Below are 72,089 nucleotides of genomic sequence, written 5' to 3'. Positions count from 1 at the left end.
GACAGTATAAGATTGGCACCAGTTCCGCTGTGGTTGTTAATATGGCAGAGGACAACAGTAGATCTGACCCAAAGTATCATCAGGGATTGCTGCAAATTGGATCATTACAAGAAGATTGGTGGTTAAACTATGTGGAGGATCAATTGAATGCTGGGAGAACTATTCCAAAACCCTCTCTCCTGTAGAAGGGTTATAAAGGGGAAAATAACGGAATTATTCACTAAGAGAGCAAATCATACTCGAAGGGAAAGCAAGCGAGTACAAAACTCCTCTATTGCATATGACTTGGTTCCGGCTAGACCAGGGGAAGGTTTCCACTATCTCTCTCGTATTAACAACGCGCAGCACAGATGTATTCTACTGCACTTACATTTGAACATGATCCCGTTATTGTTTGGGTACCCAGAAAAGAGATTTAAACTGGAAAATTTGCCAGCCTGCCCCTGCAATGACCTTTCTGTGCAGTTAGACCTCCACATCTTACTATTTTGCAAAAACTACTCTGATGAAAGGAAATTATATATCCTCCCAATCCTGAGGTACCATAAATTTAAACAGTGTTGGGTGGCTATTTATTTCTTAAAGGCCCTTTTAGACCCATTTGTATGTTTCTCTGTAGACTAATTTTTATGGGCCTGCCTTCGAAAGAGGAAAATGGTGGCAAGGAACTCCATCAGCATTTGATTAACATAAATTGGTCGCATAAATTTATTATAGTTCAAAGCCTTGCCCCTAAGAGATTTTTGTATTTGTTTACCCTATCTTAACTGATTTTACATGGTTTTATTCGAATTGTTCACCAGGACCATGGCAAATTCGTTTAATAATTTTTTGAATCTTGTATATACGACTATATATTTGTGATGACATTTGTATGATGTTTTATGCTTTTATGGTCTGTTTTATAAAAGATTGAATAAAGCTGTGTGAACTGAACTGACTGCTTGAATTTAATTTGGCAAAATTTGTTGTTGGGTTGAGTGGGTAATGTTTGTGGACAGGAGCTACTTCACGATCTTTCTCTTTAAAGATTTAATTATTGTGGCATCATTCTATGGGATCCCTACCTGCAACCCACCCCATTCTGCATAGCAGGGAGAGTCAAGAAACTGAAACTGATCTGCAGTGACGCTTCTGTATATGCTATGAGAATCAGCAGTGACACAAGTCCATTCCAGATGGCACGTCACAGAGGAATGGTCCTTAGACACTGCTCTGTATCAAAAACCTTATACAACAATACCAGTTTTGGTAATACGCAAAGAAGTGTCCTGCGGTCGGACCTAATGACTGCTACTGGGTTCTGGAGAGACTGTGATGGACCTCAAGTAGATTGCTCAAAAGCACCACAACTTTTTCTATCATGTTTCTGCATGAGGGGAAGGCTGTCAACTGCTAAGGAGAAGGAGATTCCATATCTACTGCTTCCACTTGCATAACATCACCATGTCTACCATCTCAACGGAGGGCACATAAAAACCAGCATCAGAAGCCACTTTCTCAAGAAGAACTGGCAATGTCAGTAGTGGATCAACAAAAAAGTGTGCTTGGCTAACTTGTGCCGCTGCAATGAAAGGAAAAAAGCCGTAGTCTTCATGGAAATGATAACACAGACTCTTTCTCGCTCCCTACTGTTCTTTTTCAAAGAAAGAAGGAAGGTTCATGAGAGATCATACGGTTGATCATGAACGAGTTGAGCGATGAGCATTGACACAGACGTGGAAATACTTGTTAAGACTAAAGACCTTGACCAACTGGGATTTGAATTTGAATATGCTAGTCTACTGGATGTACACATTCCCTTCAGATCCAGACTGTATGTCTCCTGTCATTCTTTATGTTATGTTATTACATTTGTAAACCAATCTGATACCTTCAAGGTTTCCTGGTGCTAAGCATAGGCCACAAAAGACCTTACCAAGATGGCATTATTGACTGTATAGTTAGGTTTTTAAAACCCTACCAAAGCATAAATAACCCAAAGATTTTCACAGGGTCACAGGAAGCGTATTCCACACCTTCGATGCTACTACCTCTGTTTTATTTACATTGAATTGTAGGGCATTTCCCTTAACCAAACTGCCATCATACACTGATGAAAATTCTTAAAAGGAGCATTAACTACCTGACGCACAGTAAAGATTAGCTAGGTTTCTTCAGAGCAATTCCTGCAGTTCACCCCATAGGATTTCACTAAATAGACTGGGGGCAACAGATAGAAACTAAAACATGTTGGCCTAAGTGCTGAGCCTTAAGGTACACTCTGACTCCATGCTTTGTACTCAGATTGCAAAAATGGTAAATATACTGCCTGACATCTGTCCTTTAAAAATGACTTACACTATTGCATTACAGACCGCTTATTGCAGAGTTGCCAGTCTAGTCAACAAAATGGGGTGCCAAACCCTATCTAAAGCGGCAGATATATTTATTAAAGTTAGGGCCTCAGGGTGCCTTATGTCTGTTGACATTCAAGGGTCATCTAGCAGCAACGCTAACAATGTTTCGATACTATATCCTTGTCTGACGCAAGACTGCGCTGATTCAAGGTCCTGGTGTTGCTTCAAAAAGCCAGAGATTACAGCATTGACATGTTTTTCCAAAATGTTATTGGAAATGGTAAAAGCAAGATAAGTCTAAAACTAGAGAGGACCTATAGGTTTTTTATTAACAGCAGGATAAACAGAGATTTGTTCATTTCGTAGAAACATAGATGTTAATTAAACAGCTGTTACACATCACTTAGAACAGATCTGCTAGTTCTGAAGCAAATTCCAAATTCAAGGAGGGATGGGGTTGAGTGGAGGGTCAGCCCTAAAGGTACATGGAACTGGTTGGAATTTCGGGGAAAAGCGGGATTCCTAAGGTATTGGAGGCTCAAATCTCTGGACCATTGCAGCCTCGTATTGACAAGTGGGGTTAAGGATGTGAACATATGTTCCCCCCTTCCGAGCAATCTATTTTAACAGATAGCATAATTCCTTGTTATGACATAGCACAGTAGTCTAGATGCATTTGAGTGAAAGTGGTTATTTTATTTTCATTCACCACTTTGTTGATCCATTTCACTCTTTATAATTTATTTAACTAGAGGCGTTTAAAGAAAGGAGCCAGCCGACACGTGTTTCGCCCTATGTGGCAGGTTGTGCCAGGGCTTTCTGAAGGCTAATCATTATGTTCAATAATCTTACAGTCTCACGAGGATAAAATACATTTCGATTTGTTTCAGCGCAACATGAAGAAACATCCACAATTTTAGAGATTTCAGATAGGTCCTTGGATGAATCCGTAGTTGAAGTGCTCATGCAGGAGGCATCCCCTTCCTCCCTGTCCTGCCCCAGCTTGTCTGAGGTTGCAAAAGACTGGAGAAACCCTTTGTGGTGCGCAGCCTTTGTGGTGCGCAAGTGTGGAGGACAGTTCCTCCCCCTCAATAACTAAAGAGTGGCCCATTGTGCCATAACCTATCTTTCCTATGTCTCAATGTCTGGGAACAATACCCAAAGACCAACTGCCAGCTATACCAAGTCATGTGACCCAGGATCAGGCTGCAGCCACCAAATTGTTAGGACAAGAAATTGCTAACTTTCTAAAGATACTAAACTTGAGATGTCGCCCTCTTCCCACATGGAAGTTACTCTTTATTAAATGTAATAAGGTATCTAATGTTATCCTTTAAGAGAGGTAGGACTTGTAGTAGTGAAAAACGGCCTGCATACCTGCCCCCAATTTGAAGTTCCAGCTTACTAAATGTAATAAGGTAACTCCAATGTTATCCTATGGGAGGAGCAAGCCTTGTAGTAGTGAAAAACAAATGTAGGGGGTTTTCACTACCAGGACATGTAAAACTTTTTAAATACACTGCACCATGGCCGCTAGGTTGTTCAGGGCTTACCCCATGGGTGACTTAGATGTATTTAAAAAGAAACTTTGGGCCAGTGATGCAGGCCCACTTGTAGCATTTAATTCATTCAATCAATCAATCAATCAAGGAATTGTAAAGTGCAACAAATCACCTGTGAGGTTCTCAAGACACTGGTGTTGCTAACTGCTTCATGATGATCTGTTCATTCGAGCAGCCAGGTCTTGAGTCCTCTCCTGAATTGCTGGATCGATGATGCAGTCCTGAGATGCAGGGGAAGGTAAATCCACCAGGTGTGAGAAGGAGCATTCTCCACTTTTACCTCAGCAGATCTGGGTGGTGTCTGCGAGGAAGACAAAGGTAGATCGTAGGTGTCTGATCAATTAGTGGAAGGTCATATGTTTGTTGATGTATACTGGTCCTTCGTTGGGTAAGGCTTTGTATGCATGGGTCAACACCTTGAACTGGCATTTCTTCTGGATCAGGAGCCAGTGTACCTTCTTCAGGTGCGGTGAGAAATGGTTTCATCTGGGGAGGTCGAGGATGAGTCTGGCAACTGAGTTTTGTATTGTCTGTAGTCTCTCCACTACAGGAGGCACGCAGTGATTCCTATGTAGAGTGTGTTTCTGTAGGTTTGCCTGCTGATGTTAAGGGCTTGCATTACGGTCCATCTGGTGTTGACTGGACTGGGAGCCACCTGGCGATCTTGCAGAGCATGTGTAGGGTGAGAAAGCAGGCAGATGAGACTATGTTGCCTGTTTCCTCATAAATAGCTTGCTTTCCAAGATGATGCCGAGGTTGAGGGTGTGGTATGTCGAGATGGGCCAAGTTTAGCAGACCACCATGCATTATTCTATTGCGAGGTGTTCTTTCCAATGATGTGGACTTATGTCTTGTCTGTGCTGAGGTTGAGACAGGTGTCTATCATCCAGTCAGAGCTGCTTGTCATACATCTGTAGAAGTTGACTCTGGTGAAGGTGGGGTCTTCTGACAGCGAGAGGATAAGTTGGGTGTCATCGGCGTAGAAGATGCTATTGAGTCCATGCAATCTGATGGTGTTGGCCAGGTGGGTCATGTACATGTTGAAGAGGGTGGATCTTTGGAGGACACTGCAGATGATCTTCTAGGATTCGAGGTGAAGGATGGGAGACAGATTCTCTGGGTTCTTCTGGTGAGGTATGAAGCAATGCATTTGAGGGCACCTAACTGGATTCTGATGTTGTGGAGTCTGTTGATCAAGATGTGATGGGAGACATAGTTGAAGGTGTCTGACAGATCCAGGAGGCTGAGGGCTTTTGTTTCACCATGGTGCAGGAGGGCCCTGATGTCATCGGTGGCTGCGATTAAGGCTGTCTCTGCCCTGTGGTTGTGCTCCAGGTTTTTGGTATATTGCTGGTTGATTGTCTTATCGAGAACCTTTACTAGAAAGTGGAGCAGGAAGATGGTCTGGTAGTTCTTCAGTTCTGCTGTGTCAGCGGATAGTTTCTTCAGTAGGGGTTTGACTTCAGCGTGTTTCCAGTCCTCAGGGAAGGAGGCCGAGGTGATGGAGGCATTGAGGACTTCCTTGAGTCTGTCGCCAAATGTCTTCCGTCCGAGGTTAAAGATGTGGTAGGGACAGGGGTCAGTGGGTGCTCCTGAGTGCAGAGACTTCATGATGGAGATTGTGGCTTGCTTTGTGAGAAGGTGCTAATGGGTGAGCAGGTTTTTCAGGTTTATGTTTATGGCTGTGAGCAGGCTGATGCTGTCGGCGGTGGCGGTTTTTGGGGTTTGAATTTTTTGTTTGTAGATGACTGAGTTTATGCTGTGGTCTGCCAGGGTGTCACACCGTTCCTTAGTAGGGGTTGATGTTCCCAGCGGCTGCGGGGTTGGAGAACTCCTTCACTAAAACTCTGGGTATTATTTCCATGGACAGACTGTCATTTGATAGGAGCATCAATGCAGTGATACAGTGTCTTCCTCGTATTTCCTGGTACTTACATTTTTTAGAATTCTTTTTCCATTTATTCGACAAGGCATGCAGAAACCAGTGTTTACAGCACTTGTGGTGCTGAAATTCGAATATTCTAATACACTATATGTTAATCTACAGCAGATACAAGTCCTGCAGAATGCCGCAGCGTGCTTGATTCTTAGAATCCCCAGGCATCCCTCCTGTTCTCAAGCGTTGGCTCAGCTCCATTGGTTACCTAATCACAAGCACATTTATTTCAAGGCACTTTGCATTGCTTTCATCTGAAATATCCTAAACCGAAATTCATTTGGTGCCACCTGTCCAGATTCTTGCGGTCCTCTTTTAGCTCTCAATGTACTGGTCCATCAAGATAACATAACTCATTGGGGTGACAGGGGCTTCATCCATTTTACAGCCAAGAGTTGGAACTCCCTTTCTCGTTATCTGAAGAAATATACAGATCTTCGTGATTTTAGGAAAGCCATGAAAACATGACAGTTTATTCAACAGTTTTGCCACTTTCTCCCCCATCAAGATTTCCTGTCACCAGTCTTTGCCTTTTTTTAAATCATTTCCTTCTTCAGCAATAGCACCTAGACACATTCGGGCAGTAGTGCACCATACAAAAATAAGTTTCATTAATTTAATTTAATTCACGATGGTGAGGAGCTCCTTGTAGCGATCTTCTAGGATGATCTTTTCTCTTTCTTTCCGGATGCGGTGATATTGGTTGAGTGCTGTCTTCAAGGGGTTATGGTCTCTTGTCTCTTTGCTGGTGCAGCCCTCCCTTTCTAGTTGGCGGCAGTTGCGTTTGGTGGATTTCAGCTCTGCGCGGAACCAGCTGGCTCTTCTGGCAGGTCTTTTGGGTTCTGCTGGCTTGGTGGGGTATTGTGTCAGCACATTCTGTGATCCACTGGGAGAAGTTCTTCGCAACCTGTTCTGTGTTTGATATTCTCTCTGGGAAGTGTGAGTTGAGAGTTTTGTTCCACTGGTCTTCTGATCTTTTTACAATTTCTGCGCACGGAGCTGGGGGGCATGGTGCTAGTGTTGGCAGGTCCTGAGATGATGAAATGAATGCTGTAGTGGTCTGTTTAGGTGAGCTGTGAGACATGGTTGTACTTGACTCCATCGGTGGATGTGAAAATGGGGTTGAGTGTGGGTCCCACGATGTGGGGGCAGGGCCAGGGACAAGTTGATTGAGGCTGATGTTGCTCAAGCTTTCCAGGAGATGGGTTGTGATGGTGTCGCTTGGGTCGTAGAGGTGGAATTTAATATCTACTCGAAGGATGTAGTGTTTGGAGTCGATGATAATCCGGGTGATGAGGTGAGGTTCTGTAATTCTCGAGCCTGACTCCATTTTGTGTTGCCCTCACGTAGGCCTGTGAAAGAGGCCCGGTGAACAAGTGGCCTGGCCTTCTGAGTTCATGTACACATTAACTAGGTTTCTTTTGACTCTGAAAGAACTGCAGAGAAACTGACCTCTTCTCCTGAAACTGGCCTCGCAAAGCCAATTTCCCTTGATTTGATCCTTGTCTAAGATTGCCACTTAATGTTCAGGACCTCGTTAACCTTTAGTTTCCTTGCACATGTTTTATCTTGTTCAGCATCTATTACTGTTTCCTTTATGTTCTGACATTACATGGGTTGTGCTTTTCAATTATAAATTTGTCCGGCTTGCAAAGATTGAATTTGGGACATTCCTAATAATTAACTTTTGGGTTGGGTTACTGTAAATTGGGTTCTTGTTAATGTGATACTCAGTTAGAAAATGTGCCCTATTGGTTATAATTTTGCGCAGTGGGTGTACATTTATAATGAGAATATGGTGTATAAAAGGAGATGTCTTGCCTTAGTAATTTGAACAGTCGCCTAGGAATATACATTGTGATGTATTGTTGGGATTTCTTTTACTAGCTGCAGCTAATAAACTTGGTCTCTGACGCCACCCAGAAGTATTCCGTGTCTCTGTATACCAAGACAGGTGGAACCCGAAGATTTCAGGTGTGTCCCTGGCACCGCTGGGTTCTGACCCGGTTCTTCAACGGTCAGGGATTCCTTGTAGATGCTGGGGTGTGGTGCAGGTGGTCTGTAGCTGAGGGTGCCTCTGTTGGTGCTGTTTCCATCGGTGCGGACTTTGAAGTTGAGATGCTCTATTATTGGGGTTCAGTCATCTGAGGAGGTCGTGCAGCAGACGGTATCCTTGTGGATGAGACCAATTCCACCACTGTGTTGTTTGGTTCAGTCCTGATGTATTATTTTGTAGCCTTCCGGGATGGCGATGGCGATTGTTGGCCTGTAGGTGTGGTTCAACCAGGTCCCTGTGAGGAAGATGATTTCTTGGGTGAGGGATGAGGTTGTGTACCAAATCTCCATGGTATGTTTGTTGAGTGATCGTGCTTTGAGTAGAATGAATTGGAGTTGGGAGGTAGCAGTCTTTGTCCACATGGTTGAAGCAGTAATGTTTTGGTGTCTCCAGCGTTATCGGCTGCTTTGGTGTTGCAGGTGCAGCGTCAGTGCTGGCAGGGGAATGGCTCTCTTGTGGTGTGCGGAGATGTGCAGCTGCGGTTGTTGTTGTTTATGCACCCGGGATCCAGGGCTAGTAGATCTGTGGCTGTGTAGCTTGTGGGGTGGAAGAACCAGGGTTCCTGGTGCTAGGTGTAGTCGAGACGCGGATGGGTGCAGACGGACTTGCATTTGGCGCGCAGGCGGTGCGGCTCGCTACAGCCTCCATTAAGTAGGGAGGCTGGCAAGTGGGAGAGAAAGGGTGAAAAACAGTAGAATAATCGGGAGGCAGAGTTGCGGGAAAACGGCAGAGGAGACAAAAGGCTAATACAGTGAAACAAAATAACCAGAGAAGGTCACACAGAAGGAAAAAACAAAATAGCTGAGAGCATGTGAAACACAGCAGTGAGGGGAAGCTGTCAATGAGGAGCACATGTAGTATCACTTTACTAGAGACTTACAAGTAAATAAATATGCTAATTGGGTGGAAGCCAATTCTACCAAGTTTAAAGGAGAGAATGCAAGCATGCACAGTCATAAAAGCTAACAAAAACAGGTTCAGAAAACAGAAGGGTTAAGGCAAAAGGTTTTGGGATGACCCTGAAGAAAGGGCCAAGTCCAACACCCACTAACAGGATCCAAGGTACATATTCCCAGATTTACTAGAGCTTTGTGTTGGCACCAACTAACATAAAATAGTGTGTGGTATTTACTGTCTAGCGCTAAACGTTGTTTTCTCAAAAATGGATTTGCCCCGCTTTGGACCTCTTTGCATGAAGCAGGAGTTACTGGGGTGGATTTATGAAAACACCCATAGATTTTGACACAAAACACTCTGTAGTAAGATTACCAGACCATGCTTTATGTTCAATTCAATTCAATTAAGCTTTATTCGACTTTAAGTTGCAAAATCATAAAAGCATACATCCTTTCAAATATGTACTATAAAATAGGTCTATACAATTAAAATAGAATTAAAATTACAGTATTACAGCATAAAAAATGGGGAAGACCCAGGTAATTATCGAGGATATCACTCCGCGCAATTCAACCTTTAAAAATATTCATAATTTCATTATATACATCTTTGCACTCATTAATAAGGTTTCTGCGCATTTGGAAATAAATAAAACCTCGTTAGGATATTCCTTCCATTCGGGTTATTGCAACTTATAATACTTAATTGAAACACTTTATAACAAATAGGTTAAAAATTAAGTGTGGTAAATGACTCAAAATTTTAGGGAGCAAGGCTCCTTTAACAAGGGGAAGACATGGTAACCCACAGATATATATAAATGCCTTAAAACTCTTAGACCCTCTTGCTCATTCTAAATTATTTCTGTGTCTGACAATACATTTCAGAAGACTGGCAATTATAATAACAAGTCTTTCACCCTCCAGAAATTGTAAGAAGAGGAATGCAGGGCGACATCTTCTAAACCCCATTGACTTTAACAATGATAAAAGCCCATTTGTTCTGAACCCACTATAAAACTTGCAAAAAAGAATAGTGTGTATTGTAGTTTGGTTAGAAGTGTCATCACACGGGCAGGGGGGAAGATCTCTTGCCCAATTATTTATTGTTGGGAAGACAACTAATCGATGGAAAAAATTCAACCTAAACCTTACCAAAAGAAAGCGTTCATAGCTGGTGGTGTTATAGGTAAGGTAAGGTTGAATGTCAAATGTAGTTTGGATGCCCAACATATGTCTACCCGATGGTTTCATAACTTCATTCGTAGTGCGGAGTTCTTCAAGGTGGTTAAGACATTTTGCCTGGAAGTCTTTCCTTGTTACCTCAAGAACTAAGAGAAGATCGTGGTAAAGTTTTTCCCATCCTATGTCAGCCATAAACCTTTTTACATATAATAGCCACCTAGATTTGTGAGCATTCTCCATGGCCATACAGTCTGAAATTATCATTTGTGAGAGTGTGGCTTTGTCTGATGACCAAATACGACGCCACAATAAGAGTGGTTGGATTCTCACTATATCAGAGAGGTGGGAGAGTCCCAGCTCTATGTGACATGAAAAAATGGCCGTACTCTTTGGAACCGCTAAGAGGTACCTTAGGAAAGTGTTTTACACCCTCTGTAGGGCATCTGTTACTGCATGGCCCCAAACACCTGCCCCATAGATTGCCACCGAGAGACATTTTGCTTTATAGATTTTAGCCAATTCCATGGGAGGTCTCTTCCCCAATTTCCGTGAAAAATTGACAAGGGCTGCTGTAGTTCTGATGAAAAGGAGTTTCCTGGTTTCAATTGCAGGTTTCCAAATAAGTTTATCATCAATCATTACTCCTAGGTAGGGGTATTTTTGTGTTGTCGCTAGTTTTTCCTGATTTAAATATATACTCCTACTTTTACGTTTATGTCCTATCCCTGCCTTCATGACAAATGTTTTTCAGATGTTGATATTTAGGCCCTGACTTGCCATGAAGGCGGAATATCTATTCAGTGCCCTTTGAAGTTCAAGGGGGGTACGGGCTAGTATCACCGCGTCGTCCGCGTAGAGGAACGCGGGGATCGGGCGGTTGTTTACTATCGGAGGGTCCTGGCACCCCTTAATCATTTCCTTCTCCAGACCGTTGGTGTAAAGTGTAAAGAGAAAGGGGGCCAGGACACAGCCTTTCCTGACACCCCTCTCCACTTTGAACAACGCGGTTAACTCTCCCCCAAGCCCATACCTCACCCTAGCAGTCGCATCTGAATACAATTCCCTTAGAAAGGTTACCAGGTTCGATTGGACCCCCATCTCAGCGAGGACAGACCACAATTTAGCGTGACAAACGCAGTCAAACGCTGCTGATAAGTCCACGTAGACCATATAGAGAGCTCCTCCTTTGATATTAACATATTTATCTATCAAAAGTGATAGGTTAAGGGCTTGATCGATAGTCCCCAGTCCCTCGCGGAACCCGTATTGGAGATCTGATATAACCCTGTCCTCCTCCGCCCAATCTTGTAGGTGCTCAAGGATTACACGGCCCGCCACTTTGCCAAGGGTGTCTAAGAGGGAGATAGGACGATAACAAGTTACCAACCCCCGGTCCCCTTTTTTGAAAATAGGGACCAAAATTGACTTAGACCATGAATCCATGAGACCTACCACACATGATGCGTTTAAAACCCTGGTCAAAAGAGGAGCCCAGAGTTCCATCTGAGCTTTGAAAAAATCTACAGGCACCCCATCTGGGCCTGGGGCCTTCCCACTCTTACTTGCTTTCAAGGCTTGGACCACATGATCTACTGTGAATACCAAATTAATGGGATGGGGTGGAGGCCTGAACATAAGGTTTTTCTTCATGGGTGTTTACGACCTCAGTCGCACTAGAAAAGATCTTAGAAAAGTGCTCTACCCATTCTTTTTCATCAATGGCTACCTCTAATCTTGGTGAATCTGCATCATTGTTCAAAAAAGGGTACTTAACTACTGACCAGAAAGCGGCACTGTTCTTATGTGTGTAGCTCTTATGAAGTTGGTCCCAGAGTTGATGTTTTAACTCGGTTTTTCTAGTCTTTATTGCGGAATTATATGTTTTTATTAAGCTAGTGATCTCGTGAGAGACCCTGTGTGTCTTCCGCAAGGCCTGTTTCAGCTTTGAATAGGCTACAGTGCAACTGTGGTCAAACCAACTAAGCATGGGCGTAAAATCCGTTCCGCTCGCGGATTTTGCGGATTTTCGGCCAAATTCGCAATCCGCGAACTCTCGCGAATTTGTCGAAAATCCGTGAATTCGCTCCCGGCGGATTTTTTGCTCGGTGATACAATATTGCGGCACGCAGCGTGGTGCACGGCGTTCACTTTCCGTCATTAAGCGTTTGCCGAGTTGTTTTTCTCGATCATATTTTGCGAGTGCTGCGCCATTTTGGATCTTGCTGCGGGATCCCGCGGGAGTTTGGCGCCCGCGAATACGTAATCGCGGCTTGCCACCTTGCAGAGCACGCCTCGCGAGAGTTCGCAATTGCGAACACGTAGTTGCGGCGGACAGGAACAATCTCGCACTCGCGAAATAGAGATTTTGCAATTCTGCACAAGAAATCCACCAGCAAACAGCATAAACCTTCAGAAAAGGATTATTTGTATCAGAATCACTCCTCAGGTTGACATTTGCATGCACTTTGTTTTTGCAAGGAGTCCATTTTTTTTGGGGGGGGAGGAAGGAAGTGCCCCACAGTCTCCAACTTCCTGTTCCTGTCCAGCAGGCTCCTCCCAGTGCTTTCTTCATGTGCTGGTCACTTTCATTTGGACCTTGACCTGGAAGGATTACTTTTTGTGGGTGCTGCTGGATATTTGGATTTGAGGCCTTTTTGACTTTCTTTGGATCACTTTTGGATTAGAAATCAACTTTCACAAGTAAGTTTGTTTGGGGCATTACAGTTGCTGCAACTTCAATTTTGGAACTTTTTCAGAACATTAAATAAAATATATTGTGGGCAGCCACAGTATCCAGTAGGACCAGGGTTGGTTATGGGTGCATGATGCAACTGTTTTGTTGAATTTAAACACCATTGAGGCCATGGATGGGCTGGGATTGTGCTGATTTTTGTGGTTTTTGTCGTTTTTTTGGGGCTGCTGGTGGGGCCCTTTGCCCAGGGGTGGTGAGTGTTGCATGGGCCTAGTCTTTCTGTGGGGTATCTTCTTGAATTTAAACATCATTGAGGCCATGGATGGGCTGGGATTGTGCTGAATTTTGTGTTTTTTGTCGTTTGTTTGGGGCTGCTGGTGTGGCCTTTTGCCCAGGGGTAGTGGTGCATGGACTGAGTGTGCCTGTGGGGTCTCACTCTCTTATTCTTCTTCTTCTCTCTTGTTTAGGAAAAATGGTACCTTATCTTATGCAAGCCGGCAGAATGCCAGCGCAGTGAACTTGCACCCGAGAAAAACAGACGCACACCATGATGAGTGAGACAGACTTGCGTTACTGTACCGGTCCAGTACATGCAGGTGGTGAAGCTATTACTTTTCTATTACGGGTGGCACTGAGAATACTCTGTTACAAGGGCTACTGCTTAATTAATTTAGCTTTCACCCTACAGTGCAAATGAGTACTAGAAAAGGAAAATGAAGAAGCTAAATAATTTGATTATCTATCACTTCACATGGGATGTATTTGATGACATATGGGATGACTTTAGGTGCTTTGCTTATTATTGAGTGAACAGTGATACACCCACACATGAATGACGTACTACTACGAAACTAAAGTTATTAAGAGAGGTACGGAGTGTCCACCGTAATAACCGGATATATGCTGTGCTTGCAGTTGCAATACAAACTACTGCTACTATTCATGGTAGTATTTGGACACATTTACAACTTCTTTTCCTTGCCTTCCCTACACTGGAACGGACGTGCGGGTGCGGTGTTACATGCTCTTCAAGGTAACACTTAGTTCATCCAGTGCAGTGACCATCTACTCTCTCTAGATACACATATGCTATCTAAGAGTCAGATAATACCATGCTCCAGGCATCCATCCATTCAAAGTATATGCACACATACAGTTTCTGTTTCACCCACCCAGGCTGTTCTCCTTCCACCCATCCTTGCTTCATCATTGACCCAGCCATGCACCATACCATATTCTTTCCTTCCCAACCACCTCGGGGACCAAGCAAACACATATCATTCTTCTTTGCCAGCCATCATAAAATTTCTCGTCCTTCCACACTTACTTACACCCTTCTTTCGCTTTTCGTTCATCCCATCCATCAAGTTCATCTAAGATCTTATTGGGATTCACCAAAAACTTCACAGCTAAGTCGAAGTACATTTAGAGGAGGCTACTACCTGGTTGATTTATAATACACCCGTGCAGAAAGCACACTATGCAGTCTTCAATCTCAATAAGTAAGGAATATATAGCTTACCTCTTCCCGCCACCACCGTGTGAACCCTCACAGGAACGTCCGAACTTGCACCGCCTCCTCCCCAGAGTCCTCCTCCAACACCACCACCTCCGCGCTGGCCCCGCCACCAGATGTTCCACCTACAAAGTACATTTAAGAATGTTAGAATACACCACTCACTACTATATAATATTTGGTCTAGGAGGAATAAAGAAATGTTAAAAAAACGAAATACAATGTAATAGTTTGTAACTGTCTACTCTAAAGTAAAAATGTCCCTTTTTCCAGGGAAGGCTGTTGTCTTGCTGCACTTTTTGGCACAACTGATGAATGCTTGCTTTTTATTTTTAACACACACCACTTTTTCTCCTAACAGAAGCTTGACTTCTAAGAACACGATCAGGGTCAAGCTCAAGTTCAAACCAGGTGAGAGCTCAGCTCGACCACAAGAAATGTGTCCAATTAATCGTTAGCACTAAGCACTTTTCCATTTTCAGTTAAACGTTTACTTTTATGACAAAGTTGATTTTAATAAATGTGTTTACTTTTAATAAAGCTTTTAAACTTAAATAGACTCTGTGGTTTTTGGTCCTCCAGACTAGAGTGGATGAGCTAAAGGTTTTGGAATTTTTGCAAGCATGAGTGCCTCTGACACTTCTTGACTCTGGCTCCGTACTGATAATCTAATCATCATTGGGGATCAATCATCGGTGACTTTGGGAGCTAAATGACTCTGCCACACTATCTAGTCAGTAAGGAGATTGGGGGTTCTTCAAAGTCTGATATCACTGAGGTATGTGGAAAGAAAGTCTACCTGCGCCTATTATAATTGATAAACAATGCACTATTTAGTGTTCATAGTTCGGTTTGTGCAGATGTGTCCCTGCAACAGTAGTAGAATGGATTGTCCTCCTATCCAAACCAAAAGTAAAGTAGTATCTTATTCTTTCTTGGTGGTCATTCACCTTTTTATTGTTGGCAATTGTCAAAGCATAAACATTTAGAAGACTTGAAAAGACATTATGGACAATCCCAGAGGACTGCACTCAGTGCATAGAGCTATTGCTGACTAGAATGGGAGTCCAATGGAATTGCCAAATGTGCAATCTTAGTTAGCTACACAGACAGACTAATAAGAATAATCTAGTAATACCACAGGGAGTCATAGTCGAGGCAGGATAACAATTTAGATCCAGTCTACAAGAAGATCAAAGACGATTTAGAAAAAATCGAATGAGGAACGCTAGGAAAAAATAGGTACTCTATATTGAAATTAAAACTTACTGGGGCCAGCAAAGGAGCCCTCGCCTGCCCGATCCTGGCCTGCATCCTCCTGAACAGCACCCTCCTCCTCCTGTGTCCTCTTGCCCTTGGGGGGAGCTGATGTACAACATGAAAGAAAGAAAGACCAGAAAACATGGATGATATTTGTCAACCAAATCAAATATTTCAAAAGAACAATAACAAAATATTTTGGCAAAATAGCAAATAGATAGACAACTATTCCACGGGATATATTGACCAATCTCATGTGGTATACTACGTTATTCGTATTGCCTGATTTTCGGACCGTTGACTTTGAAAGTTCCTATGTAACTCACTAAACAGACTACTAAAAAGGTTTGCCTAGGCCTGGCAGGCAGCAGTCCGCAGCACGCGAAGTGACAGACAAAGTCCATCGTGCTTGCAGATCAGTGAATACTCAAACTATCAATCCACCGACCACCACCACTATTTCTTCTTATAGCCATGTGCCTAAAGGAAGTACTGGACTTCAGTCTGTTGGGGCTGATTTAGAAGTCCCTTGCGGCTCATTTTCCTCCATTGTTGCGTGACTTTTGTGACGCAGCGGCAGAACAAAAGAGGCGCCATGGTGCGGCGTATATCAAAAAAAAAAATGGCGCATATGGGAGATGCATCACGTTGTAAAGCCCTGCGCCATCAGGGGGCGTTCCTGCGCAGGAACGAATCCTAAAAGTGGCTGAGGGAAATCTACAAGATGTCAATCAGTCACTTTTAGGACAATGATGCGTGACTCAAACCCTGCGCCTGCTTGAAGCCGACGTACGGCTTGATGCAGCATTGGGGAGATAGGGCACCCCAGAGCATTGCTGGAGCTGCACCATCGTGGGCAAGCAACTCCAGCAATGCGCCGCCTTTACGGCACAGATGCGTAAGGCTTCTGTGACGTTTTGGGCCCATGGGTGGTGGTGGTGGCATGGCGCGCAATTACTGCCGCATCCCTGATACTTTGCAGGGATGCGCCGGTAATTGAAAATATGACCCTTAGTGTCTAGCATTACGCAGTTCTTTACACTACACTCATACATAATTTCTCAGGCCAATGAAATGAACACAAAATACAAAACAAATAAGCATAGTAGCAAGGCTACTGAGAAGGAGAGCAGTGCACCTGAAATGCATAGAAGATTTTGAAATATAATTTACCTACAATGTAATCGGCAGCATTATTGCTCTTGGTAAAGAACAAAGATTTGCAAATAACAGAGCCGGATAAAACAGAGTAGTGATGAAATAGCTAGAAATAGCTACTACTACTCACCAAGCCCGGGGACCTCTACGCCGAGCACGTCCAGCAAGTCGCGTTCCCGGTCCATGACATCCGTCCAGCGGTGGGTGGCCTGGTTATAGGTGCGCCGGACCCCAGAGAGTTTAAACATGGCCCGGCACACCTTCTCCCACCGCTTCCGGCGCTCCCGGATGCCGTAGCCGATTGTGATCTTGCCGCCTCCCAGGATGGTCTTGGGGAGGCGGCGCTGGATGTGGAATATTAGTGCGGCCACCTCCTCCGCACTAAAAATCTCCCGGGCTGTCACTGTCTCCCCCCTCAAACGCCCGCACGGGAGCCACGCACGGGGTGCGGGACCCTTCCCCTTCTCAGGGTGCTTCCCGGCTCCCTTTACCATGGTCTGGGCAGAAATGAAGTTAAATAATAAAGAAGAAATAGAATAGGGATGAAGAAAAGAAAAGAGTTTAAAAAAGTAGTTTAAAATTAACAAAAAGTAGCAGAAAACACAAAAATATAGAGCTAGAAAAATAGAGGGATAGATAATAAGTAAAATAGATCAAAAAAACTTCAAACAAGCAAAGGATGGCAGAGATTCAGAGAGGATACAGAAAGCATGCCCAGAACCATAGCAATGAATGAGAAACAAGATGGCCGCGCCCGTTCACGACCGCGTGGGTAAGTTCGCGCGAGATTTTCCTCGCGATCACGCGCGAAATTGTACTAGCGAGCCGCACACTTTGCGAGATTACACATAGCGGCCGGAAACGGAATTACGTCACGCAAACAAGATGGCCGTGCCCGTGTACGACCGCTAGGGTAACTTCGCAAACGTATCGCTACAAGCGCCTTGCGAACACGCAAAAAAACACGCGAACATACACGCCGCAAAAAAAAAAAAGTGTATTCACACGAATTCGCGGCTTCCGAAATCGATCTCGCACGGATTCGCGCCCCGCAAATCGCGCGAAATTGCAGAAAAACGATTTTAGCAAAAATTAAAGCAATCAGCAGGTGCAAAAGTTCAAACTTAACATTAGTAACCATTCACTCTAGTGCTTCCTGAGGGGCCCCTCCAGAGTTCAGTTGCCTATTTGCAACTATTCTATGACCCTGCTATGACCCAAACAGCAGGCTCATAGAATAGCTACAAGTAGACCATAAAGGTCCTGTGAAAAAAAATTGCACTGCAACAGAAAGCAAATTACAGATAAGGAAGGAAGCAGGAACCAGACTGGAAGTTTCAAAATCACTGACACATTAATCAACCCCAAATTAATTCATGGCAGTTGAAGCAGGGCAGGTGTGCTTGCTTTTTTTCACCCCCATAATCTACAGTGATAAACAAACCTAATGGGTGGCAGTGAGGATGTACCAGAGGGTGGCATGGGTGTACCAGAGGGTGGCAGTGGTGAAACAGAGGGTGCTGTGAACCTGTGATGATAAACCAGATGTAGAAACAACATAGTCGCGGCCGTTGCGAGCCGAAAAGTAAGTTCGCAATTGCGAAATGGTCCACAAATCCTCGCGAACGCTCGCCAACACAAAAAACATAAAAATCCGCAAATCCGCGAGAGTTCGCGGATTTTGCGGATTGCGAATCCGTAAATTCGCAAATTCGCGTACGCCAGATCTGCTAGATCCGCCCATGCTTAAAACCAACCCTTCCTCTTCCTTGCTGATCGATTACCTTTTACCCACAGTGCATTATTTATTGCCTTTACCACCTCATCGAAGTTAGCAATAACCTCGGCGTCTGATGTATCCAAGTCCAAACATTTCTGGATGGGAAGGATAGTGTTTGCTATCACTGTTTTAGTGGTTTCTATGGGGTCAATCTTTCCCCATTTTAGCGAGTATCCATTAAGCCTCGCCAATGACAAGTTATTTTGTGTTAAGGTTCTAGCAAGGCTGAAATTAAAGTTTTGTGCCGTCGGTAAACCAACGCTAAGGGGGTAATGGTCGCTCAGCGCAGTTGTATGTATGGTTGGTAGTGTGTCTGTGTTCCTAAGTCCGTTGGGAACAAGAATATGGTCAATGGAACTTTGAAAGCCCTGCCCATGAAAAGTGGCAGCCATCACTGTATCTGTGGTAGTGGGTTTGTTTGCTATTGCCAGGACTAGTTAAAAAATGATTTCGTTTAGACGGCTACCTAAAGTCGTATGTTTAAAATGTAAAATTGGGTTATTACTCTCATCATGGATGCCACAGGTGTTTCTGTTACTGTCCTGGCATGGACCCAAGTTAAAGTCTCCGCCCCAGATGATTATAACTTTTGTTGGTGTCCTCCTTATTTTAGACAATAGTAATGAGCCAATAAGGGTTATTAATCTCGCTGATTCACCCTCCGAAAGATTGTTATAAAAATTTACCAACAGGAAGGTATCTGTTTTATTTAGACAGATGTCAAGGACCTGGAAATTGGGTTCCAATTTAATGGATTTTATTTCAAGTGCTTGTAGTAAATTTGAAATGTAGATCGTTAAACCTCCCCTTGCTCTCCCTGAGGCACTTCTTTGGGCTGGTGAGAAGTAAGTTTTATAGCCTTCCATATGGAGCTCTTCTACGGCCCAGATCTCCTGGAAACATAATATTTTAAACCTATAAGTAAAGTCAAGCCAAACATCGTTTGTTATTTTAGAACGCTGTCCTGCAATATTCCAGAATAGGACATCCAGTTGAGGATTATTTCCCTTACTGTTACACCCCTCGGTAGCTGTAGGTAATATTTGAACTAATTCTGCATTAAGTAAATTTGGTAACCTCAGAAGAGGGGGTAACAGATGATGGCCTGTGTCCCTATCCTGGGGATCTGCATCTTGTTCTGGTGCATATAAGGACTTGGAATCACCAGTACTCGGTTTTAAAGGGGCATTGACTTCTTTTGTACTGAGTTCCATTACCCCATCAGATTAGTCTAAGTCGTTCTCTGATGCTTGTACGGGCTTAGGATATACTATGGTTTTTTTGAAAAGGACTTAGGGATGATTACTAGTGTATGTTCCCCTAAGGTTGGTGTCTATAGTTCTCTTCATATCCTTTGGTGAAGAGAGTCAATCTACTCCCTCCAACCCCGAAAGGGGGACAAAACGATTATAGGTGGGGATCTTGAATGTGTGCCCTTGCATGGTAAACAGAGGCGGAACTCGGGGAATCAGGGGATTACGCGCGTAAGCCCTGGGGTAGAAGTATGTCAGATCATACGGTATGATACCATCAGTCCCTTTTTCTTGAAACCAATCGGTGATGTGAGAAACTGCCCTGTGATCTCTAAAATTAATAATGATTAGATCTCCCTGGGTATTTTTTGGCCTGCGTCCTACCCAATCTACCCGTTGTACATTAAGGATTTCTCCATTAATGTTTGGGGGTAGTGGTCTATTTTGTCGTAGCCAAAATACGACTTTATTCTTTAATTGATGGTAACCTTCTTTTGCCCCGTTCTCTAAAACTGGTACTCCTGCTAGTATCACAGCAAATGGGGCTGCTTCTGGTGGTAGATCTATTTGTACCTTTTTTCCCCCATTCATCCGACCCAAGGGAGGGGTTATAGAGGTGTTAATGTGACAGGGCTTTGGAGCAGAGAGTTGTACGTCAATTTCTGTCTCTTTGTTCTTTGTCCCTGTTGTCTCTTTCTGCCTCTGTGACTTGGTGTTGACAGGGGGAGGATCTCTTTCACTGACTTTCTTAGTTGGGGGGGGGCTGCCGTGTAAATGTTTAATTTAGTAAGAATGGCACTTGGCGAGTGTGTTGAGCTAGGTGTTGAAAGTTTCTTAATTAGGCAAGTGTTGTTTCCAATCGCTTTTTCTAGTGTCCCCAGTTGTTCCGCTGCTCTCTTCATTCTCTCAATTAGTGGCATTAATAATGATCTCAGCAATTGCTCTATATTTCCCAGTAGGTCCTTAGTTGGCACATCTGTCACCGAATTTTGTTCGGGTTGGACAGATCTAGATGTTACATGTGAGTCTTTTGATGGGCCCATCTGGTTTTGTGGTGTTTTACCACGGTTGCTGTGAAAGCTCCCCCCCCCTTATTCCTTTTTTTCGATGGGCTGGGCTGATCTTTTATTTTTGGGCTCCTGAACCTCAGGTTGTGGGGTCTTTACCTTTTGCGTGGAATCTCCTGATAGAACAACCACAGCTGAGGTAGAGTTGGAGCAGGAGCTAGAAGAATCCAAACTTTGGTTAGTATGTGTGTTAATTGAGGATGACCTATCTTGCAATAGTCGGGGAATGCTGCTGTCACTTAATGAGTTGTAGGCTGAGCAGTCTAGTTGTCTGGTAGTAACTGGTGTGGTGGCCTGCTGTATAGGGCCCAGAGACGAGCGCTTGTTGCTGAGAAGTTCTGCAGACAAGCGTTGTTCCGCTAGAACTATCTCCCTTTCTTGGACTGAGGTTGCTCTGGTAATAAAATTATCCAGAATCCCTCTAACTGACCCTCCCACTAGGGAGGGTCTACCCTTAGAGAGGCGGGAGGTCATGTTAATTATCTAGTCAATAAGCAAAAATAGACACTCCAAAGACTAACAGGCTAACAGACAGTGCTGTGCTTGAAGACACAATGAAAGTTAAGTATGAAATAGCACCAAGTTATAGATATATTATCTTCCTATAGAGTCCCAATCATGTGTCCAAAGGAGTCCGAGACTGGGAATGGGCCCAGCCCAGCCCTGGCCTGCCCCGGACGGCCACAGACGGCCCGTCCTCTGCCCGGGCTCTGCCCGGCGACCGCCCGCGACGCGGGAGGAGCAACGTTCTTAAAGCGCCTTCCGGGCGCGTCAGTGGGCGGGGTCATGCCGTAGAGGTTCCTGGGAGTTGTGGTCCCCCCGCTCAGCGGCCGCGATGTTTCTAGCAGCAGCGGGGGGACCGACAGGCAAGAAGGTGACTGGCGAGATTAGGACTTGAATTAGGCACCCAAAACGGTTTCCACAGCAGCAGGTAAGAGTAAAAGCCCCCCATGCTTTATGTAAAAAAGTATGACCTACCTGAAACAGGCATATAGAAGGGAGAATATGTTAATTTCTCAAAAATCCAACGAATTTCATGTGTGCTGCAGTGAACAGGGCACATTCAATATGTGTGATACTTCCAGTAGTGGTTAGTGGCAAAACACATCGGAGGGACGCAAAACACATAAAAAATACACATAATATCAAACACAATACGATAAATATGCACATAAAAAATCCCATACCTTACACTGTCGCTCTATGTTCTGCAGCATGTCCTCGTTGTTCTGCAACATATCCTCAGAGCGTGAAGCCTCAATACGCTGTTCTCAAGCTGTTAAGCAGCATGAGTACAGCCTCTTGACTGGCTGGAGCAGGCATGTTTTGCACTCCTAAAGGCACTGTAGGTCTGTGCCTGCTCTCCAACCCAGCTGTCCAAGAAATTAAATGAAAAATAGGTTTTATAAAGCGCTCGAATGCCGTAGGGCGTTTTTGGTTATGGTAGCACAACAGTAGGGTAATTATGACACCTAGTTATGGAGCTGTGAGTTAAAAAGCCAGGTTTTAATACTCTTTCTACAAACTTACAGGGAAAAACTGATCTGTTAGTGGAGGGCTGAGGCATTCCATGGCGTGGTTGCACCACACACGAAGATTCTACCTCCCAAAAATTTCTTCTAAAATTGGGCACTTTAAGGTTGGCTGCTGAGGAACATCGACGTGGCTTAGCGGTAATGTATTTGATCCGTTTATTTGTAAAGAGATCTGGGTCTTTGCCATGTAAGGCCTTAAAGGTAATGCAAAGTGCCTTGAAGTCTATCCTCTTCTAAACTGACAGCCAGTATAGCTCCACCAAAGCCTTAGCCACTGAGCTTTGTCTAGGTATTCTCAGCAATAGGCAAGCTGCAGGATTTGCAATTTGCTAAGGAGCCGTTTGTGTAAGCTATTATACAGACCATTACAGTAGTCTATTTTGGATAGAGTGAGGGCACTTACCTCTAGTTTCTTTAGCTCCAAAGGAATACAAGATCTTTCTCAGAATTTTGAAAGTAAAAAAGGCACTTGAGGTGATGGCATTCACCTGTTTATTAAACACCAGATGGTTATCAAAGATCACACCCAGATTTTTCACTTTAGTGACTGGGGTTGAAATGGTGCCCAGCTCCTCTGGCCATCAGTCCGGCGACCAGAACGAGGTAATATTTCCTAGTAGTAACACCTCCATGTTATCGTAGTTCAACTTCAGACCGTTGCACGTCATCAAGTTGTTAACTTGTTGCATGCAACTGCTGACTCTTTGTAGTTGTCAGCAACTGAGACAGCAATTTGACTGTCGTCAGCACAGCAGACAACCGAAAAATGCAGATTTCTGATGAATGTGGCTAGCAGTGTGATGTAAAGATTAAACAGGGTTGGGCCCAGAGATGATCCCTGCAGAGCCCCACAAGGGAGAGTAAAGGAATCTGAGCAGTAGCCATCCAAATACTCTAATTTCACTCTATCTGTGGGAAAGGAGGCTAATAATGATGGCGCTAAGCCACTAATGCCCAAAGATTTAACAAAGTCAATCAAAATCTTATGATTGGCTGTGTCGCATGCCACAGAAAAATCAAGGAGGATGAGTGCATAATAATAATAATAATAATAATAATAATAATAATACTCCTCGTCGCGGTATATTAAAATTCCTGAAAAAGTACAGGTAGGAGAAAAACTAACTGAGAAAGCTAAGCTCTCACAATCAGGTACCGGGTTCCTGGTGGTTGTACAATTATACTTATTTTTGTAGATGACAGCAATTCCTCCCCACGCCCACTATCATGGTCTTGCCTACAGATGGCATAGTTTGGGGGAGAGCTTGCACTGAAGCAACATCTGAGTCCTTATTTAACCAGGTTTCGGTCAGAAAAAGAATATCTGCACTCAAATACTCAAGAAGTTGCATGTTGCATGTTGTTTCGGAAGAGAACGGCAATTAAGTAATAGCATCATGACTTTTTCCTTAGTCATAGCACCTAAAAAAGGTGGTGTATTAGGCTGAAATTTAAAATCACAATGAGGGCATGACCTACTCCATTCAACCGGGGTCATACCATGCGTACATTCACTCTTGGTCTCACCTCTAAGCCTGATAATCTGTTTCCTATTATAACAATAATCGGCTAGAGTGAATTTAGCAGGGATCCTGGCCCCAAACTGGCGTGGACGGGCGCAGACGGGCTTGCCTTCGGTGCGCCTTCAGCGGGTCATCGGCGAGCCCGCTGCGTCAGCGTGAAAAAACTGGAATGCTGACCTGAATTCCAAGAAGAAGCACCTTGTCTCCCTGAGCATTCAACACAGCTCCTAAGTGCCCCAAAGTCAATTAACACAGAGAATACAGTACAGTCACTTTCTAATACTTTTTAAAAGGTTCTAAAAGAATATTTTGATAAAAAGCCTCTCCCTCCTGACCGTGAGTCAGAGTAAGATCAAAGCGCCACCTCACGGAAGCGTCATCGGCTGAATTTGAAGCCGAGTCAGCGTGTCAGCGTGAAAAAACTGGAATGCTGACCTGAATTCCAAGAAGAAGCGCGAGGTCCCCCCCGAGCAATCAACACAGCTCGTAAGTGCCCCCAAAGTCAATTAACATAGAAAATACAGTACAGTCACTTTCTAATACTTTGACCATGATCAACTGCTCAAGCTTCCCTCATGTTACCACCATGCAACCTTCCCCCAAGGAAGCTTGCATGGTACCACGATGAGGATGAAGCTTGAGTAGCGGCTCTCCCAGGAGTACTATCGTATCCGCAAGAAAATAAAGAAAGAAAAACTAAAAGTGCGTTGGGTGTCCGAGGGGTTTTTCCACAGGGCCTGGCTCGGCCAACCTCTCCCCCCACCACTGGTCGAAGGCTTTCTGGTCGACATGTTGGGTTTACAGTCTGACCGCCTTATTAGGATGACAGTGGAAGAGTGAAACCTGCAAGGGGATTCACAAAGCCCGTCGGAAGAGGAGCAAAGTTGTAATTCCTTCAATGACACAAGCGCCTGCCTTGGCTCTGCTGTTGGGATTACAATGATGGTTTCTGACAGCCTTTCCGGCATGAAAGGCTGTCGGAAACTGATTTTGGGGGGACCTAGCAGGGCCCTCTTCCGCCCATGGCTCTCCACTATGAGGTCTGGGGGTAACCATGTCGCCCCCCTACACATCCCTGCACCGTGTGGCAGGCACAGCATGGTGCATGCCACATGGTTCAGGGATGTTCAAAAACATCCATGTTTCAATGAAAGCTTGTGTTGCAGGCCTTTCCGCTCGCCGCACAAACTTCCATTGGAAATGGATGTTCGCATCTGAATCATGTAGTTGAAACCGCCGGGTAAATACAAACCGCAAAGGTTTCGTCCGCCAGACATTGTAACCTGGCCATCAGTTGGGTGTTGAAAAAAGTTTAAAGCTAATGTTTAAAAAAAAAATATTAAATTCACAAGTTTTAGTTTACTGAGCTAACTATAACTTGGGCCTGCACCGTGAACTACTCAGAGCGTCACATATTACATCACTCATGAGATGTTAAATGACATCATTAATGACATTACTAATGACATCTTAAATGTCATCAGAGTGTGTATGCTGAGCCCAACTCATCATTGTCCCTTTTTTTAAACATGTCTGGTAAGGCTAAGTAACATTGCTCACCATACAAAAAATCATGAAACAACTTTGGACAACAGTTGTTTATTGCACAATCATGGCTGTCCTGATCTTTTAGTCCCGGGGCGTCTGTAAAGGTGGGGCCGTGGGCAACTGTTCACTTGACCAATGCCATCAAACACTCTGGATTCTGTGTCTGTCATTGGATGGCACCCCTTGGTGATGGCAGCACCTTCACGCCGCCTAGTTTATTTATGTTATCTATCAGCAAGGGCGTAGCTTTGGGGTTGGGGGAGTTTGGGGGTGTTACACCCCCTGTAAAATTTATTTTCTGACAAATAATGTGGTAGGGGTGCTTTCAGTCAGGTACGGTAAGACGTCTGTCAGATTTCACCAGGAAGTTTTACATACACAAAAAAAATGCAAAAACTCACACTCTCCTTCCTTGTTTTAGAAGTCCTCACAAATGTAGTTTATTTTACAAGATATTGTGTTTTCTCTCTTAGTACTCCAACCTATCATTCCTCTCCCTTTCTACCACCCCTTAAGTCCCTCATGCACCCAGCTTGTCGTATAATGTATTTAACATTACATGCCAGTCTGACTGTCGCAAAATCTGATGCTCACTCCCACCCCACACCCCCCACCCCCACAAGTCTTACTGACCAAGCTACACCCCTGCCTATCAGGGTAGCTTGTTGAATTAATAAAATTGATTTGTATGAGTTCCCTAGTATGCATTTTTTACTTTGTTTTTACAATAGGGCCAGGCCTTGTTCCTGTTCCAGCTTTTTCACATTGCTGCAGCTGGTATCCAGCTCGGAGCATACCACTGAGGCTTTGGCTTGGTGTGGCAGCTAGAACTTCAAAGTGTGCTTTCTGGCACTGTGCCTGTTTATCCTCGACACCAACAGGAAATGTTATTTCCATTGTAAACCAACAGTGGGTGGCTCGGGGAGGTGGTTGTTACTATGTTGCCATCAAGCTACCAGGTGACACTTATGAGGGCCCTGAAGGTTCCTGCATTTACCCAAGGATGAACACAAAATACCCTCTGGTACATTGCACACCTTGCTCCACATCTCACTCTAGTCTCGGTTTCCACACTAGCATGTGATGTCTTATACTGCATATACCTCTCAGCCCTCAAACCTTGCCATGATTAGTTCTTGGAAGTAGAGCTCTGAGTGCTATCATGGCCCCTAGTGTCTATGATTTCACTGTCCCATAGCTCTGCCTAACGAATTGTGCCTGACTCAGCCTTGCACATGAAGGCCCATACTTATCAAGGTTTTGCGTTACCCTTGCCCCATGCAAGGGCCACGCAAAACCTACTTGAGATTTAGCAAGCCATGCAAAGCCACCTTGCCTGGCCCTGTATATCTTGATAAATCTGGACTAACACAAGGCAGCGCAAATCACTGCCTTGCCTTACTCTGCCCCAGGGAAGTAATCCATGGGTTCAGCATGGGTGTTCCCACTCATGCACCCATGGATTTCGGCACATTCCCAGATTTACCATTAGTGGTTGACCTGTGAATGCGTCAAAATGCTACATCTCCCCAGGGGAGGTATAACAAGGAGAAATATCTTTATTTCTCCTCTATTTTTCCTCTTTCTATGTGTGCTGCATTGTGCCTCAGAGGATTGTTTTTTTGTACAGGAAGGTTATCAATTCCTGCACAAAAACAATCCCTCTGGCAAAGCAGGCACGCATGAACCATGTCGCAAGGATGCCTGCGTTTGTGCTAGGCTGCCAAAAGTGTGACAGCACTAGGAAAGGACAGCAATGCGAAGTGTAACCTTACATACAGAGCTTTCCTGCCCTTTTACGCAGTGCAGCAAGGTGGTTTGCTGCATTGTGTTGCATGAAAGATTGACAAATTATTATTAATATTGTTAATGCGTTCTTGATATAGCGCATGGCTACCCTTAGTCATCCCAGCGCTCAGCGCCTACATTCATCCCAAACAGGAGACTCATTGCAAGTTCATGAAGAGCCAGGTTTTTAGCTTCTTCCTGAATTCGAGGAGATGGTTCAAAGAGTGGAGCTGGGTTGGGAGCGTATTCCAAAGAGCAGAGGCATTAACTGAGAGCAGGCGGCCTCCCACTCTTGCCCTCTTGATCTTAGGGACCCTGGCTTGATAGAGATTGGAAGAGCTCAGGTTTGGGGTTGGTAGGTAGGAGGACAGTTAATTTTGTAGGATTTTTGAACCCATACCCCACAGAGTTTTGTACGCTATGCATAGTGATTTGAACTTTATTCGATCGAAGATCGGTAGCCAGTGCAAAGCCCTAAGTGCTGGCTTGGCCGATTGTTTCCTAGGGACATTGTGGAGGAGTCTGACCAGAAATGTGTTGAGAAACTAGGAGGAAGCACTAAGAAAGATGGTGTTCAAATGTCTGGCAATGAACATTCAGTTCATGCCTCGGTTCTTCTGGATAGCGCCAAAAACTGCTACAAGTTCAGCAACATCCAGTGTAACATTAGCTCACTGCCAAGCTGACGTTTTACAAAATAAAATGGTAAACAGTTGTATGAATGAGTATCAACCATGGATCTCAGCCCGTACATTTAAAATCAGGAATCTTGAGAAATTCACTTTTCTAGCTGTTCATGGTTGGACTAGTGAAATTTGATTGACATGCTGGGTTAATAAACTGCTCTAAATTGTGACAAACAGTTGTTCTGTTGGGAAAAAATGGTTGTGCTCTCTGCCCGCACATAATCTCTTAGAGTTTTCACTCTAATGTAAAATAAACATCACTCTTGTCCCTCGAGTGATGCCTGCTATTGGCTCCCTTCCTGAACTCACAATGCTAACCCGGTTCTCAAAAATAAATTCTATTTTTATGAATGTTGTGTGGTCCAGAAGGATGGAGCATAGATATTGATTTGATAAACGTCTTCACATCACTCAGATAATACACAATAACGATGCTAACAGATAGAGGGGCAGGCAGGGCAAACCCATCCTTTAAATTTGTTCCACATTTTGCAATATATACCTTATTTAGGGAGAGTTATTTAGTTCCTGCCTATGAGAAAGGGCCTACCAAGCAGACTTTCATTTTTCGGTGGTTGCAGATGGTGGACACTAGCACACATTTTTGGGGGCCTGGGCTATTTTTCATGAACAAACTTTGACTTAGTGCAACAGCGAGAAAGCAGAAAATGGACGATGAAAGAGGAAGAAAAAAGCAGAAAAAGAGCGACAAAGGGAGAAATCAGGATTGAAAGAGAAGCTGCAAAATTGAAATAAAGACACAGGAAATCTATGGTGGTGGAAGAAAGAGACGAGGGCTGGAATAAACACTAGGCAGCCTGTATTTTCGGCAACCCCGACCCTTGGAAATACCTGGTCCCTAAAAAACGCTTTGGGCTCCTGTACCCAATTTTTTTTTTACGACTTGATAGTTGATACAAAGTAGTTAAGATTTTATTATATAGAGCCTTAACCTTCTGGTCTAGAAGCCCCCGATATTCCTGGCGGAGAAGATCTATTTCAGATGAAATTCGGGGAGCATCTTCCGCATCTCAATGGGCTTCATACTCCATGGAGAATTATGAATATGGAGAAAGAGCAGGCGCAGTGCTGGCAGGGAAAATAAGAGCAGACCGAGTCAAGAACAACATCAATAGGTTGATTATAGATGAACAGGGCACGATATCATGTCTGCAGATAGAGATGGAAAAACGTTTTTTTTCTCACTTCTCAGAGCTATATAAAGAGGAGCCTTCCAGCAGCTCAGTAAACGCCATGCGCTGGTTGGAAGACAAGGAATTACCAAAGCTATCGGAGGAGGGTCGTACCCTGCTGGATAGTCAATTTACAGAAGATGAGATTAAACTAAAAATTAATAAAATAAAAAAAAATTAAGCAGCCAGACCTGATGCTTTACCGGGCGAGGTCTATAAAATATTCATAGATTTATTAGCACCTAGACTGTGTGAATTGTTTAACTTTATTTATAGCCCGCATGGTAAAATTCCACCTTCTTGGAAAGAGTCCACTATCGTCTTGCTGGTAAAACCAGGTAAAGACCCTCTCAGGGCGGAGTCTTATAGGCCAATCTCCTTGCTAAACGCCGATTATAAGATCTTTACTGGTGTGTTGGCAGGGAGATTGGCCAGGCTGGCCCCGTCCTTGATTAATCCAGACCAAAAAGGTTTTATTCCGGGGAGGCACATCCATGAGCTGACCCTCCAACTCATAGGCTGTATAGATCTGGCGGTGACGCGGTCGGAGCCATTGGCGGCGGCTGCATATGACGCCGCCAAGGCGTTTGACCGCGTCAATTGGGGATTTCTGTGGGATGTGCTTAAAACTATGAGGTTTGGGGGGACCTTCATTAATACCCTGAGAAGTTGTTATGAGGGAGCCTCAGCAGCAATACTGCTGAACGGTCTGTTGTCTCCTCGATTAAATGTGGGGAGAGGGACTAGACAGGGGTGCCCTATCTCGCCTCTTTTGTTCAATATATACATTGAGCCCTTGGCACAGGCACTTCGATTGGATAATAGAGTCACCCCATTTAGAATAAATGATTATTCCTCCCAATTGGCTCTTTATGCGGATGACTTATTTATTTATTTATTTTAAAAATTTATAAAGCGCAGCATATACCCGTGGGTGTCTTGGCGCTATGACTTAGCCAACGATCTCTGATTAAGCAAGTGTCTACCTTAGGAAATGTTGAGCTGAACAGTTATTGGTCAAATAACCAAGTTTTTACCAGTTTCCTGAATTGGAGTAGCGAGGGTGCCAACTTTATTTCCATTGGAAGCATGTTCCAAAGTTTGGCTGCGGAATTGATGAAGCATCTGTCGCCCCATTTAACCGTCCTGGTTCGAGGCACTACCAGTAGAAGTCTTTGTTCAGATCGAAGAGATCTTTTCGGAAGGTAGTGGCAGAGTTTCTGTTTGAGAAACGCTGGGCCATGACCCTTGAGAGCTTTAAAGGTGAGACACAAGGTCTTGAATCTAATGCGATTTCTCACCGTTAACCAGTGGTAGTTTCTTATTGCTTGCTTGGTGGACTGAAATCTGGGAATGCCAGATAGTAGCCTTGCGGCAGCATTTTGAATAAGCTGCAGTTTGGCCACCACCCGTGCCTGAGCATTTACAAATAGTCCGTTGCAATAATCAAGTGATGAGAGTACTTAATGATTTACACCAGTAATCCGGCGGAGGTCTTCCCCAGAGTAGAGGAGATCATGCTGGAATATGGACAGCATTCTGGCTATTTAATAAACAACACTAAAACTGAAATAATGTGCTGGGGAGTAGATAACTGGGACGGCCCGCAAAGTAACCAGTTCAGATATCTAGGAGTTCTAATCACCTCCGACCTTAATAATATTGCAAAGGTCAACCTGACGAAGGTTATGAAGGATATTAGTTTGTTGTTTTTGAAATGGCAGAGTATCCCCTTGACGATTTATGGCCGGGTTAACCTGGTTAAAATGGTTATTTTGCCCAAACTAACATATATATTTAATGCTATACCCGTAACTTTTCAAAATAAAGTTCTGGGGAATATTCAGGGGAAGATAGGTAGCTTCATCTGGGCAAACAAGAACGCTCGGTTCTCATGGAAAAAACTAAAAAGGAGTCTGTTAAAGGGTATAATGGCGCTTCCCGATGTTCTCTGGTATTCTTTCTCCTTCCAATTAAAAAACATCCGTACCCTCTTAATCGCTCCAGACGAATCTCATTGGGGCCGGATATTAAAGGTGATGCAAGATCTAGAAGGGGGAGGTCCGGGTTTTTTGTATAAATACGGGTCCCCAAGATTCTTCAAAAAAGTCCGTCTAAAGGTTTTAAGATCTGCCTTGACGTTGTGGTGCAGACTGAAGCGATGTTGGGGTATAAAATATTATTCAGATCTGGCCCCCATCTGGGACTCCCCTGGCACGCCACTATGCCTAAAAGACAGTCTTTCTCAAGCTGTCAGGAGTGCAGGTGTAGCTACCTGGTCAGACCTTGTCACGGCGGAGGGTGTTCTTCCATGGGAAGGTTTGTGGGCTAAGATAGGGGATTCTTTTTCCCGTTTTAAATACATTCAACTCCGCTCCTGGTATGTTACAGAGAAAGATAATATAGGGGGAAATTGGGAAATCGAGGTAGCACTCCAGTCTGTTGGTGTCAGGAAGAAAGAGGTAGCCCTCTGGTATAGAGAATTGCTGAATTCGGAAGAGACCACAGCCACGCCTCTAAACCAGGTATGGAGTGTATCTGTCTTTGAGGCCTCTGCCGCTGAGCTCTATGAAAGATCTCTTAAATTTTTATATATTTTATATAGGTATGTTAAGTCGGCCTCATTGAAAAAGAACCACTATTTTGTATTAAATAGGTTGCATTTTACGCCCAAAAAAATAGCAAAGTTTGTCTGTCCCCCCCCTCTGTGTCCAAGGTGCGATTCAGCAGAAGCGGATGATATACACATGTTCTATGATTGCCCTGTGATTGGCCCCTTTTGGACAAAAGTGGGAGAGACACTGGATAGTGTCTTAAAAGTAAATATTGGTTTGAATGGGGTGAGGGTAATATTTGGGTTGGACTCGGAAATCACTAATGAGCTCAGTGAGGAACATATTGCATTAGTTTTCACTCTAATTATTATCGCCCGTAGAGAAATCTGTATGTTATGGAAGGATCCGGCCCCCCCACTAAATGATAAATGGCTACAGTCTGTTCTAAAAACTGCACGGCTAGAGTTGGGGGCTATATATAATAGAAATACCATAGTTTGGCTCCCACTTTGGGAATGGGCACTCGAGCTGAGGCTGGTATCCGACTCCGAGATTGTCCAATGATTACACCGGGCCCCGGGATAAAGGGGTAGCCAGGTCGGCTTCGGGTGCAGCAAGGACCCCGACCCTGGGCGCACAAGAGAGAAAAAAGGGTTGTTGGTGTCTTTTTTTTGCAAGTGCCAAAGGTGAGATGAGGACAATATAAAAAAAAAAAAGATTTATTTATATAACCTTCCTGAAGGTCCATAGGAAACTTCGAAGCTTAATGAAGTTTGCAACATTTTTCCCTTTACAAAAACACAAAATAATCAGGACTTTTGCCACAATTTATGTTGTACATGTGCATATTTACTACTCATAAAATGGTATAGAAAATGGTATACTATGCAGGAAACACTATTCTTTATATACCCAATGTCACTGCACATGGGACAGCTCCAGAAAAGATAACTGTGCAGATTAAAGGTCATATTTACAAGGAAATGACGGAGAGTGGAGATGCGGCAAATTTTATAGTGCCATGCTACGCCATTTCCAAAACGCAGGGGTGCACCATATTTACAACAAAAAGGTGCACCTCTGTGTTTTCCCTAGTGCTGGCACTAAAAATAACTGTCTTGTGCCAACCCAGACACCCTTGCGCCGGTTGTTAATTTGTAACAAAATATAAGTGCCAGGGCTCTCGTCAGGAGGCAGCTTGCACCAGCCCATTTCTGCTGTTAGCGCCGCCTAAAACAGAACCAACTGCTAACCATGAAAGTGGGGAGAGGATGTGGCATTGTGGCCAGAGCTGCAGACTTCGGAGATGGGAAACCAGGTTTGTGTCTTGGTGTCAGCTCAACTTCCACATCCTGTGATTCTGAGCAACTCACTTAATCTCCCCTTAAATTAATGTGTCCTTATCTGGGCTCAAGAAAAAGCACCAGTGTTGATGATTAAGTGCTGATTTTGAGCACCGGAAACCACGGCTCAAATTAAGCACTGCCTTGCGTCATAGTGCAAGGGTGCCTGCGTTGCAGGGAATGACTGTTTATGTGCAGGAGGGAGTCTCTTCCAGCACATAAACAATTATTAATGGTAATTTGTTACTTTTATATGTGCTGTATTCTGAAGCACACATAGAAGTAGCAAATCACCATTATTTCTTAATTGTTTATGTGCAGGAAGGGACACTGTCCTGCACATAAACAATCATTAAAGGCATGTTGCTCTTTCTATGTGTGCTGCAGAATGCAGCACACATAGAAAAAGAAAAAACGAGGAGAAATAAAAGTGTTTCTTATCATTGCGCCTTTCTAACACCTGCTGTTGCATGGCCTTAGTTTTTGGCGCTGCATCAGATTTACACTTCCTTGTAAATCTGCGGCAGCGTAAAAAAGCAATGGGTGCTGCAGTGGAACGCCCATAGCAACACCCACTTCACGCCCCTTTCACATAAAGTGATGCGTGTAAAGGGGCCATATTTACAAAGAGGCGTTAAGTCACAAAAAGAGGCTTAACGCCACTTTGTAAATATGGTGCAGGGCATTTCGTCACTGGAACGTCAAAAATAGTGACATTCCAGTGGCGCAATCCCCTTGTAAATATGACCCTAAATGTCTGCTTATGATTATTTATAATTTGTTGATTGGCTGGGATTTACAGTAGTGAATTTGTTTTTACCATGCACGGAAAAGTATATAGCAAAGCTTAAGTGAAAATGAATGTAAACCAGGAACCTTTGCAAAATTTGCAGAAGCTGAATATTTAGAACTTCTCTAAACTTTGCCAGAGAAAAAAACATCTTTGAACATTCAAACGTATTGTGGTTTGTCTAAGCTGTGTATCAACTATGTTTTTGTAGGTAATTAATGAATGTATCAACGGTAGTGCCTTTCTACCATTTAGAGCGATCTGACAGATTGGGGGTTCTCCTCCAGATGGGTGTTTCTGTGCCATGCAGAATCCGCAGGATGTTGTGCAATGTTACATGAGTAAAAGATGCACAATATTTGGCCAACTGGATGGTCCTTCTGTTTCAGGCATCTTCATTGGTCAAAAACATTCAATTTATGACCGTTCTGTAACTTGAGAATATTGGGGCGTATTAGCAAGAAGCCCAGGTTAGATGTGAAGGACATCCAACCTGGGCTTCTATTGGAATTCTATAACACATATTAGCAAGCCTGTTATCGCAGTTTTAGCAGCAGTTTCCTGCCACTAAAACGGTGATAATTTTAACAAGGTTCTTGCTAATATGCCCCATTGTTGTGTGTGAGTCACCTAACTGGATTTTCTCCAGAATACAAAGCTGCCGCAGAAAATCGATGGTCTGTACAGTCACTGACAAGTATTTTAGGCCAATGAGAATCAATGAGGGCTTTACAGTTGACCAAATAGCCTGAGGGTTTTGATGCAATATGTACATTATTTGATGTGTGTGCATGTCTGCGGTCGTGTTTATGTGAAAGTGTGGGTGAGGAGTTTGACTTGTGCTTGCTTGTGTAGGGGAAGCCAGTGGAGCTCCTTCAGGTGGGGTGTGAGGTGAGTGCTGTGCGGGAGGTTGAGAGTGATTATGGCAGCCAAGTTCATAATAGGTTTGCAGCATTTTGTTGATCCTGTATAGAAAGTGTTTCCGTAGTCCAGCATGCTTGTGACGAGGGTGTGTGTGACAGTTTTCTGAGTGCTGATTGGGAGGCATTTTGAAATCTGTGTGTGTGCATATAGTTGTATCTTGCAAACCTACATCTCTGTGGACCTCTTGCATAGTAAAAGATGGACACAGGGTCGATTTGAATCAACAGCCTGGTCTCTCTTCCTCTGGGCCTCTGCTTCCTCATATGACTAAATGTATTTGCTGGGGCGGCCATACACTAACAGACCTCAACTGAACCACAGCTTAACTTTCTGTGTGGCTCGTGATAGGAGAAACAGAGATTCAGCTACGATGTAGCTCGTGGCATTGCCAATCCTGATTACAAGTTTGCTCAACCTTAAGCCAAGTGTAACGTATACTAGCTCAAAGGGAAACTTCCACATTTCATGACCCAAACTGCTGAACCAAACCCTCAGCAGGCTGTATTAAAGCCTTTCAAGGCACAAACCTAGTCAGCACCCCTGAACAGATCCCATCTCAAGGCGTTCTTACCAGGCACACAAAGCACAGCCTACATTAATGATACTACTGCACAACTGTGCTTTTAAGGATATTATTCCTAAACCCTGTTAACGGGCACGTGATATTATTATTATTATTATTATTAAAGGCTTTTGTAGCGCGCTCAATTACTGAAATAGTATCCTGGCGCGGGATGTAAGATACAAGCAGACTGTTAGGGGAGGAGAAAGATAAAGAAATCAGAGTCAGGTGCCTACTACCAGAGTTTGAACAGATGGGTTTTGAGTCTTTTCTTAAAAATCTCAATTGACTGAACCGATATAAGTGTGAAAGGAAGGGCGTTCCAGGCCCTTGCCGCCCTAACTGAGATCGATTGACCTCCTATTCTGGCATATTTGAATTTTGGGACAGCCATTAGGCATTGATTCTCTGACCGAAGGATGGGATATATAGGGCAAATCGTTTCCTTAAATAACTGGGGCCTGTCTGATGAATTGCTCTGAACGCAAGTACTAGCGTTTTAAACAGAATCCTGTGCGCCACGGGTAGCCAGTGGAGACTCAGCAAGTGAGATTGAATGCTGGATCTCCTGGGAAGTTGCAACAAAAGGCGCGCAGCAGAATTCTGGATCACCTGGAGCCTCTGAATTAGGTAATTTACAACAAGGGGTGGTGATGGCCAGAGTCTCTGAATTAAGCAGAGTACTCTCACCCAGTCAAGAGATCAGGGCTAGATCCAACACCGTTTTTTAGCTCATTGCACCATCCCAGTTTCAGAACCTGGCTGTATGCAAATTAGTCTGTCCCTGGCCCAGTGCATCATGGGAACAGGGCAGACCAGACTACAAAAGCCAATTCTTACACTGGGAAGGAAACAAGCTTCCGGAGACCGGTTTCTGCCATTTCAGGCGTCTTCGGCCCGGCTTGCTTGAATCCTGATGGTGCAATGAGCAAGGGACTCACATCTGAGTATACCCTTCCACGGTTAGGGTGGACAAAATAATTTACAACAAGGGGTGGTGATGGACAGAGTCTCTGAATTAAGCAGAGTACTCTCACCCAGTCAAGAGATCAGGGCTAGATCCAACACCGTTTTTTAGCTCATTGCACCATCCCAGTTTCAGAACCTGGCTGTATGCAAATTAGTCTGTCCCTGGCCCAGTGCATCATGGGAACAGGGCAGACCAGACTACAAAAGCCAATTCTTACACTGGGAAGGAAACAAGCTTCCGGGGACCGGTTTCTGCCATTTCAGGCGTCTTCGGCCCGGCTTGCTTGAATCCTGATGGTGCAATGAGCAAGGGACTCACATCTGAGTATACCCTTCCACGCTTAGGGTGGACAAAATAATTTACAACAAGGGGTGGTGATGGACAGAGTCTCTGAATTAAGCAGAGTACTCTCACCCAGTCAAGAGATCAGGGCTAGATCCAACACCGTTTTTTAGCTCATTGCACCATCCCAGTTTCAGAACCTGGCTGTATGCAAATTAGTCTGTCCCTGGCCCAGTGCATCATGGGAACAGGGCAGACCAGACTACAAAAGCCAATTCTTACACTGGGAAGGAAACAAGCTTCCGGGGACCGGTTTCTGCCATTTCAGGCGTCTTCGGCCCGGCTTGCTTGAATCCTGATGGTGCAATGAGCAAGGGACTCACATCTGAGTATACCCTTCCACGCTTAGGGTGGACAAAATAATTTACAACAAGGGGTGGTTATGGACAGAGTCTCTGAATTAAGCAGAGTACTCTCACCCAGTCAAGAGATCAGGGCTAGATCCAACACCGTTTTTTAGCTCATTGCACCATCCCAGTTTCAGAACCTGGCTGTATGCAAATTAGTCTGTCCCTGGCCCAGTGCATCATGGGAACAGGGCAGACCAGACTACAAAAGCCAATTCTTACACTGGGAAGGAAACAAGCTTCCGGGGACCGGTTTCTGCCATTTCAGGCGTCTTCGGCCCGGCTTGCTTGAATCCTGATGGTGCAATGAGCAAGGGACTCACATCTGAGTATACCCTTCCACGCTTAGGGTGGACAAAATAATTTACAACAAGGGGTGGTGATGGACAGAGTCTCTGAATTAAGCAGAGTACTCTCACCCAGTCAAGAGATCAGGGCTAGATCCAACACCGTTTTTTAGCTCATTGCACCATCCCAGTTTCAGAACCTGGCTGTATGCAAATTAGTCTGTCCCTGGCCCAGTGCATCATGGGAACAGGGCAGACCAGACTACAAAAGCCAATTCTTACACTGGGAAGGAAACAAGCTTCCGGGGACCGGTTTCTGCCATTTCAGGCGTCTTCGGCCCAGCTTGCTTGAATCCTGATGGTGCAATGAGCAAGGGACTCACATCTGAGTATACCCTTCCACGCTTAGGGTGGACAAAATAATTTACAACAAGGGGTGGTGATGGACAGAGTCTCTGAATTAAGCAGAGTACTCTCACCCAGTCAAGAGATCAGGGCTAGATCCAACACCGTTTTTTAGCTCATTGCACCATCCCAGTTTCAGAACCTGGCTGTATGCAAATTAGTCTGTCCCTGGCCCAGTGCATCATGGGAACAGGGCAGACCAGACTACAAAAGCCAATTCTTACACTGGGAAGGAAACAAGCTTCCGGGGACCGGTTTCTGCCATTTCAGGCGTCTTCGGCCCGGCTTGCTTGAATCCTGATGGTGCAATGAGCAAGGGACTCACATCTGAGTATACCCTTCCACGCTTAGGGTGGACAAAATAATTTACAACAAGGGGTGGTGATGGACAGAGTCTCTGAATTAAGCAGAGTACTCTCACCCAGTCAAGAGATCAGGGCTAGATCCAACACCGTTTTTTAGCTCATTGCACCATCCCAGTTTCAGAACCTGGCTGTATGCAAATTAGTCTGTCCCTGGCCCAGTGCATCATGGGAACAGGGCAGACCAGACTACAAAAGCCAATTCTTACACTGGGAAGGAAACAAGCTTCCGGGGACCGGTTTCTGCCATTTCAGGCGTCTTCGGCCCGGCTTGCTTGAATCCTGATGGTGCAATGAGCAAGGGACTGACATCTGAGTATACCCTTCCACGCTTAGGGTGGACAAAATAATTTACAACAAGGGGTGGTGATGGACAGAGTCTCTGAATTAAGCAGAGTACTCTCACCCAGTCAAGAGATCAGGGCTAGATCCAACACCGTTTTTTAGCTCATTGCACCATCCCAGTTTCAGAACCTGGCTGTATGCAAATTAGTCTGTCCCTGGCCCAGTGCATCATGGGAACAGGGCAGACCAGACTACAAAAGCCAATTCTTACACTGGGAAGGAAACAAGCTTCCGGGGACCGGTTTCTGCCATTTCAGGCGTCTTCGGCCCGGCTTGCTTGAATCCTGATGGTGCAATGAGCAAAGGACTCACATCTGAGTATACCCTTCCACGCTTAGGGTGGACAAAATATTTTACAACAAGGGGTGGTGATGGACAGAGTCTCTGAATTAAGCAGAGTACTCTCACCCAGTCAAGAGATCAGGGCTAGATCCAACACCGTTTTTTAGCTCATTGCACCATCCCAGTTTCAGAACCTGGCTGTATGCAAATTAGTCTGTCCCTGGCCCAGTGCATCATGGGAACAGGGCAGACCAGACTACAAAAGCCAATTCTTACACTGGGAAGGAAACAAGCTTCCGGGGACCGGTTTCTGCCATTTCAGGCGTCTTCGGCCCGGCTTGCTTGAATCCTGATGGTGCAATGAGCAAGGGACTCACATCTGAGTATACCCTTCCACGCTTAGGGTGGACAAAATATTTTACAACAAGGGGTGGTGATGGACAGAGTCTCTGAATTAAGCAGAGTACTCTCACCCAGTCAAGAGATCAGGGCTAGATCCAACACCGTTTTTTAGCTCATTGCACCATCCCAGTTTCAGAACCTGGCTGTATGCAAATTAGTCTGTCCCTGGCCCAGTGCATCATGGGAACAGGGCAGACCAGACTACAAAAGCCAATTCTTACACTGGGAAGGAAACAAGCTTCCGGGGACCGGTTTCTGCCATTTCAGGCGTCTTCGGCCCGGCTTGCTTGAATCCTGATGGTGCAATGAGCAAGGGACTCACATCTGAGTATACCCTTCCACGCTTAGGGTGGACAAAATAATTTACAACAAGGGGTGGTGATGGACAGAGTCTCTGAATTAAGCAGAGTACTCTCACCCAGTCAAGAGATCAGGGCTAGATCCAACACCGTTTTTTAGCTCATTGCACCATCCCAGTTTCAGAACCTGGCTGTATGCAAATTAGTCTGTCCCTGGCCCAGTGCATCATGGGAACAGGGCAGACCAGACTACAAAAGCCAATTCTTACACTGGGAAGGAAACAAGCTTCCGGGGACCGGTTTCTGCCATTTCAGGCGTCTTCGGCCCGGCTTGCTTGAATCCTGATGGTGCAATGAGCAAGGGACTCACATCTGAGTATACCCTTCCACGCTTAGGGTGGACAAAATAATTTACAACAAGGGGTGGTGATGGACAGAGTCTCTGAATTAAGCAGAGTACTCTCACCCAGTCAAGAGATCAGGGCTAGATCCAACACCGTTTTTTAGCTCATTGCACCATCCCAGTTTCAGAACCTGGCTGTATGCAAATTAGTCTGTCCCTGGCCCAGTGCATCATGGGAACAGGGCAGACCAGACTACAAAAGCCAATTCTTACACTGGGAAGGAAACAAGCTTCCGGGGACCGGTTTCTGCCATTTCAGGCGTCTTCGGCCCGGCTTGCTTGAATCCTGATGGTGCAATGAGCAAGGGACTCACATCTGAGTATACCCTTCCACGCTTAGGGTGGACAAAATAATTTACAACAAGGGGTGGTGATGGACAGAGTCTCTGAATTAAGCAGAGTACTCTCACCCAGTCAAGAGATCAGGGCTAGATCCAACACCGTTTTTTAGCTCATTGCACCATCCCAGTTTCAGAACCTGGCTGTATGCAAATTAGTCTGTCCCTGGCCCAGTGCATCATGGGAACAGGGCAGACCAGACTACAAAAGCCAATTCTTACACTGGGAAGGAAACAAGCTTCCGGGGACCGGTTTCTGCCATTTCAGGCGTCTTCGGCCCGGCTTGCTTGAATCCTGATGGTGCAATGAGCAAGGGACTCACATCTGAGTATACCCTTCCACGCTTAGGGTGGACAAAATAATTTACAACAAGGGGTGGTGATGGACAGAGTCTCTGAATTAAGCAGAGTACTCTCACCCAGTCAAGAGATCAGGGCTAGATCCAACACCGTTTTTTAGCTCATTGCACCATCCCAGTTTCAGAACCTGGCTGTATGCAAATTAGTCTGTCCCTGGCCCAGTGCATCATGGGAACAGGGCAGACCAGACTACAAAAGCCAATTCTTACACTGGGAAGGAAACAAGCTTCCGGGGACCGGTTTCTGCCATTTCAGGCGTCTTCGGCCCGGCTTGCTTGAATCCTGATGGTGCAATGAGCAAGGGACTCACATCTGAGTATACCCTTCCACGCTTAGGGTGGACAAAATAATTTACAACAAGGGGTGGTGATGGACAGAGTCTCTGAAATAAGCTGAAATAAGAGGCTGAAATGCCAGAAACCGGTCCCCGGTAGTTTGTTTCCTTTCCAGTGTAAGAATTGGCTTTGTAGTTTGGTTTGCCCTGTTCCCATCATGCACTGGGACAGGAACAGACTAATTTGCATACAGCCAGGTTCTGAAACTGGGATGATGCAGTGAGCTAAAAAACGGTTTTGGATCTAGCCCTGATCTCTTGACTGGGTGAGAGTTTTCTGCTTAATTCAGAGACTCTGTCCATCACCACCCCTTGTTGTTAATTATTTTGTCCACCCTAAGCGTGGAAGGGTATGCTCAGACATGAGTCCCTTGCTCACTGCACCATCAGGATTCAAGCAAGCCGGGCCGAAGAGGCTGAAATGCCAGAAACCGGTCCCCGGTAGCTTGTTTCCTTTCCAGTGTAAGAATTGGCTTTGTAGTTTGGTTTGCCCTGTTCCCATCATGCACTGGGACAGGAACAGACTAATTTGGATACAGCCAGGTTCTGAAACTGGGATGATGCAGTGAGCTAAAAAACGGTGTTGGATCTAGCCCTGATCTCTTGACTGGGTGAGAGTTTTCTGCTTAATTCAGAGACTCTGTCCATCACCACCCCTTGTTGTTAATTATTTTGTCCACCCTAAGCGTGGAAGGGTATGCTCAGACATGAGTCCCTTGCTCACTGCACCATCAGGATTCAAGCAAGCCGGGCCGAAGAGGCTGAAATGCCAGAAACCGGTCCCCGGTAGCTTGTTTCCTTTCCAGTGTAAGAATTGGCTTTGTAGTTTGGTTTGCCCTGTTCCCATCATGCCCTGGGACAGGAACAGACTAATTTGCATACAGCCAGGTTCTGAAACTGGGATGATGCAGTGAGCTAAAAAACGGTGTTGGATCTAGCCCTGATCTCTTGACTGGGTGAGAGTTTTCTGCTTAATTCAGAGACTCTGTCCATCACCACCCCTTGTTGTTAATTATTTTGTCCACCCTAAGCGTGGAAGGGTATGCTCAGACATGAGTCCCTTGCTCACTGCACCATCAGGATTCAAGCAAGCCGGGCCGAAGAGGCTGAAATGCCAGAAACCGGTCCCCGGTAGCTTGTTTCCTTTCCAGTGTAAGAATTGGCTTTGTAGTTTGGTTTGCCCTGTTCCCATCATGCACTGGGACAGGAACAGACTAATTTGCATACAGCCAGGTTCTGAAACTGGGATGATGCAGTGAGCTAAAAAACGGTGTTGGATCTAGCCCTGATCTCTTGACTGGGTGAGAGTTTTCTGCTTAATTCAGAGACTCTGTCCATCACCACCCCTTGTTGTTAATTATTTTGTCCACCCTAAGCGTGGAAGGGTATGCTCAGACATGAGTCCCTTGCTCACTGCACCATCAGGATTCAAGCAAGCCGGGCCGAAGAGGCTGAAATGCCAGAAACCGGTCCCCGGTAGCTTGTTTCCTTTCCAGTGTAAGAATTGGCTTTGTAGTTTGGTTTGCCCTGTTCCCATCATGCACTGGGACAGGAACAGACTAATTTGCATACAGCCAGGTTCTGAAACTGGGATGATGCAGTGAGCTAAAAAACGGTGTTGGATCTAGCCCTGATCTCTTGACTGGGTGAGAGTTTTCTGCTTAATTCAGAGACTCTGTCCATCACCACCCCTTGTTGTTAATTATTTTGTCCACCCTAAGCGTGGAAGGGTATGCTCAGACATGAGTCCCTTGCTCACTGCACCATCAGGATTCAAGCAAGCCGGGCCGAAGAGGCTGAAATGCCAGAAACCGGTCCCCGGTAGCTTGTTTCCTTTCCAGTGTAAGAATTGGCTTTGTAGTTTGGTTTGCCCTGTTCCCATCATGCACTGGGACAGGAACAGACTAATTTGCATACAGCCAGGTTCTGAAACTGGGATGATGCAGTGAGCTAAAAAACGGTGTTGGATCTAGCCCTGATCTCTTGACTGGGTGAGAGTTTTCTGCTTAATTCAGAGACTCTGTCCATCACCACCCCTTGTTGTTAATTATTTTGTCCACCCTAAGCGTGGAAGGGTATGCTCAGACATGAGTCCCTTGCTCACTGCACCATCAGGATTCAAGCAAGCCGGGCCGAAGAGGCTGAAATGCCAGAAACCGGTCCCCGGTAGCTTGTTTCCTTTCCAGTGTAAGAATTGGCTTTGTAGTTTGGTTTGCCCTGTTCCCATCATGCACTGGGACAGGAACAGACTAATTTGCATACAGCCAGGTTCTGAAACTGGGATGATGCAGTGAGCTAAAAAACGGTGTTGGATCTAGCCCTGATCTCTTGACTGGGTGAGAGTTTTCTGCTTAATTCAGAGACTCTGTCCATCACCACCCCTTGTTGTTAATTATTTTGTCCACCCTAAGCGTGGAAGGGTATGCTCAGACATGAGTCCCTTGCTCACTGCACCATCAGGATTCAAGCAAGCCGGGCCGAAGAGGCTGAAATGCCAGAAACCGGTCCCCGGTAGCTTGTTTCCTTTCCAGTGTAAGAATTGGCTTTGTAGTTTGGTTTGCCCTGTTCCCATCATGCACTGGGACAGGAACAGACTAATTTGCATACAGCCAGGTTCTGAAACTGGGATGATGCAGTGAGCTAAAAAACGGTGTTGGATCTAGCCCTGATCTCTTGACTGGGTGAGAGTTTTCTGCTTAATTCAGAGACTCTGTCCATCACCACCCCTTGTTGTTAATTATTTTGTCCACCCTAAGCGTGGAAGGGTATGCTCAGACATGAGTCCCTTGCTCACTGCACCATCAGAATTCAAGCAAGCCGGGCCGAAGAGGCTGAAATGCCAGAAACCGGTCCCCGGTAGCTTGTTTCCTTTCCAGTGTAAGAATTGGCTTTGTAGTTTGGTTTGCCCTGTTCCCATCATGCACTGGGACAGGAACAGACTAATTTGCATACAGCCAGGTTCTGAAACTGGGATGATGCAGTGAGCTAAAAAACGGTGTTGGATCTAGCCCTGATCTCTTGACTGGGTGAGAGTTTTCTGCTTAATTCAAAAACTCTGTCCATCACCACCCCTTGTTGTTAATTATTTTGTCCACCCTAAGCGTGGAAGGGTATGCTCAGACATGAGTCCCTTGCTCACTGCACCATCAGGATTCAAGCAAGCCGGGCCGAAGAGGCTGAAATGCCAGAAACCGGTCCCCGGTAGCTTGTTTCCTTTCCAGTGTAAGAATTGGCTTTGTAGTTTGGTTTGCCCTGTTCCCATCATGCACTGGGACAGGAACAGACTAATTTGCATACAGCCAGGTTCTGAAACTGGGATGATGCAGTGAGCTAAAAAACGGTGTTGGATCTAGCCCTGATCTCTTGACTGGGTGAGAGTTTTCTGCTTAATTCAGAGACTCTGTCCATCACCACCCCTTGTTGTTAATTATTTTGTCCACCCTAAGCGTGGAAGGGTATGCTCAGACATGAGTCCCTTGCACACTGCACCATCAGGATTCAAGCAAGCCGGGCCGAAGAGGCTGAAATGCCAGAAACCGGTCCCCGGTAGCTTGTTTCCTTTCCAGTGTAAGAATTGGCTTTGTAGTTTGGTTTGCCCTGTTCCCATCATGCACTGGGACAGGAACAGACTAATTTGCATACAGCCAGGTTCTGAAACTGGGATGATGCAGTGAGCTAAAAAACGGTGTTGGATCTAGCCCTGATCTCTTGACTGGGTGAGAGTTTTCTGCTTAATTCAGAGACTCTGTCCATCACCACCCCTTGTTGTTAATTATTTTGTCCACCCTAAGCGTGGAAGGGTATGCTCAGACATGAGTCCCTTGCTCACTGCACCATCAGGATTCAAGCAAGCCGGGCCGAAGAGGCTGAAATGCCAGAAACCGGTCCCCGGTAGCTTGTTTCCTTTCCAGTGTAAGAATTGGCTTTGTAGTTTGGTTTGCCCTGTTCCCATCATGCACTGGGACAGGAACAGACTAATTTGCATACAGCCAGGTTCTGAAACTGGGATGATGCAGTGAGCTAAAAAACGGTGTTGGATCTAGCCCTGATCTTTTGACTGGGTGAGAGTTTTCTGCTTAATTCAGAGACTCTGTCCATCACCACCCCTTGTTGTTAATTATTTTGTCCACCCTAAGCGTGGAAGGGTATGCTCAGACATGAGTCCCTTGCTCACTGCACCATCAGGATTCAAGCAAGCCGGGCCGAAGAGGCTGAAATGCCAGAAACCGGTCCCCGGTAGCTTGTTTCCTTTCCAGTGTAAGAATTGGCTTTGTAGTTTGGTTTGCCCTGTTCCCATCATGCACTGGGACAGGAACAGACTAATTTGCATACAGCCAGGTTCTGAAACTGGGATGATGCAGTGAGCTAAAAAACGGTGTTGGATCTAGCCCTGATCTCTTGACTGGGTGAGAGTTTTCTGCTTAATTCAGAGACTCTGTCCATCACCACCCCTTGTTGTTAATTACTCTGAATTAGGTAGGCAGGAAGGCCACTATAGAGGGCATTCGCATAATCGAGTCTTGACAAAATCAAGGCTCGCGAAACAGTTTCCTTTGCTTCTCTCGGAAGGAGAGGAAAAAACCTACGTAAAGCCATGAGAGTACCAAAGCAAATTAGACATTATAAACGCACAAAAATGAACTGACATTGACAGGGGGCACGTACATTGTATTCGGGGTGGTTAAAAAATCCACAAGAAATAGAATTCAGAAGTGACTGCTTGAATCTTAGGGCGCAGGCATGGGAGGAGCTTGAGCAGGCAGCTATCTGAGGCAGCAGTGGTGATTTCTGGTGAATAGTGAATGCCCCTCACTTTAAAGACCTTAGTGATCCAACATTGGATGTACATGTGGATGAAGAGGCATGGGTCAGTCATTTTAAGAAAATATTTATCTTAGTAAGCACCTTAGATCACTCAAACTCAAGCCCAGAACTAGTAACTCAGATTGGGCTAACTTTTTCAATAGGGGAAGTTAGAAAGGCATTGGAGGCCTGTGTCCCCGGTAAAGCGCCAGGGCCTGATGGTGTTCCAATTGACCTTTTCCAGGACAATTACGACATGTGGGTCACACTGCTAACAAACATCTTTAACAAAATCCAGTTAATGGGTCCCCCTTTGTCCTCGAATCAGAGTATAATAATCCCTATCTATAAAAAGGGGGAGAAGGGATCCCCAGCAAACTATCGCCCCATTTCCCTTCTTGATACTTCCACCAAACCAATGGGACGGGTCCTTCTAGCAAGACTAGAAGATTGGACTGAAACGCTTAATATCTTTATGAAAGCACAATAAGGATTTCGTAGGGGAATGGGGACGGTTGACCAATGTTTAAACCTATCCTTATCTATAGGGAAATATACCAAGGCCAAAGGTGGGAAGATCTATATGGACTTTAAGGATTTGACCGCAGCCTTTGATTGTGCTTCACATTAGAGGCTGTGGTCTATGATGAAGACGATGGGTATAGATCAGTCAATAATTGGTTTTATCCATCAGTTGTATGCCAATACCACCGCCTGTATCCGGTATGGTAGGAAGGAGGAGTGTACACATCCTTTTAAAATCAAAAAAGGAATAAGGCAGGGATGTGTTCTCACCCGTTTCTTTTCTCCATCTATACAAACGGGGTAGAGTCCGCCCTGACTGCCTTGCCTGCAGATGTGCCCAAATTTAATTGCACCCCCTTCCTATCCTGGCGTACGCTGACGGTACAGTACTGATAGTTAGAACACGGATAGACCTTCAACATCTAATTTCGGCCTATTCCACCTTTATGACCTCCCTTGACCTAAAAGTAAACAAATCTAAATACTTCATAATTGTTGCAGGCGCACCTAGAGGAGAGAAATATCCCCACTTCCAGCTGGCAGGAAAGAAAATCGAGGTGGCAGACTCCTTTTCATATCTAGGAGTCCTTTTCGATAAGAACCACTCCTGGTCTAATTTGGTGACTGCTAGAGTCTAAGGCATGGAAAGGAGTATTAATGCTATTAAAATATTTGCTAAAAAGCTAAGAGGTAGTCCCATGGACACAATCAAAAATATTTACACAGCAAAAACAAAGTCTGCAGCAACATATGTGGCAGGAGTGTGGGGGGTGGCTGATCCCAAACCATGACAGCAAGTAGAAGACAGCTTTTTTTTAAATCGAGTGTGCTTACCCCAATCAGCTCCAAACTATATAGTGCATTTTGAACTTGGGCTCCCTTACCTGACTGACAGTATAAGATTTGCACCAGTTCTGCTGTGGTTGTTAATATGGCAGAGGACAACAGTAGATCTGACCCAAAGTATCATCAGGGATTGCTGCAAATTGGATCATTACAAGAAGATTGGTGGTTAAACTATGTAGAGGATCAATTGAATGCTGGGAGAACTATTCCAAAGCCCTCTCTCCTGTAGAAGGGTTACAAATGGGAAAATAACGGAATTATTCACTAAGAGAGCAAATCATACTCGAAGGGAAAGCAAGCGAGTACAAAACTCCTCTATTGTATATGACTTGGTTCCAGCTAGACCAGGGGAAGGTTTGCACTATCTCTCTCGTATTAACAATGCGCAGCACAGATGTATTCTACTGCACTTACATTTGAACATGATCCCGTTATTTTTTGGGTCCCCAGAAAAGAGATTTAAACTGGAAGATTTGCCAGCCTCCCCCTGCAATGACCTTTCTGTACAGTTAGACCTCCACATCTTACTATTTTGCAAAAACTACTCTGATGAAAGGAAATTATATATCCTGAGGTACCATAAATTTAAACAGTGTTGGGTGGCTATTTATTTCTTAAAGGCCCTTTTAGACCCATTTTTATGTTTCTCGATAGACTAATTTTTATGGGCCTGCCTTAGAAAGAGGAAAATGGCGGCAAGGAACTCCATCAGCATTTGATTAACATAAATGGGTCGCATAAATGTATTATAGTTCTAAGCCTTGCCCCTAAGAGATTTTTGTATTTGTTTACCCTATCTTAACTGATTTTACATAGTTTTATTCTAATTGTTCACCATAACCATGGCAAATTTGTTTCATAATTTTTTGAATCTTGTATATACGACTATATATTTGTGATGACATTTGTATGATGTTTTATGCTTTTATGGTCTGTTTTTATAAAAGATTGAATAAAGCTGTGTGAACTGAACTGACTGCTTGAATTTAATTTGGCAAAATGTGTTGTTGGGTTGAGTGGGTAATGTTTGTGGACAGGAGCTACTTCACGATCTTTCTCTTTAAAGATTTAATTATTGTGGCATCATTCTATGGGATCCCTACCTGCAACCCACCCCATTCTGCATAGCAGGGAGAGTCAAGAAACTGAAACTGATCTGCAATGACGCTTCTGTATATGCTATGAGAATCAGCAGTGACACAAGTCCATTCCAGATGGCACGTCACAGAGGAATGGGCCTTAGACACTGCTCTGTATCAAAAACCTTATACAACAATACCAGTTTTGGTAATATGCAAAGAAGTGTCCTGCGGTCGGACCTAATGACTGCTACTGGGTTCTTGTGAGGCTGTGATGGACCTCAAGTAGATTGCACAAAAGCACCACAACTTTTTCCATCATGTTTCTGCATGAGGGGAAGGCTGCCAACTGCTAAGGAGAAGAAGATTCCATATCCACTGCTTCCACATGGACGGAGCATCTGAATCAATCAAACACTCACACCCAGTCAAAAGATCTGGGTTTAATCCATCACCGTTCTTTAGCCCACTCTGCCACCCCAGTTCAGACATGGCCATATGCAAATCAGTCTGACCCTGTGCCTCATGGGAACAGTCCAGCCCGAACTGCCAAGCCATGTCTTCCCTGAACCGGAAACAAGCTTCCGAAGACCGGTTTCTGGCATTCCAGCCGTCTTCAGCCCGGCTTGCTTGAATCCAGTGGCAAAGTGAGCAAGGGGCTCACGTCTGAGCTTACCCTGCCAAAAAAGGGGGTGGTGATGGACGGAGCATCTGAATCAATCAAACACTCACACCCAGTCAAAAGATCCACTTGCATAACATCACCATGTCTACCATCTCAACGGAGGGCACATACATTACAAACCAGCATCAGAAGCCACTTTCTCAAGAAGAACTGGTAATGTCAGTAGTGGATCAACATAAAATTGTGCATGGCTGACTTGTGCCGCTGCAATGAAAGGAAGAAAGCCGTAGTCTTCATGGAAATGATAACACAATCTCTTTCTCGCTCCCTACTTTTCTTGTTCAAAGAAAGAAGGAAGGTTCATGAGAGATCATAGGGTTGATCATGAACGAGTTGAGCGATAAGCACTGACACAGACGTGGAAATACTTGTTAAGACTAAAGACCTTGACCAACTGAGATTTGAAATTGAATATGCTAGTCTACTGGATGTACACATTCCATTCAGTTCCAGACTGTATGTCTCCTGTCATTCTTTATGTTATGTTATTACATTTGTAAACCGATCTGATACCTTCAAGGTGTCCTGGTGCTAAGCATAGGTCACAGAAGACCTTACCAAGGTGGCATTATTGACTGTATAGCTAGGTTTTTAAAACCCCACCAAAGCATAAATAGCCCAAAGATTTTCACAGGGTCACAGGAAGCGTATTCCACACCTTCGATGCTACTACCTCTCTTTTATTCACATTGAATTGTAGGGCACTTTGCCTTAACCAAACTGCCATCATACACTGATGAAAATTCTCAAAAGGAGCATTAACTACCTGACCCACAGAAAAGATTAGCTAGGTTTCTTCTGAGCAATTCCTGCAGTTCACCCCGTAGGATTTCACCAAATAGACCGGGGGCCACAGATAGAAACTAAAAAGTGTTGGCCTAAGTGCTGAGCCTTAAGGTACACTCTGACTCAATGCTTTGAACTCAGATTGCTAAAATGGTAAATATACTGGCCGACATCTGTCCTTTAAAAATGACTTACACTATTGCATTACAGAACACCTATTGCAGAGTTGCCAGTCTAGTCAACAAAATGGGGTGCTAAACCCTATCTAAAGCGGCAGATATATTTAATAAAGCTAGGGCCTCAGGGTGCCTTATGTCTGTTGAAATTCAAGGGTCATCTAGCACCAACGGTAACAATGTTTCGATACTATATCCTTGTCTGACGCAAGACTGCGCTGATTCAAGGACCTGGTGCTGCTTCAAAAAGCCAGAGATTAGAGCATTGACATGTTTTTCCAAAATGTTATTGGAAATGGTAAAAGCAAGATAAGTCTAAATCTAGAGAGGACCTATAGGTTTTTTATTAACAGCAGGACAATCAGAGATTTTTTCATTTGTTAGGAACATAGGTGTTAATTAAACAGCTGTTACACATCACTTAGAACAGATCTGCTAGTTCTGAAGCAAACTATTTCCAAATTCAGGGAGGGATGGGGTCGAGTGGAGGGTCAGCCCTAAAAGTACATGGAACTGGTTGGAATTTCAGGGAAAAGAGGGATTCCTAAGATATTGGAGGAAGTTTGCTCAAATCTCTGGACCATTCCAGCCTCGTATTGACAAGTGGGGTTAAGGATGTGAGCATATGTTCCTCCCTTCCGAGCAATCTATTTTAACAGATAGGATAATTCCTTGTTATGACATAGCACAGTAGTCTAGATGCATTTGAGTGAAAGTGGTTATTTTAATTTCATTCACCGCTTTGTTGATCCATTTCACTCTTTATAATTTATTTAACTAGAGGTGTTTAAAGAAAGGAGACAGCCGACATGTGTTTCGCCCTATGTGGCAGGTTGTGCCAGGGCTTTCTGAAGGCTAATCATTATGTTCAATAATCTTACAGTCTCACGAGGATAAAATACATTTTGATTTGTTTCAGCGCAACATGAAGAAACATCCAAAATTTTAGAGATTTCAGATAGGTCCTTGGATAAATCCGTAGTTGAAGTGCTCATGCAGGAGGCATCCCCTTCCTCCCTGTCCTGCCCCAGCTTGTCTGAGGTTGCAAAAGACTGGAGACAAACCCTTTGTGGGAGTGCTCAAGCAGAGCCTTTGTGGTGCGCAAGTGTGGATGACAGTTCCTCCCCCTCAATAACTAAAGAGTGTCCCATTGTGCCATAACCTATCTTTCCTATGTCTCAATGTCTGGGAGCAATACACAAAGACCAACTGCCAGCTATACCTAGTCATGTGACTCAGGATCAGGCTGCAGGCACCAAATTGTTAGGACAAGAAATTGCTAACTTTCTAAAGATACTGAACTTGAGATGTCTTCCTGTTCCCACATGGAAGTGACTCTTTATTAAATGTAATAAGGTATCTAATGTTATCCTTTAAGAGAGGTAAGACTTGTAGTAGGGACAAACGGCCTGCATACCTGCCCCCAATTTGAAGTTCCAGCTTACTAAATGTAATAAGGTAACTCCAATGTTATCCTATGGGAGGAGCAGGCCTTGTAGTAGTGAAAAAACAAATATAGGAGTTTTTCACTACCAGGACATGTAAAACTTAAAAGTAAAATTCCAACTTTTTAAATACACTGCACCTTGCCCGCTAGGTTGTTCAGGGCTTACCCTATGGGTGACTTAGATGTATTTAAAAGGAAATTTTGGGCCAGTGATGCAGGCCCACTAGTAGCATTTAATTCATTCAATCAATCAATCAATCAAGGAATTTTTAAGTGCAACAAATCACCCGTGAGGTTCTCAAGACACTGGTGTTGCTAACTGCTTCATGATGATCTGTTCATTCGAGCAGCCAGGTCTTGAGTCCTTTCCTGAATTGCTGGATCGATGATGCAGTCCTGAGATGCAGGGGAAGGTAAATCCACCAGATGTGAGAAGGATCATTCTCCTCCTTTACCTCAGCAGATCCGGGTGGTGTCTGCGAGGAAGACAAAGGTAGATCGTAGGTGTCTGATCAATTAGTGGAAGGTCATGTGTTTGTTGATGCATACTGGTTCTTCGTTGGGCAGGGCTTTGTATGCATGGGTCAACATCTTGAACTACTTGAACTAGCATTTCTTCTGGATCAGGAGCCAGTGTACCTTCTTCAGGTGAGGTGAGAAGTGGTTTTATCTGGGGCGGTCGAGGATGAGTCTGGCAACTGAGTTTTGCATTGTCTGTAGTCTCTCCACTTCAGGAGGCTCGCAGTGATTCCTATGTAGAGTGTGTTTCTGTAGGTTTGCCTGCGGGTGTTAAGGGCCTGCATTACGGTCCATCTGGTGTTGACTGGACTGGGAGCCACCTGGCGATCTTGCAGAGCATGTGTAGGGTGAGAATGCAGGCAGATCAGACTATGTTTGCCTGTTTCTTCATAGATAGCAAGATGATGCCGAGGTTGAGGGTGTGGTCTTTCGAGATGGGCCAAGTTTAGCAGACCACCATGCATTATTCTATGGCCAGGTGTTCTTTCCAATGATGTGGACTTACGTCTTGTCTGTGTTGAGGTTGAGACAGGTGTCTATCATCCAGTCAGCGCTGCTTGTCATACATCTGTAGAAGTTGACTCGGTGATGGTGGGGTCTACTGACAGCGAGAGGATAAGTTGGGTGTCATCGGCGTAGAAGATGCTGTTGAGTCCATGCAATCTGATGGTGTTGGCCAGGTGGGTCATGTACATGTTGAAGAGGGTGGGACTGAGGGACGATCTTTGGGGGACACTGCAGATGATCTTCTAGGGTTCGAGGTGAAGGATGGGAGACAGATTCTCTGGGTTCTTCTGGTGAGGTATGAAGCAATCCATTTGAAGGCACCTAACTGGATTCTGATGTTGTGGAGTCTGTTGATCAAGATGTGATGGGAGGCATTGTTGAAGGTGTCTGACAGATCCAGGAGGATGAGGGCTTTTGTTTCACCATGGTGCAGGAGGGCCCTGATGTCATCGGTGGCTCCGATTAAGGCTGTCTCTGACCTGTGGTTGGCATGGAATCCAGATTGAGTGGGGGCCAGGAGATTGTTGTGCTCCAGTTGTTTGGTGAATTGCTGGTTGATTGCCTTATCGAGAACCTTTACTAGAAAGTAGAGCAGGAAGATGGTCTGGTAGTTCTTCAGTTCTGCTGTGTTAGCGGATAGTTTCTTCAGTAGGGGTTTGACTTCAGCTTGTTTCCAGTCCTCAGGGAAGGAGGCCGAGGTGATGGAGGCATTGAGGACTTCCTTGAGTCTGTCGCCAAATGTCTTCTGTCCGAGGTTAAAGTTGTGGTAAGGACAGGGGTCAGTGGGTGCTCCTGAGTGCAGAGAGTTCATGATGGAGATTGTGACTTGCTTTGTGAGAAGGTGCCAATGGTTGAGCAGGTGTTTCAGGTTTATGTTTATGGCTGTGAGCAGGCTGATGCTGTCGGCGGCGGCGGTTTTTGGGGTTTGAATCTTTTGTAGATGACTGAGTTCATGCTGTGGTCTGCCAGGGTGTCACACCGTTCCTTAGTAGGGGTTGATGTTCCCAGCGGCTGCGGGGTTGGAGAACTCCTTCACTAAAACTCTGGGTATTATTTTCAATGACAGACTGTCATTGATAGGAGCATCAATGCAGTGATACAGTGTCTTCCTCATATTTGCTTGTACTTAAATTTTTTAGAATTATTTTTCCATTTATTCCACAAGGCATGCAGAAACTAGTGGTTACAGCACTTGTGGTGCTGAAATTCGAATATTCTAATACACTATATGTTAATCTACAGCAGATACAAGTCCTGCAGAATGCCGCAGCGTGCTTAATTCTTAGAATCCACAGGCATCACTCCTGTTCTCAAGCCTTGGCTCAGCTCCATTGGTTACCTAATCACAAGCACATTTATTTCAGGGCACTTTGCATTGCTTTCATCTGAAGAATCCAAAACCGAAATTCATTTGGTGCCACCTGTCCAGATTCTTGCGGTCCTCTTTTAGCCCTCACTGTACTGGCCCATCAAGCTAAGATAACTCATTGGGGTGACAGGGGCTTCATCCATTTTACAGCCAAGAGTTGGAACTCCCTTTCTCTTTATCTGAAGAAATATACAGATCTTCGTGCTTTTAGGAAAGCCCTGAAAACATGACCGTTTATTCAACAGTTTTGCCACTTTCTCCTCCATCAAGATTTCCTGTCACCAGTCTTTGCCTTTTTTTGGATCATTTCCTTCTTCACCAATAGCACCAAGAAACATTCGGGCAGTAGTGCACCATACAATAATAAGTTTCATTCATTTAATTTAATTCACCATGGTGAGGAGCTCCTTGTAGCGATCTTCTAGGATGATCTTTTCTCTTTCTTTACTAAGCGGTGATTCTGGTTGAGTGCTGTCTTCAAGGAGTTATGGTCTCCTGTCTCTTTGCTGGTGCAGCTCTCCCTTTCTAGTTGGCGGCAGTTGCGTTTGGTGGATTTCAGCTCTATGCGGAACCAGCTGGCTCTTCTGGCAGGTCTTTTGGGTTCTGCTGGCTTGGCGGGGTATTGTGTCAGCACATTCTGTGATCCACTGGGAGAAGTTCTTCGCAACCTATTCTGTGTTTGATATTCTGTCTGGGAAGTGTGAGTTGAGAGCTTTGTTCCACTGGTCTTCTGATCTTTTTACAGTTTCTGCGCACGGAGCTGGGGGGCATGGTGCTAGTGTTGGCAGGTCCTGAGATGGTGAAATTAATGCTGCAGTGGTCAGTGTAGGTGAGCTGTGAGACATGGTTGTACTGGACTCCATCGGTGGATGTGAAAATGGGGTTGAGTGTGGGTCCCACGATGTGGGGGAAGGGCCAGGGACAAGTTGATTGAGGCTGATGTTGCTCAAGCTTTCCAGGAGATGGGTTGTGATGGTGTCGCTTGGGTCGTCGAGGTGGAATTTAATATCCACTCGAAGGATGTAGTGTTTGGAGTCGATGATGATTGGGGTGATGAGGTCAGGGAGTTATTGTAGATGCTGGGGTGTGGTGCAGGTGGTCTGTAGGTGAGGGTGCTTCTGTTGGTGTTGTTTCCATCTGTGTGGACTTTGAAGTTGAGACGCTCTATTATTGGGGTTAAGTCATCTGAGGAGGTCCTGCAGCAGACGGTATCCTTGTGGATGAGGCCAATTCCACCTCTGTGTTGTTTGGTTCAGTCCTGATGTGTTATATTGCAGCCTTCCGGGGTGGCAATGGCGATGTCTGGCCCGTAGGTGGGGTTCAACCAGGTACCGGTGAGGAAGATGATTTCCTGGGTGAGGGATGAGATTGTGTACCAGATCTCCATGGCATGTTTGTCGAGTGATCGTGCTTTGAGTAGAATGAATTGGAGTTGTGATGTAGCAGTCTTTGTCCGCATGGTTGAAACAGTCATGTTTTGGTGTCTCCAGCGTTATCGGCTGCTTTGGTGTTGCAGGTGCTGCATCAGTGCTGGCAGGAGAATGGCTCTCTGGTGGTGCACGGGATGTGCAGCAGTGGTTGTTGTTGTATGTGCACCCGGGATCCAGGGCTAGTAGATCTGTGGCTGTGTAGCTCGTGGGGTGGAAGAACCAGGGTTCCTGGCTCTAGGCGTAGTCGAGACGCGGATGGGTTCAGACGGACTTGCATTTGGCGAGCAGGTGGTGCGGCTCGCTACAGCCTCCTTTAAGTAGGTTCTGGGAGGTGGCAAGAGGGAGAGAAAGGGTGAAAAAATAGTAGCAAAATCGTGAGGCAGAGTTGCGGGGAAACGGCACAGGAGACAAAAGGCTAATACAGTGATACAAAATAACCAGAGAAGATTACACAGAGAAAAAAACAAAATGGCTGAGAGCATGTGAAACACAGCAGTGAGGGGGAGCTGTCAATGAGGAGCACATGTAGTCCACTTTACTAGAGACTTACAAGTAAATAAATATGCTAATTGGGTGGAAGACAATTCTACCAAGTTTATAGGAGAGAACGCAAGCATGCACAGTCATAAAAGGTAACAAAAACAGGTTCAGAAAACAGAAGGGTTAAGGCAAAAGGTTTTGGGATGACCCTGAAGAAAGGGCCAAGTCCAACACCCACTAACAGGATCCAAGGTACATAGGCACAGATTTACTAGAGCTTTGTGTTGGCACCAACTTACTTAAAATAGTGGGTGGTATTTACTGTCTAGCGCTAAACATTGTTTTCTTTAAAATGGATTTGCCCTGCTTTGAACCTCTTTGCATGAAGCAGGAGTTACTGGGGTGGATTTATGAAAACACCCATAGATTTTGACACAAAACACTTTGTAGTAAGATCACCAGACCATGCTTTGTTTGAAAAAGTATGACCTACCTGAAACAGGCATATAGAAGGGAGAATATGTTCATTTCTCAAAAATCCAACGGATTTCATGTGTCCTGCAGTGAACAGTGCACACTCCATATGTGTGTTGCTTCCAGTAGTGGTTGGTTGCAAAACACATCGGAAAGACACAAAACACATAAAAAATACACATAATAGTATACACAATACAAGAAATGTGCACATATAAAATCACATTCCTTACACTGTGGCTCTATGTTAGACTGTTAGACAGCTGTTACACATCACTTATAACAGATCTGCTAGTTCTGAAGCAAACTCTTTCCAAATTCAGGGAGGGATGGGGTCGAGTGGGGGGGGGTCAGCCCTAAAAGTACATGGAACTGGTTGGAATTTCAGGGAAACGCAGGATTCCTAAGGTATTGGAGGAACTTTGCTCAAATCTCTGGACCATTCCAGCCTCGTATTGACAAGTGGGGTTAAGGATGTGAGCATATGTTCCTCCCTTCCAAGCAATCTATTTTAACAGATAGGATAATTCCTTGTTATGACATAGCACAGTAGTCCAGATGTATTTGAGTGAAAGTGGGTATTTTATTTTCATTCACCACTTTGTGGATCCATTTCACTCTTTATAATTTATTTAACTAGAGGCGTTTAAAGAAAGGAGACAGCCGACACGTGTTTCGCCCTATGTGGCAGGTTGTGCCAGGGCTTTCTGAAGGCTAATCATTATGTTCAATAATCTTACAGTCTCACGGGGATAAAATACATTTCGATTTGTTTCAGTGCAACATGAAGAAACGTCCAAAATGTTAGAGATTTCAGATAGGTCCTTGGATAAATCCGTAGTTGAAGTGCTCATGCGGGAGGCATCCCCTTCCTCCCTGTGTGGATGATGGGAAACATCCTTTACAACGCAACTTTTACCACGCAGTGCCTTTACGACGCAACTTTTACAACGCAAACCATTACAACGCATTGCGCTGGGGGGCGCGCTAGGATAGGGAATACGTTTAATTTACTATCCAACACCTTCCCTAGTGTCCACGGGGATTGGAGTTGGAATAGTAAATTAAACTATTCACTATCCAGCACCCCAAAGCGCTATGCATTGTAAAGTTTTTCGTTGTAAAAAACGCGTTGTAAAGGCATGCGTGGTAAAAGCATGCGTTGTAATGTCATACATCCGTGGATGGCAGTTCCTCCCCCTCAATAACTAAAGCGTGGCCCATTGTGCCAAAACCTATCTTTCCTATGTCTCAATGTCTGGTAGCAATATACAAAGACCAACTGCCAGCTATACCTAGTCATGTGACCCAGGATCAGGCTGCAGGCACCAAATTGTTAGGACAAGAAATTGCTAACTTTCTAAAGATATTAAACTTGAGATGTCTTCCTGTTCCCACATGGAAGTTACTCTTTATTAAATGTAATAAAGTATCTAATGTTATCCTTTAAGAGAAGTAGGACTTGAAGTAGTGAAAAACAGCCTGCATACCTGCTCCCAATTTGAAGTTCCAGCTTACTAAATGTAATAAGGTAACTCCAATGTTATCCTATGAGAGGAGCAGCCCTTGTAGTACTGAAAAACAAATGTAGGGGTTTTTCACTACCAGGACATGTAAAACTTAAAAGTACAATTCCAACTTTTTAAATACACTGCACCCTGCCCGCTAGGTTGTTCAGGGCTTACCCTATGGGTGACTTAGACGTATTTAAAAGGAAATTTTGGGACAGTGATGCAGGCCCACTAGTAGCATTTAACTAATTCGATCAATCAATCAATCAAGGAATTGTAAAGCGCAACAAATCACCCGGGAAGTTCTCAAGACACTGGTGTTGCTAACTGCTTCATGATGATCTGTTCATTCGAGCAGCCAGGTCTTGAGTCCTTTCCTGAATTGCTGGATCGATGAGGCAGTCCTGAGAGGCAGAGGAAGGTAAATCCACCAGGTTTGAGAAGGAGCATCCTCCGCTTTTGCCTCAGCAGATCCGGGTGGTGTCTTCGAGGAAGACAAAGGTAGATCATAGGTGTCTGATCAATTAGTGGAAGGTCATGTGTTTGTTGATGTATACTGGTCCTTCGTTGGGCAGGGCTTTGTATGCATGGGTCAACACCTTAAACTGGCATCTCTTCTGAATCAGGAGCCAGTGTACCTTCTTCAGGTGAGGTGATAAGTGGTTTCATCTGGGAAGGTCGAGGATGAGTCTGGCAACTGTGTTTTGTATTGTCTGTAGTCTCTCCACTTCAGGAGGCACGCAGTGATTCCTATGTAGAGTGTGTTTCTGTAGGTTAGCCTGCTGGTGTTAAGGGCCTGCATGATGGTCCTTCTGGTGTTGATTAAACTGGCAGCCACCTGGAGATCTTGCAGAGCATGTGTAGGGTGAGAAAGCAGACAGATGAGACTATGTTTGCCTGTTTCTTCATAGAAAGATTGCTGTCCAAGATGATGCCGAGGTTAAGGGTGTGGTCTGTCGAGGTTGGACAAGTTTAGCAGACCACCATGCGTTTATGGCGAGGTGTTCTTTCCAAAGATGTGGACTTCCGTCTTGTCTGTGTTGAGGTTGAGACAGGTGTCTATCATCCAGTCAGTGATGCTTGTCATACATCTGTAGAAGTTGACTCTTGTGATAGTGGGGTCTTCTGACAGCGAGAGGATAAGTTGGGTGTCATCGGCGTAGAAGATTCTGTTGAGTCCATGCAATCTGATGGTGTTGGCCAGGTGGGTCATGTACATGTTGAAGAGGGTGGGACTGAGGGTCGATCTTTGGGGACACCGCAGATGATCTTCTAGGGTTCGAGGTGAAGTATGGGAGACAGATTCTCTGGGTTCTTCTGGTGAGGTATGAAGCAATGCATTTGAGGGCACCTAACTGGATTCTCATGTTTTGGAGTCTGTTGATCAAGATTTAATGGGAGACATTGTTGAAGGTGTCTGACAGATCCAGGAGGATGAGGGCTTTTGTTTCACCATGGTGCAGGAGGGCCCTGATGTCATCAGTGGCTGCGATTAAGGCTGTCTCGGCCCTGTGCTTGGCATTGAATCCAGATTGAGTGGGGGCCAGGAGATTGTTGTGCAACAGGTGTTTGGTGAATTGCTGGTTGATTGTCTTATCGAGAACCTTTACTAGAAAGTGGAGCAGGAAGATGGTATGGTAGTTCTTCAGTTCTGCTGTGTCAGCGGATAGTTTCTTCAGGAGGGGTTTGACTTCAGTGTGTTTCCAGTCCTCAGGGACGGAGGCCGAGGTGATGGAGGCATTGAGGACTTTCTTGAGTCTGTCGCCAAATATCTTCCGTCCGAGGTTAACAATGTGGTAGGGACAGGGGTCAGTAGGTGCTCTCTAGTGCACAGAGTTCATGATGGAGATTGTGGCTTGCTTTGTGAGAACGTGCCAATGGGTGAGCAGGTGTTCCAGGTTTATGTTTATGGGTGTGAGCAGGCTGATGCTATCGGCGGTGGCGGTTTTTAGGGTTTGAAGTTTTTGTAGATGACTGAGTTCATGCTGTGGTCTGCCAGGGTGGTACAAAAGGGGGTGGTGATGGACGGGGCATCTGAATCAATCAAACACTCACACCCAGTCAAAAGATCTGGGTTTAATCCATCACCGTTCTTTAGCCCACTCTGCCACCCCAGTTCAGACATGGCTATATGCAAATCAGTCTGACCCTGTGCCTCATGGGAACAGTCCAGCCCGAACTGCCAAGCCATGTCTTCCCTGGACCGGTCTGCCAGGGTGTCACCGTTCCTTAGTAGGGGTTGATGTTCCCAGCGGCTGCGGGGTTGGAGAACTCCTTCACTAAAACTCTGGGTATTTTTTTCAATGACAGACTGTCATTTGATGAGAGCATCAATGTAGTGATACAGTGTCTTCCTCATATTTGCAGGTACTTACATTTTTTAGAATTATTTTTCCATTTATTCCACAAGACATGCAGAAACTAGTGGTTACCATACGTGTGGTGTTGAAAGTAGAATATTCTAATACACTATATGTTAATCTACAGCAGAGACAAGTCCTGCAGAATGCCGCAGCGTGCTTGATTCTTAGAATCCCCAGGCATCACTCCTGTTCTCACGCCTTGGCTCAGCTCCATTGGTTACCTAATCACAAGCACATTTATTTCAAGGCACTTTGCATTGCTTTCATCTGAAATATCTTAAACCGAAATTCATTGCATGCCACCTGTCCAGAATCCTGCGGTCCTCTTTTAGTCCTCAATGTACTGGTCCATCAACCTAAGAGAACTCTTTGGGGTGACAGGGGCTTCATCCATTGTACAGCCAACAGTTGGAACTCCCTTCCTCTTTATCTGAAGAAATATACAGATCTTCGTGCTTTTGGGAAAGCCCTGAAAACATGACCGTTTATTCAACAGTTTTGCCACTTTCTCCCCCATCAAGATTTCCTGTCACCAGTCTTTGCCTTTTTCGGATCATTTCCTTATGCAGCAATAGTAGCACCTAGACACATTCGGGCAGTAGTGCACTATACAAAAATAAGTTTCATTCATTTAATTGAATTCAAGATGGTGAGGAGCTCCTTGTAGCGATCTTCTAGGATGATCTTTTCTCTTTCTTTAAAAAGCGGTGATTCTGGTTGAGTGCTATCTTCAAGGGGTTATGGTCTCCTGTACTCTTTGCTGGTGCAGCTCTCCCTTTCTAGTTGGCGGCAGTTGCGTTTGGTGGATTTCAGCTCTATGCGGAACCAGCTGGCTCTTCTGGCAGGTCTTTTGGGTTCTGCTGGCTTGGCGGGGTATTGTGTCAGCACATTCTGTGATCCACTGGGAGAAGTTCTTTGCAATCTGTTCTGTGTTTGATATTCTGTCTGGGAAGTGTGAGTTGAGAGCTTTGTTCCACTGGTCTTCTGATCTTTTTACAGTTTCTGCGCACGGACCTGGGGGGCATGGTGCTAGTGTTGGCAGGTCCTGAGATGGTGAAATGAATGCTGCAGTGGTCAGTGTAGGTGAGCTGTGAGACATGGTTGTACTGGACTCTATCGGTGGATGTGAAAATGGGGTTGAGTGTGGGTCCCACGATGTGGGGGAAGGGCCAGGGACAAGTTGATTGAGGCTGATGTTGCTCAAGCTTTCCAGGAGATGGGTTGTGATGGTGTCGCTTGGGTCATCACGGTGGAATTTAATATCCACTCGAAGGATGTAGTGTTTGGAGTCGATGATGATGGGGTGATGAGGTCAGGGATTTATTGTAGATGCTGGGGTGTGGTGCAGGTGGTCTGTAAGTGAGGGTGCTTCTGTTGGTGCTGTTTCCATCTGTGTGGACTTTGAAGTTGAGACGCTCTATTATTGGGGTTAAGTCATCTGAGGAGGTCCTGCAGCAGACGGTATCCTTGTGGATGAGGCCAATTCCACCTCTGTGTTGTTTGGTTCAGTCCTGATGTGTTATATTGTAGCCTTCCGGGGTGGCAATGGCGATGTCTGGCCCGTAGGTGGGGTTCAACCAGGTCCCTGTGAGGAAGATGATTTCCTGGGTGAGGGATGAGATTGTGTACCAGATCTCCATGGCATGTTTGTCGAGTGATCGTGCTTTGAGTAGAATGAATTGGAGTTGTGAGGTAGCAGTCTTTGTCCGCATGGTTGAAGCAGTCATGTTTTGGTGTCTCCAGCGTTATCGGCTGCTTTGGTGTTGCAGGTGCAGCATCAGTGCTGGCAGGAGAATGGCTCTCTGGTGGTGCACGGAGATGTGCAGCAGTGGTTGTTGTTGTATGTGCACCCGGGATCCAAGACTAGTAGATCTGTGGCTGTGTAGCTCGTGGAGTGGAAGAACCAAGGTTCCTGGCGCTAGGCGTAGTCGAGACGCAGATGAGTGCAGATGGACTTGCATTTGGCGCGCAGGTGGTGCAGCCCGCTAAAGCCTCCATTAAGTAGCAAGAGGGAGAGAAAGGGTGAAAAAACAGTAGCAAAATCGTGAGGCAGAGTTGCGGGAAAACGGCAAACGAGACAAAATACAGTGATACAAAATAACCAGAGAAGATTACACAGAAGGAAAAAACAAAATGGCTGAGAGCATATGAAACACAGCAGTGAGGGGGAGCTGTCAATGAGGAGCACATGTAGTACCACTTTACTAGAGACTTACAAGTAAATAAATATGCTAATTGGGTGGAAGCCAATTCTACCAAGTTTAAAGGAGAGAACGCAAGTATGCACAGTCATAAAAGCTAACAATAACAAAAACAGGTTCAGAAAACAGAAGGGTTAAGGCAAAAGGTTTTGGGATGACCTTGAAGAAAGGGCCAAGTCCAACACCCACTAACAGGATCCAAGGTACATAGGCCCAGATTTACTAGAGCTTTGTTTTGGCACCTACTTACATAAAATAGTGTGTGGTATTTACTGTCTAGCGCTAAACATTGTTTTCTTTAAAATGGATTTGCCTTGCTTTGAACCTCTTTGCATGAAGCAGGAGTTACTGGCGTGGATTTATGAAAACAACCATAGATTTTGACACAAAACACTCTGTAGTAAGATCACCAGACCATGCTTTGTTTGAAAAAGTATGACCTACTTGAAACAGGCATATAGAAGGGAGAATATGTTCATTTCTCAAAAATCCAACGAATTTCATGTGTGCTGCAGTGAACAGTGCACATTCAATATGTGTGATGCTTCCAGTAGTGGTTCGTGGCAAAACACATCGGAGAGACGCAAAACACATAAAAAATACACATAATAGTATACACAATACGATAAATATGCACATAAAAAATCATATACCTTACACTGTCGCTCTATGTTCTGCAGCATGTCCTCGTAGTTCTGCAGCATGTCCTCAGAGCGTGAATCCCAGAGCCACTCTCGCAATAATCAATACGCTGTTCTCAAGCTGTTAAGCAGCATGAGTACAGCCTCTTGATTGGCTGGAGGAGGCATGCTTTACACTCCTAAAGGCACTGTAGGTCTGTGCCTGCTCTCCAACCCAGCTGTCCAAGAAATTAAATGAAAAATAGGTTTTATAAAGCGCTCAAATGCCGTAGGGCGTTTTGGTTATGGTAGCACAACAGTAGGGTAATTATGACACCTAGTTATGGAGCTGTGAGTTAAAAAGCCAGGTTTTAATATTCTTTCTACAAACTTACAGGGAAAAACTGATCTGTTAGTGGAGGGCTGAGGCATTCCATCGCGTGGTTGCACCATACACGAAGCTTATACCCCCCAACACTTTCTTCTAAAATTGGGCACTTTAAGGTTGGCTGCTGAGGAACATCGACGTGGCTTAGCGGTAATGTATTTGATCCGTTTATTTGTAAAGAAATCTGCGCCTTTGCCATGTAAGGCCTTAAAGGCAATGCAAAGTGCCTTGAAGTCTATCCTCTTCTCAACTGGCAGCCAGTAAAGCTCCACCAAAGCCTTAGCCACTGAGCTTTGTCTAGGTATTCTCAGCAATAGGCAAGCTGCCGAGTTCTGCAGGATTTGTAATTTGCTAAGGAGCCGTTTCTGTAAGCTATTATACAGACCATTACAGTAGTCTATTCTGGATAGAGTGAGGGCACTTACCACTAGTTTCTTCAGCTCCAAAGGAATAAAAGATCTTTCTCAGAATTTTGAAAGTAAAAAAGGCACTTGAGGTGATGGCATTCACCTGTTTATTAAACACCAGATAGTTATCAAAGATCACACCCAGATTTTTCACTTTAGTGACGGGGGTTGGAATGGTGCCCAGCTCCTCTGGCCATCAGTCCGGCGACCAGAACGAGGTAATATTTCCAAGTAGTAACACCTCCATGTTATCGTAGTTCAATTTCAGACAGCTGCACGTCATCAAGTTTTTAACTTGTTGCATGCAACTGCTGACTCTTTGTAGTTGCCAGCAACTGAGATGGCAATTTGACTGTCGTCAGCACAGCAGACAATCGAAAAATGCAGATTTCTGATAAATGTGGCTAGCAGTGTGATGTTAAGATTAAACAGGGTTGGGCCCAGAGAGGATCCCTGTGGAGCCCCACAAGGGAGAGTAAAAGAATCTGAGCAGTAGGCATCCAAATACTCAAATTGCACTCTATCTGTGTGAAAGGAGGCTAATGATGGCGCTAAGCCACTAATGCCCAAAGATTTAACAAAGTCAATTAAAATCTTATGATTGGCTGTGTTGAATGCCACAGAAAGATCAAGGAGGATGAGTGCTGCAGAGTTCCACAAGCGATGCCCTTAGTTCCTCTGGTTTTTTTCCGGCTTTCCGGTCGACTCGTGACTAGCGAATGGCGCAGCCGAGCAAACGAGGAGAAGCTAAAGCTCCTGACTTTTACCGCTATTTAGTGGATGAGATAACGAAGCGTTAATATACGCGAGAAACCTAACCGCCGCCATTCACTCTCATGATACAAGATTGAATATCGTTGGATTCGCCATCGCATTACATTCAAATACTGTCCCCAGATACACTGTCCTGATGAGACCCGGTATCTAGAGAGGGTCGAAACGCCGTCGACGAAATTACGAAAAGAGACAACTTCAAAAAAATGTTATCTTGATACTCACACTTTGTCCTTTTTGGAAACCTATTGATAACCATTTTATGTTTGAATATGTCACTTAATGTTCACTGTAAATATGGTTATGGTCACTACACTTGGGGTCACGAAAACAGTTTTTATGTGAAAAAATATTAGAAAAATCATTAAATTGTGTTTACTCTTTTGTGAAAATAAATGTGCCTACTGCGGCTGAAGTTAGGTATAACTATTTGGAAATTTCTGTGAGCTTGTCTAAAAATATTTCTATGATCTGTCTGATTGACACATGGACCTATAGAAGGGTCATTCAGTATTTTTCGTGTGATTAAGCATTGCAATTATTTTAATTGCGAAAATTGACATTGATATTCAAAATGAGTTCCTTGTGAACATTGTTTTTCGGTACTTAGTTCCTCTGAGGCAGTAATTAGGGCCAGTTCAGTCCTTTGTTGGCAGCGAAACCCAAACTGTGAATGATCCAGTAGGTGCCGCTCGCAGCCGTTCCTTGGGGCATTTGGAGATACTTTGTCCGAGTTGGGAACTTACCTCTGCATCTAGTCGGATTTTGGACGCTGGGAGGTTAATAGCTCTATCGTGCACACGGCGCGGAACTGCGAGGACCAGCAGTCTCCGCGTGCTTTGATTGAACGCAGCTGGCCCTCTTCCCGCCATCCCCTTCCCTCTACTTAGATACACCCTAGCCCGCGACCCGCGGGTCGCGCGCAGACGCGCGCCGGGCGAAGCCCGGGCCAAGGACGGGCCCGTTTTCGCCCGTTCTAGCCCGGAGTAGTCCGGTCTGGGCCACCCCCCTGAAATTTTACCTTCTCATTTCCCTTTATATGAAACTTTTTTATTGTATGATCATAAAAGGTATATATAGTGGTTCTGAGCGAGAAGGCTTTTATTAAACATGTCTGTATCTACGAATAAGAGCAAAACTTTAAAATCCAGTAAGCTCTTAACTGGCACCCTTGATAATTTTATCACCAAAGCTAATTCTGTGATAGATCATGGGATAATTTTAATGGAACGTCGGGTGTCTCAGGACCTGGCCATGGCAAAAAGATCCTCCATGGGTCATTTTGCGACCGCACGTACACCAAAACATTCGCCTAGAAATAATAATACTATTGATGTTGAAGTTCAGATACACGACACCCCTACCCAAGAACAGTTACACCCGATATTAAATTCGGATCCCCAAGCTATAGCAGACTTAAATGTTACCCCTAACTCTGCCATAATTACTGAAATGGCAAGTCTCCCTGATCTACAAAACACTAGACAACTACGAGCGAGAAGAGAGGGAGCGATACCTAAAAGAAAGCGGGCCAACATTAGTGTAACAGGAGGCAGAAATCCAAAGGTTCCAAAGGCCCAGCGTAAGAGTGACATATCGACTAAGCAACAAGGGGATTTGATTGGAAATCCCCTGATTAGTCACACAGACCAACCGCCGCCGACACCGAGCCAAGGCCTGGTGGCTGGAGGGGATGCAAGTATAGATTCTACCATTAAGGCGATAGATGACCCTTTGTTGGACAAGCAAGGGACGCTGTTAAAATCCCTCCTTAAACCATTAGAATTTAGATTATCAAACATTGAGAAACAACTTCGTCAGCTTTTACCCATTAGTAAGGAAGGACCAGTGAAAGGGAAAGATGCAACAACTAATAAAACCCCACCCACTGTGCAGCAACTAACCCCAATTACTCTTAATACCTAGAGGACTAAGCAATCAGTGGAACCTGCCCTTCCCCGGCCTATAGGTAATGAGACTTTAACATCTAAACCTTGCCCCAAGGAGAGTGGAGAGACATTGGTTAAGGGAGTAAGACGGGAGGCCCAAAGATTAAGCCTCCCCCCGGAAACTAGCCCATACTTAGTGGTACTAACTGGTGTCCCAGAATGAAGTGATCCCACACAGGAAACATTTAAATCTTTGAAGAATAAAGCAGTACATTGGCTGAATACAAACCGTCCCCTACCTCTTCACGTTATGAGTGAAATTTTAATGGTCCGTAGAACACCATGGGTGGGTAACAGCCCAAAAACCATCCCAGGGGACCGCGTATTAGTGAATTTTAGGGACCCTCGCACGGTGATTCATATCTGTAATTGGAGTCACCATAATGTTTGGACAAAGATAGAAGCCCGGCCGCTCTCTTATTTTTACCCTTTAACTACCTTAAATGAGCGGAGGGCGGAGTGGACTAAGGTCACAAACCGCTCAATGAGGAGGATGGCATATGATGAGCTCGGTCTTTTTAACGATTGGATAGATATACCGACTCAAAATAGGTTTAGCGGTTTAGAAAATGTAGACTGATGTCAGTTGCCGCACAGAGGTACATTTGGAAGGGGGGAAGGACGAGGTCAGTATTATTCCCTTAAGTCAACCAGGACTAAGAATACTGATCTGGTGGGTAACAGTGGGTGGGGTAATTATGGCATAACGAGGGAGCTAGGGAAGTACTATGTAGAACCCTCTCGAGATCCGTTGCCCTTAAACGAAGGAGGAGAACATGAACAAGGGGTAGCCAATCAACATTCAGCGACAAGAGACATAATGGTACACAGAATAGTCAGGAGTATTGCTGGCCCAGTTGAGGACCGAGAACTAAGAATAGCAAATCCGCAGCGGGATCTAAGGGAATTTCGAATACCGATTGCAAGCGGGAGTGATACATTTCCCTGCGAAAAGCAAGCACTCACAAATAAGAGTTCAATTACATTAAGCTTGTTAAACTGGAATGTAGCGGGGCTCACGAGTAAACTTAGTGATCCAGCATTCCTCCTCTTTATAGATAATTTCTCAATTTTTTGTTGTCAGGAGAGCTGGGAGTTGGATCCCATACACATAAATGGTTTTCGAACTTTTCATACCCCTGCAAAAGGTCTCTGCACCTATATATCTAACATGGTAAATATTAAAATTACGGAACACAATGTGGGGCCTGCTTATTATCAGTCCCTGACACTTAAGATAGGAGGAAATCGAACTATTAGGTTGATTAATTTTTATAATAATGTAACGAAGGAAGATTCCCTGCATGTTTTTAATGAACTCTCACAAAGCGCGTTAAACACAGACGATGATAGCGAGACGGCGATATGTATTTTATGGGTAGGGGATTTCAAATGCCATCTATGCCCGCATAGTTGCACTAGGATTTGCGGGATGGAAAATCTTAAAGGAGACCCATGCACCCATTTTGTTCATTCAACCCATGGAAACTTTTTTAATACCTTTTTATCCCAACATGATCTGGGGTATATTAATGAATTGTGTAGCCCGCAGGTGGATTTTAGTCCAACGTTTAATGGCAGGGGGTGTAATTTGGTACTAGATTTCGCTTTGGCATCAAATTGCTATTCCTGTAATGTCTCAAAGTTTAAAGTAGGTGACATTGCAATCAGTGAACACTTCCCCCTTAGTTTCTCTTTTTCTGTCATGGCAAAAAACGACAACAAGAATAAGGCTGTTATTGACAATCTTTACAACTACAGGTTGACTTTAACAAAATTAAATGGATATTCCATTGGCTGAAACAAAGTAGAGCCCACTGACTTTCTCACATGCCTCCTACAAAACAAGTTTGAGGATTTCATGATCTGCCTCTCAGAAAGTAAAGATAACACCCTAGTTATTGCAGCCTTCCATAGGATCTCGGAAGAGATCAGGAAGGCTATTACAAGAACAAAAAGAAAAAATACAAAAGCTAGAGTGGAGGGATGGTTTAACACAGAGTGTAGTAAAGCCCACACTGTATTATCAAGAGTCTTAAATCTAAACCAAAAAATGCCTTAGAGATAAAAACTGCCAGGGCTAATTATTATGGTATTATCAAAAACAGAAAGAACCAATTAAAACAGGATGCGTGGGAAGCTTTACACCAAGCCTGCACCCTAAAAGACAACATCGGATTCTGGAAAGCGGTAAAAGCCCCCTTTTTTTCAGGTCAGGAAAACGGATACAATTGAGGTGGCCATAGATGAAGACAACTGGGTAAAACATTATTCAGAGTTGTATAAAAAAGATGAAACATTAGGTATTGGCCATACCGATGTTTGTGGGCTAGAAGAAAATAACCTGCAGGCACTTTTTCCTTTAAATATCGCCTTTTCTGTCTCCGAGGTGGAGGCAGCTATAAGGGAAAGTGCCGCAGGTAAAGCACCAGGGCCTGACGGGGTTCCTGTGGATATCTATAAAACTAAGATAGAACTATGGGCTCCCCTCCTGACTAATGTTTTAAACAGTAGCAATGATACAGCTTCATACGTACTTGGCAAGAGGCAATTTTGGTTCCTATATTTAAAAAAGGGGAAAGAAATGACCCGATATGCTATTGGCCAATTTCCCTACTAGACTTCTTGATGAAAGTGGCTGGTAGAATAATTTTAAATAGATTACAGTCATGGGCGGAAGAAACTGCTGCCCTTTCGAAGTTCCAATATGGGTTTAAAGCGGGGTTAGGCACAGTTGAGCAGGGGTTAAACTTGGCATTAATGATAGGGAAATTCGTGGTAGCAAAAAAGGGAAATGTATTCCTAACTTTTGTCGACTTGAGTTCGGCATTTGACTGTTTGAGCCACGAAATCCTATGGGACACCCTGCAAAAACTGGGCATTGATACCAATATTTTGAACTTTATAAAAGAGTTATACTGGGGGGCCAGGGCTAAAGTAAGATATGGGAATGAGGGAGAATGTACAGAAACTTTCCCCATAAAAAAAGGGGTTAGGCAAGGTTGTATACTTGCGCCTTTTTTGTTCAATCTTTATATTAATAGTATTGCTAATTACCTTATCAGTTTTAATTTGGATTACCCTCATATTAATGGTCGCACTGTCCCGATAGTATTGTATGCGGACGACGCGGTTATTATGGCAAGGACCCAACTTGGTCTTCAGAGAGCACTTACACTTTTTGCAAGTTATATGGGTAACAGAGGTTTAAAAATAAATATAGGTAAAACCTTTAGTATGTGTTGCTCTTAAAAGAGAAATTTACAATGTAACATTTTTCTAGATCAATCAAAGATAGAACTAACAAACACTTTCTCATATTTGGGAATTAATTTTAATAGAAATGGGTCATGGTCTTCTGCTGCTAATACAAGGAAACTGGCCTTTTCCCGAGCCATTGGTGCAGTACGCAATTTTGCAACCAAGCTGGGGGGGGGACCAGTTCATATTCTGAAGGATATTTATAGTTCCAAATGTATATCCACAGTAACGTACGGTGCTGGAGTATGGGGGATTGCAGATATCCGGGATATCCAATTATATGAAAATTCTTTCCTCCGATATTTACTAGCTGTACCGAAATCAACATCGACGTTTGTATGCCATAAGGAGCTAGGCATGGCCTACGTTACTGACCTCATAAAACTTAGCCCTATTTTGTTGTGGCACAAAATATGGACTTCGACAGAAACTTCTTTTAGTAGGGATGTAGTGACGGATTGCTCGAATTTACAGGGGGCAAGTAAAATTGACTGGTTTACATATGTCAAGGGATTTTTAACTGAGATAGGACACCTGGAATTTTTCGATTCCCCAAACACCCTGGCCACAATTTCAAGGAAAAATCTGAAGGAAAGTTGTCTTATTTTCCTGGAAAATAAACGCTGGATCGTTGAAAGTAAAAAGGTCTCCGTCCAGGAAAACCATCTGATGCTACAGGGTCAAGGCATACAGCAGTATTTGCTCCTTACAACGAGCAGTTATGCACGGATGCTCCTTACACGTTTTAGGGCTGGTCGTTTTTTTAGATTAATTACTTTCCCTGAAACTAATAGCTGGTCAAAAGACTTAATTCTATGCCCCTGTGATGATATATCCCATCAGTCGACATTACATTCCATCTTGTTTTGTAAATTCTACTCGTTGGCCAGGAAAAAATATCTAGGAATGTTACTGAAGAGATGGGGTCTCAGGCAATGTAGACCAGCCCTACTGAAACTTCAGCTGCTAGAAGATGAAATGTCCATTTACCTTGTGTCTATGTTTTAAAAAAAATGTAATTAGATGTAGACTAACTATGAATTGAGGCTCCGCTTCTCTTTTTTTTAAAGAAAATTTAATTATTTTATTTGTAGACCAACCCTTTTGAAACTTCAGCTGTTAGAAGATGATATGGGGTGGCGCCAATAGAGGAAGAGGTGTGGCGCCACGGCCAGGGCGACTGACGCTGGAATCTGAGGATCACGGTTCGATCCCTGGCTCCGGCGGCATGTTAGCCCAGCACCATGTGACTCTGGCCAATAGCTTGCTTAATCTTCCCGACGGCCCCCAGCGCCTAGAGACCCTTACGGGTGATTGTGCGCTTTACAAATGTGGATTATTATATTATTATTATTATATGTCCATTTACCTCATGCAACTAGATGTAGACTAACTATGAACTGAGGTTCTGCTTCTTCTTTTAAAGAAAATCTATCTATTTATTTTATTTGTTAAATGTTTTCATTATGTATTATATGTGCTTTTATGATTTTAAAGTTGAAATCGAATAAAGCTATCTTTGATTTGATTTGATTTGATCCAGTAGATCGTTCAAATCCACGAAAAGTGCACGTTTTTTATTGATTGCCTTTTATGCAATTTTGGTGGTAAAGGGAAGCCTAAATATTGGGAGATAGTTATTTGCAAAAGAAGGATCCAACTGAGGTTTCTTTAACAATGGGAGAACCGAAGTGCAATGTCTTTTGAAAAAGAGCAAGGTGTTAAGAATTCATTCCTGCACTTGTTCTGTCGATAATGATGAGAGAACCGAGAAGGACGGAGAGGATGGATTAATGCAGGGACTCAAGCCCTGAATCTCCCATTTTAATAGTGTGGGCAGCTATGGACACTCTGTTTGCGGTGCTGGCAAAGGAGTTAAAGATATCGAGAACTTTCTGCTGGAGAGCTAACACAATCTTGTCACAAAGTGACTGACTACTTCCAACGTTCTTTTGGTCGCAGTAGTTGGCCAGTTTTTTAAATGTAGATTACAGTACTTTGCTAGAGTTTTTGCAGCCACAATTTTCAGAGCAAAATAGGCTGATTTTTCCTTCATAATCTAAGCCTTGTATTCTGCAAGTTTTTGTTTATATTTTCTTTATCTAGTAAATCATACGTAAGTCTCCAAAGATGCTCTTGGTGTCTACAGGACTGCTTCAATTTCCTTAAATTTGGAGAGAACAAAGGTTGTGAGGGTGATAATCTATTATTATTACGGGACCTATAGGACGGGGCTAACTGATCTGAAATGAAATTGCATCTGAGAGTTCTTGATTTAAAATAAAAAAGAGGGAAGATCTGCTTATCTCCCAGTTTAGGGTCAGAGTTGGTCAATGCCTCACATAGTGGATATTGCACAGCATGAGGTATCCTGTGGACTTCAGAACAGCAGCTCCACTCTCAGGGTAGTGAGATGTAGGTACCCCCCAGATGACTCCCACCCATGGGTTTAAATGGGTTGTGACCATGAAGGAATGGGGCTCAAGAAGGAACTCTCAGGGTCTCTCGAACCAGCTGGTGCTCAAGGTAGCCTGTGGCTGGATCTTGACATGGAGAAATAAAAATAGTAGAATGCTGTGCAGGGGATGTGCTTGTCAGGAAGAATGAACAAGCAGCATACCTGCACTTGTGGATGTTAGTTCTTCGTGGAGCCACCCTTCTTTATTTGGTGAGCTGAGGATGGTCTTCTAGACTCTGTATCAGTGTCTCACAGTAGCGGCTGTAAGCATTGCAAAGTGGTGGGTTGATGAAGAGAGGGGGAAATACAAACAAGAACACATAATTAAAAGTAAATATACTTGGACTTACCTGCCACTCCGGCGGTGGTGGCCGCCTCGCTCTTCTCTGGTGCACAGAGTGCAGGCTC

Source organism: Lissotriton helveticus, chromosome 4_1 (assembly GCF_964261635.1).
Source record: "Lissotriton helveticus chromosome 4_1, aLisHel1.1, whole genome shotgun sequence".
Lineage (NCBI taxonomy): Eukaryota > Metazoa > Chordata > Amphibia > Caudata > Salamandridae > Lissotriton > Lissotriton helveticus.
The sequence above is the reverse complement of the archived record's forward strand: the minus strand, read 5'-3'. Positions refer to the sequence as shown.